Source organism: Pagrus pagrus, assembly GCF_965226575.1.
Source record: "Pagrus pagrus genome assembly, chromosome: 3".
NCBI lineage: Eukaryota > Metazoa > Chordata > Actinopteri > Spariformes > Sparidae > Pagrus > Pagrus pagrus.
Window position 1 is genome coordinate 21,686,918 of NC_140187.1, and position 72,089 is coordinate 21,759,006.

Here is a 72,089-nt window from a genome sequence, read left to right on the forward strand (position 1 = left end):
GAGAAATAAAACGGTATTTTGTCAGTTGCTTCATGTTGCTTACATTTAAAAGCACAAATAAACATGGCCACAACTGCACAGCCCTCGGGATTATGTGTGAATGCAGGTGTATGCGTCATCCTGTCCGTTATTTGCCTCTCTGCTCTGCCTCTGTCTGTATGTGTCTCAATCCCGCCCCGCCCTCAGTCAAACAAACCCACAGAGCTGCAGCTCTTGATGAATCCATGACAGTCTGAGAGCAGAGGAGAAAGTCACTTCATATATATATATTTATATATATATATATATATATATACACATACATATACATATATATATATACATATACATATATAGAGAGAGTCCTAATCACATGCAATTATTGACTCAGGACTATGATCAGTATTGTATGAGTCTATACAGTGTTTTTTTTTTTTTAAGGAAAAATCCTGCAAGTTACTTCCACGTTCCACTATTTTTGAAGTTACATGAAGTAACTATTGTAACTGTTGAAAAATAACCAGCTGAACTTATATGGCTATTAGTTGAGGATGTGCTTTGAGGAGTTTTTTTTGTAATTACTTCTGAACGCAAGATTACTATAATGAGGATGAATAATGGCTCATGAGTCATCACTGAACGAAATGACCTAGTTTGGTTTTGTAGGGGCATCTTTAAAGGCCTCGTCCAAACCAGAATGAATGAAGAAAATTCCCACAGTGAGTCACAACACGTGCAAAGTAAAAACAGTGATCCTGCAGCTGACAATGATTTGGTCGACTCATCCCGGAGTACAATACATGTACTTGGCCTCCTATCAAGCGAAACGTGACAGGTTTTGAAGAATGAGAGAAACTTTACTGAAGCACTGACAGAAATACAGCAGCACTGACAGCTGAACATTAAGGGAACGTGATATGATTAAAAGGTCAATAGTGACCATAACTGAGCACCATATACAACATTGCATTCACATGCATTTAGAGTGAGCATTGTTTGCTCCTCTGTAAAAAAAAAAAAAAAAAAAGTTATCTTCACACACAGTTGTTCTATTATTAATGACAAAACATATGGTCCCTGGGCTCATAAATCCTGATGAAAGCTACCCTGTGTTAGTGCTGTGTCTGGTTCAGGTTAAGGGGTAATTATATGACAGTATAGTTCAGCCCAAGCAGTTTCTAGCCTGGAGGAAGCACAATCACTGCTGACTGTAGTTTCCTGTCCAATCGCTGCAGCACAGAAGTCTGAGGCGAATGTGGTGGGAGTGAAGAGAGAGGAGAGAGCGAGCGCACGGGACGGATACTGCTCACATTACTGCAAAAGTTCACGCAAGTTTGGGACGGTGGCGGAGTTGGACTTTTGTTTTGCAGAAAGACATTAGAAGGTGAGGAAACGTGCAGCGCAGACAAAGAGCATTCAGAGAGCTGCCTGCAGAGGCAACACAAACTTCCCCAACATCTGGTGTGCTGGAGGACGGGGCGAGCCGCAGAGACAAACTTTGGAGGCGGAGAGAAAACTATCCTCGCTGGACAAAAATGCATTGAATTCTTGTTTGGGGTTTGGGGTCAACTACATGAGTCGAAAACTGATTTGGTGGTCGTGTGAAGTGACGAGAGTGGAGGGAAAGAGGACGGGAAAGGTGTCGGAGGGCGAGAAGTCCACCTGGAGCGGTCAGAGAATGAATTAGCCCAAGGTTCGGCTGCACCGTGTCCCAGCCAGAGAGAAGGTAAGAGGTTGTTTTTCTGTGCTGCTGTTGTTGTGGATCAAAAGTCTAAATCCAGACACGAGAAGGATCCCCACACTGCAGCTGAGCTCGGTCTGAGCGTGCAGGGACTCGTTTTAGGGAAAGCAGGGCGCAGACATGCAAGAAAGGTAAACAGAAGACGCCCGTTACCAAACAACAATATTTGGTATTATAAAGCTGAATTTAAGCGTAAATGTCCCTTTAAATGTAGGCTTCACTGTTTGAAAACCAGGGTAAATGTTCTTTTTATAACCAGGGGCTTGACACAGTTTCGACATGTGAGGTGCGTCTTTTTCTCTTTTCCCGAAACTTCCAGCTACAACTAAACTTCTCACCTCCTCTGAAGCGTAAAACTTTGTCAATCACGGATATTTAAAGGTGGAAAAAAGTGTATGAATCGAACATAAACTCTGTAGAGTTCGCTTCATCGAGCGCTCTCAATAAAAACTTCATCTTAACTTGTCAAAAGTTTTGGGGGGCAGCGAGTGCGGAGCAGAGCCGCGGGAGCGCGCAAACAGCTGTCCAGCTGAGCTGCTGTGGCAGGGGAGGCGCGCCCCAAACACACGTTGGCACGTGACACATGCAGTGAACTTTTCCCGTATTAATGAGTTAAAGAAGGTGTCCAGTAGCTACCTGGCTCTCTCTTCCTTAATTCAAATATCAGATAAAACACACCTGTGGCCTGATTACAGGTAAATAAACAAGTGTGAAGGTGAGAAGACAGGAAGACCGTTTGTGACTGAGCAGACACCTAGAAAGAGCTGTGACTGTGTGCGTGTGCCAAAAATAATATCAGGCTATTATTATTGCAGTATTATAGATTTGTGTTTTAACTTTATAACAATACAGATAGGCCTGTTGGATCAGTTACGTTCAATCTATTAGTCAGTTTCGAAATTACATTCAGTCATGGGATGTTACTAAGTTAATTTACTTATGTACTCTACTTAAATAGGAGGACATGTGTTTTCCTTGGGTATTTCCATGCTGCATTTATTTGATAACTACTGCACTGATTCAACGTCTTTACTCAAGTAAAAGTAATAAAGTACGGGCTCTGAAATGTCCTCAAAGTGTAAAAGTAATACGTTTCCCTCTGGAGGACATTTCTGCTGACCATTTAAGACTATTAAACTTGAAGGTAGAATCAGTAGGATTTGTGCAAGCTGTTTCTAAAAGCACCAGAAAGGAGGTTGATTGCTGATTCTCATTCCCAGGACGTGAATTATCAACATTTTGGCTCGGTAAAGCGTCACGTGCACGGCAACAAATTGAGAAAATTAGAAAATCCTGGCAGAGGGCTGCAGGGTCTCTGCAGATACGAGACGCCAACACGTCTCCCTCTCTGTCTGTTTCCGGCTTTTACGTCGTTTTGTCTTGCTACGTCTGCCGTGCCCGATGTGCACTGAAATCAGTCTTGTGATGTTGGGAAGGCGTTGTGCAATGATACAAAATAAAAAAAGAATCCACAAATCCCTTCAAATGCATTAAAACTAAAGTAAGGAGCCTGATTTGAAAATGTAAGGAGTAGAAAGTACAGACATCTGTGTTTAAAAGTAGAGTTAAAGTAAAAAGTTGTCAGAAACATAATAGGTTGTAAAAGCGCTCTGCCTGCTCGGTGCAGATGTTCAGTGAAATACTCAAACTCAAAACTTTTGTGCACATTTCTGGTGAGTGAGTCTGCACGATATGGACTATTTGCTACTATCTGAAAGCTTGGGATCTTTTTTTTTCGGTAATGATTTAGTCTTTTCTTCTCCATGCCTCTTCCTCCCCTGCCCCTTTTCATCTCATGTGTTAGTGTTGAAATGATTAATCTTGATTTGCTCCAATAAATCCCCTTGAAGCTCTTAGAAAGGCTGTATACATATAAATAAATAAACAGAGACCACTATTATTGTTCACAACATAAGTATAAAGAGATTGAAAACTATTAAATCAAAGGAAGCTGTGATTAGGCATTTCCGTTGTGCAACAGCTGTTTGTAGTGAGAGGGATTCATGCTGCGTCAAGTCCTGCCTGCCTGACTAAGCATGGCCTGATGTCTCATTGCCCAATTCGAAAGTCAGTGACAGATCTTTCATGTGACAGTCATCTACTGTATGTCGTAATATCTTTGTCCGCCTCCTCTCTGTGCTTCAGGCTCACTCCTTGGCCCCTCCACCTGCTCCCATAAGAGCCAGGCCCACGCCCATGGATGAGGAGAGGAGCGCCCCTGCCATCTCCCCAGAGCCACCTGATGATGGGGACCCCAGTTTACCAGCTGCACCGCCCAGTCCGCACGCAACCTCGACCACAGAGAGAGCAAACGGCTGCCGGAACCCGAGTCCCTGTCCTAGTGAAGGTAAGGAGGAAAACGAGAAACAGCCAGCTGTCGTGACTCTGGTGTGTTGCCGGTTATTTTTCTGCGTGCATGTGCTTTGTGTTGGAGAAAGAGAATCAACAAACAGTTTGTGATGGGTCTGAACGTGCCTTGAATAGATTAATGTTTATAACCACAACCACCAAGTTCAATTAAACCTCCTTTGTTTTTTTGTTTTTTTGTGTGCGAGGCATTTATAATGAAAAATAGGACTTAGAGGATTAGTGCTGTGAGAGAAAGCCTCTCCATGCTCTTTCATTTATGTGGACCTGATTGTGGGCAGAGGTTGGCCAGTATGGTTGTGAATGTATGGCTGTATGAAACACATTTTCCTTCCTTAACAAGCTATAGGGGAAACAAGAATGGCCTGATTTATTGACTTTTGTGATAGTGCGTACACGTTGATGTTGGTTTTTCCAAAGTGGAATGAGTCACCGGGTTAAAAACTTTTAAAACTCAGAGATTTTGTTCTCGTGACTCCCACTAATTCCTACAATTAATCACTGTGTGTTTTTTGGTGGATGTCATAATGAGTCATCAGGTCAGAGGTCTTCTCACTGACTGATAAAACAGTTGTGTACTGAGGTGGTGGGAGATGTGGGGGACGTGCCGTCTTGGATGATCTGAGGGGTCCAGCTCCATGGAACGCTTAAATTGGACTCCTGGGAATTTGGGAATGAACTCGTGACCCTTCCCCCTTGTGTGATTGGTCATGGTAAGGGCTGACTGACACTGGGGCAGGAATAACGGGACTCGGGGAAGTATTGTGCCTGAATGAGTCATCCAGGATCAGCCAAAATGACTTGAATTTCCCCAACTTTCAGTGAGAAAACAGCAGCACTGCCTGCCGTGCAGCAGACTGCAGGTCCTATGGGGTAACTGGGGTAGGTGCGGTAAACAGTTAGGGAGGTGTGCAGAGATGTAAGTGGCTTGTTGCCATGGGAGACCGCCACTTCAATGGTTGATGGCTTTCTTTAAGTTTTTATCTTTGTTTTTTTCAAAAGGCAAGTCTCAACCAAATGTATAATTATTACTTTATCAAATGTGTAAAAAAAATATAGGATGCACACACGCACATCTCTGTTTTCTGACACACTGCGGTTTACCATGATGAGTGTAAGTACAGCATCAGATTTAATGATAATGCCTCTGCGAAGAGTTTTAGAGTTATTAAACAGTTGGTGTGTGCCTGAACATGTTCTCGTGGCTAAGCTGATTTTACCTGTGCGCTCCCTTTACGAAGCCAACACAAAGTAGAACTGTGGCTTCACCCACTAAAGTTAGACTGCTGTCTGGCTGACTGGTCGTATGTGTGTGTTTGTGTGTGTGTGTGTGTGTGTGTGTGTACACTGAGGGTATGTAGGTGAGCCAGGGTGGGGAGGAGAAGATTGGTCAGGCTACCTCTGTGGGCAACAAGGCCCTGCTTTCAGCGCTCTGCTTCACCCCCCCCAAACCTATCCCCTCTGCCTGCAGAGTGCAGGGCAATACAACAGGCGCATATACAGCGGATCTAACTCCGGCTTGAGTTGAATTTTTGCCCACGGATGCATTATTACAAATTGATAACAGGTTCCAAGATGGCACTCTTTATTCCAGTCAAAGCTGCAGCACATGCTAGGAGCAGTAAAATTAACCTTTTACACATTGATCCAATGTAATTATTTCTGTAGAGTCATGTGTCAACCTCAGAGTCCAGTTCAGTTTGTTCCCAAATCAATCACCAGAATAGATATTGGCTATGTATGTATCTGCAAACCATGGATCTGTCGAAGATCTGTTGTGACAGCGCTGTGCTTATTCTTCGGTTAGGTTTGGGCACAAAAAAACACTTGGTTAGAGTTCGAAAGAGATCATGTTTTGGTTTAAAATGCCTTTCTTGGTCGCCACAAACACAGCTGGAGATTTTCCGAGGCCTCGCCAGAAACACCCGGTTCTATTGCAACAAACACAGCTGGTGATGCCCCCAGGTCTTCTTCAAAACTATCCTGTGGTGTCACGCTTACAAAAGTAAAAAGCTGATGTCCCTTGTCAAAAACATGTTGTGTTTACGCACTTACAAATGTTGAAACGCAGCCCTGAACTGTGGTCATTTTGTAGAAATGTCAAGATGGTACGTAGCCTATAGCACTAACTAACTTGCAGAAACACTAACAGCCAACATTTTATCCTGGTACTGAAAGGTGTGCTCTGATGTAGGATCTCCTAAACTCTGTTTTTTCATCAGTTTTTTATCAAACAAAGCTTGTTACCTTGTTGTAATAAGCAACCCCGTGCCAAGAAGAAAGAACATGAGACTTATAATGCCCTCCATTGTGTTCTTGTTGTGAGAGCAGCATAGCTCCCTGCGATATGTGTGGTTGAGCAAATGAGACAGGGCCAGAGGTGGAAAAGTGACAGTGAATAGAAGTGGAGCCATGGGAAAGATTAACAGTAAGTTGTAAATTTGACAGTTTATGTGACCAATCACACAGAAATGCATCAGCATTCTTTTCCTATGGTACGGTGCAACTGGCGCACACTCCTCTCTTGTACCAAGTGTCATGTTTTTTTTGTTTGTTTTTTTTTAGAAGTTGCAGTTGTTCTGCATGAGTAGAGCCGCTGTGTGTTAATTACATACGATGGCTGATTGTGCACACAGGCCCACTCCACAGGCCCACCATGCTGTTTTGTCCAAAGCTTCTCAGATCAAGAAAAATCTTGTACTGTCTGCCGTGAAAACGCAAAACAGATCGAGGGTTTACTGCCCTAATATGTAACCAACTGAACTAAACTCAATCAAACTGTATGTTGGAAACATACAGGAAGTTAACTTACAACAACTTGGACATCTGCATAACTGACAGGTTTTCATGAATGTCGATACTAGCTATTTAGGAAGATGACATGCCCATTTATAATCCCGCCTAAAGTTCTGATTGGTCGTCTTTCCCTTATTGGCAAAACCAGACCAGAAGTTTTTTTCCCCCAGTGGCGAACAAGACTAGGCTGAAATGACACATGCTCAAAACTTAAGCTTTCTAGGCTTTGAGAAGAACTGAGTTCAAGGTGTCAAATCAAAAGTTGCTCTGCCATGCTGTGCCAAGCTCTTTTAACTGATGCTTTTGTAACAATATTTTTTGTGTACAGTATGTTCTTGCCATGTCACCATCTCATTGTGTATGTAATGTACGGTATGTGTCACAAATACATTTCAGTGTAACAACCCTGTGACTGATGATGGCACTCGGAATCTCTCTGTTCAGTTTGGTTGACACTATGTCATGGGTGTGATTCATGACTATGGTTAGTTTTTGAGGCCATAGTTTAATTATGGCAATGACCTGGCAGCATCAGCATGGGTGACAGCCAATCACGATGCACTGGATGAGAGTTTGAGCCCTCTTGCCACCCCATGCTTTGCCAGCAGTCTTTTCTGCTGAAAGTCAATAAAGCTCTGCTCAGTCATTACAAGGCCATTGAATGGTGGTGGGCGTGTGTGTGTGTGTGTGTGTGTGTGTGTGTGTGTGTGTGTGTGTGTGTGTGTGTGTGCGTGTGTGGACAGATGTGTGCTGCTCGCTGTTGTGAGTGTTGCTCTCACTCAGGCATGAAGATGCAATGAGGCTGTCTGTTTATATAGGAGCCTCTTACCACCACATGCTAGATTCCCGCATTCTCTTTCACCACCGGCATCTCTTTCACTCTATTTTTTCTCTCCCTTTTTTTGCCCACCTCTTTGCTTTTGTGTCTGTTTATGTTTCTTTCTGTAACTCTGTTTCTCTGTGTTGGTGCTGATACATATACATATATATATATTATGACTTGTCTGACCTGGATAAATCAGAATACAACCTCATGACATGCATTAGGGATTAACAATATGAAGATATAAGAGGTGTGACTCTTCGCTGGCCTCATGATTCATTTTGATTTGATTCGATTTGATTACGATGATGATGCATCTCTGTATATCGCATACTTAATATTGCACAGGGCTGCTTTTTGATCAGTTAATAGCAGCAGTCAGGTAAATCTTACCTCACGTTTTATTTACCGAGTCCTTTTAATTGTTTTCACATGGCAGCCACCATGGCTCTGCTTCACGCACCTCTCTCTGAGTTGAACCACAACGTTGGCAGCCCCTTCTCAGGTCATGGCTGTTTAGCTAGATTTGTTTCTTTTGCAAATGTTAGCTCAAGTGAACACACAGCGTTCATGTTGTCCAGTTCATGCCTCCCAGTAAATTCATAAAACCCACCATGTGCCCAGATATCTGCTTCATAATGCTGGTTGTGTTTGTCATCACTCGCTGCTGAGCTCTGCCCAATGTTGGCCCCATTGTTCACCCAATGCAAGTAAGCAATGCTGTGATGTAAGTTTACAACCTTATTGTACAAAAAATCCAACATTAGTAGGTTATAATTGTGTGTTGGCTGCAAACTCCCAATTATGATCTGTCACTGCATGGATGCAGAATCTTCTATGTCTGCATTTGGATGCAAGAACCACACCTCTAATAGAGATATCCCATCTTCTGATGACTTCCTTTACCTGTGTAGGTCATTTAGCAACATCATAACCAGTTAAAAACTGTAGTATGTTTGCATAAACAATTTAATATTAGTTTAGCTTGGAGTTTGCATGTTTGCAGTCAAGCAGGCCTATACTAAATGAATTACAGCTGACAGAAAGTGATTAATTGTTAGAACTTCTCAGTTAAACCTCTTAAGCACATCATATTGTTTTAAACTTTTCATCTCAAGAGCTCTGAATCTGGCTCTTCAGGATTTGGGGCTGTGAAGCACCTCATCTTTTCAGAGTGATAAGCTAAAGCTAGCTTAAGCAGCTCAAGTGTGGAACTGTATGATTAGGGACTTATCAATATATCAAAACTTTTGGTCAACTACCTTGTCAGATATAACATCATCAATGAATATATGTAATAATTGACCTCACCAACAATTATTCCCTTTGTGTAAACGTAATATAACAAGCTTGGGATAATGATTGGTAAGATATGTCTTGTTGAATACAGGCCTGGAGTTTATTTTGTCAAATATTATCACAAACCCAGTCTCAACCGTAATTAATCAAAAAATATTGGTCTGAAAAAGTGATATTAGATATTTTCAGCACTCAACGTATCAGCCCATTGCCTCATGTCACTTTGTTCATCCTGTTGCTCTGTTACACAGAATAATTCCTCTGTCTACATCAGAGTCTGAACTACAGTGTGTTTATTTTATCTCTCCCTCTCTCTTTGCTGCAGTGTGTAGATGTAGCTATTTGCCTACTTGTCCCTTTTTGGTCCCTGAGGTTGTTGAGGCTTGTGTCTAATTTGGTTTCTCACAGAGATTGAAATAAACTAGGAGCAATTTGAGGCATTTTTACAGCATATTTGAACTACGAAAATGAGCGTGCTTTTTTTTTTCCCTTCACCACCTCGCAAACATTTGAGAAGCTGCTGCTGCTCCGGTGGCCTCTCTCTCTCTCTCTCTCTCTCTCTCTCTCTCTCTCACACACACACACACACACACACCACCACCTCTTGACTCTAGAAGTGTCTCCAAGTCCTCATAACCCATGTCCATAACTGTTGACAGATAGTGTCAACATGTGATAGTAAAAATGCAAAATGTCTGTTTTCGTTGAGACCCTTAAGCCAGGGGTCTGTACAGTGACTGGTTTGATGGTTACCTGTCCAGGTCTGTGGTTATAGTCTCTAACAGTTTTAGGCAAATATTGATTCTTGATATATTGATACTGACATGTTAAAATCAGTACAGATCAGATTATCTCAAAACGCTATGCTGAAAATGTTATTTTTATCACAAACTTTTTGTTTGGTGTGAAGTTAGTATTTTACAGTTGACCAATAAAATCTGTTGCAAAAAATGACAGTGATTTATGAGATATCACAATAAAATGTAATTTAAAGGTGTTATTGATAACATTCAACCACTAAATGTCACAGAGATAATGTCAGAGATAGATAAACAAAACAATCATTTTATTAATTCACAATCATAATAAAGTTTTTGAGGAAAAGATTCACTTTTATTTTGCACATTTCTACAAGCTCTCTAGACATTTTTTTGTCTACATAAAAATGTGACCCTATACATTAAATCAAATGTAACTGACTTTAATAATTTTATTCCAGTAAAATATGTATGGCTGCAGTGTTCATTTTGCATGTTTGCCAACGTGCACACTAACACCAACATCGGCCTGCCAATATATGCATTCAAGCATGGCGTATATAGTTTGTTTGCCATTATTTACTAGCGTTAATGCTCTGTGTATTCCTTTTAATTCTGCCGCTCTCTCCCTCCGTCTGAAATCCTGTTTATCCTCCACCGTTTACAACCACTGTTTGTCCTTAGCTTCCATATGTTGTCCTTTATGGTTTGTGTTTGTGTATCTGGTGGCGGTGTCCTCGTGTTAAATGCAGCAGAATAGCACTCAGTCAGCAAAGCAGCTGCTCAGTATTTTCCCAGGAACCAGAGGAATCTCAGAGACAAAGTAACACAATTAAATTCCCCTTAAGCCTGTTCAACAGCAGACAGTTTTTGTCTTTAATGAGCTTACACTGCTTCATTCTCTCAGCAGCTATAATCTCTGATTTTGGACATATTCCAGTACTGCACTCTCACAGCCCCTCTGTGCAATGAATGCGTGTGTGTTTGTGGGTATATGTTTCTCTGTGTGTGCTTTCAGCTTTTGGCTGGTTTACAGCTGAACAATTGCCTCCTCTTTTCCTCTCTTTGTGTGTGTGTGTTCATGTATGGGTGTGTATATTTGTTGAGAGATACACATAAAACCATGCCCGTGCTGTAGTCATCTTCTTTTCTTTGTATTATCCTTTGTCCTGGTCAGAACCCCTTGTGGTTGTGTGTGGTTTCAATCAGTTCCAGTCATTAGTGCTGGCCAGAGAGCGGCTACTGCGTCGTCTCCACTAACTCCGCTCTGCTGAACATTCTTCTGCTCGGTTGCTCTTATCCTCATCTTATTGTGTCTTCTTTGCAATTTTCTCAACTCTTATCTCTATCGTTATGATTTTAGAGACGAGTCAGCACGGTGTGAATGTGTGGGCCCATTTGGGTCTGAATGGTGCACTTAGTAACTAAGTATGTTTACTCAAGTACTGCACTTAAGTACAATTTTGAGCAGCTTATACTTTACTTGAGTATTCCCATTTTCTGCTTCTTTATACTTCAACTTCAATACATTTTGGAGGAAAATATTGTGATTTTTACTCACTACATTTATTTGATAACTTTAGTCACAAGTTACTTTTTAGACTACCAAAGTAATATTTCAACGCAATATCTTTACTTCTACTCAAGTATGACTGTTGGGTACTTTGGCTGTAACTGTACCTATCATATATATTATATATTAATCTGTTAATTGTTTTCTATGCAGTGATCCTTCGAATGTGGTTATCAAACGCACTCAAAGGTGTAATACTGTATGTGAGAAATAGCCACCTTGAATTCATACTCCCAACAAATAGGGGCAGCATATAACTGCTAACTGCTGCTAACTATTCTTTTCTACATCCATGACTGTAGCTACTGTTAACTTGTTAGGTCAGGTATTGTTAGTGTTGGTGTTTGCACCACTAGCACAAGAGCTTTGGACTGCTGGGAGAAAGAGGTTTTCTTTTCAACACAATATATAGATGTCTTTGACAATGTCAAAATTGTTATTTATTCACATACTGTCAATAATGTTAAGTTAGTGTTTTTAACTAAAAGTCTTAAATATTACACTTTTAACAATAGACTTTATTGACCAAAGTAACATCCGAGCACTGACAGAGCAAACTTTGCGGGGAATTTGATAATTATGAGTTACCCCAAGCATGTTTTTCTGCGTTATTTTTGGGAAAACATTTTTTTCCATATTGGCACATATCAGACAGCATGTATGTTGATACTGATATTTTCGTCATACTGCGCATATACACATCACATTGTATACTTGACAAATTGTATGTTATTATATTCATTGTTCATTTACTACTACTGTTAATTTACTACATAAATATATACATACTATATACTATGTGTATATATATAATATATTATATTATATATTTAATGTCAATTTATTCTGTTTCTTATCTCTCAGCCTGCCTCCGTGCTGCTGTAATGGGAATTTCCCCTCTGGTGTCAATAAAGGCTATATGATGAAGTTTCACTATATTAACTCATCTGGTGTATTATGAATGCCTGTTTGCTCCCATCTGTGGCAAGGTGAGTGCATATGTACCGTATGCCTTTGCCAAAGGGATGTACACACCTTTGAGACCTCCTTTTGTATACACATTAGAAGTGTGTCCCTAAAGAAACCTCAGTGAGGCAGTAGAAACAGGAGGTATTTTAAAAAGCAGCAGGTAACCTCGGCTCAGCTCTCTGTTGTCTGTGAATCAACACTCCTCCTCAGAGATCATACCCAGAGGAGCAGCAGGTTGTGCTCCCCTGCAGGTGATCCAGGATATGTCACATCACTTGCCAGCTCACATAACCTATATGCGTGTGTTCATATGTGTGTGTATGTGTTGTGTTTATGCTCACCAATACCCTTTGTGATCCATATGTTTTTTGTTTCAATGGTTAACTGTTTGTTTACTAGGAAACTGAAATTCCTCTGAATCGCCCCTTCAGGGCCGCTGACACGTGTACATACACCAGATTGCAAACACACATGAACAAGCACATACATGAACACACACACACATAGACAGTGAAGCGTGCACAAACAAATACACATACTCACCCACACGTGTAAACACACAGCCCGATCTCCTCAGCGGCTCTTGATTGCTCTGGTCTGATTTGAATTAGAGGCTCATCTTTCTCAGATCTCAGAAATGGCTCTGAGGTTGCGCGGTTTGGTGGTTTGATGCCGATGCCAGCACACAATTGGTTGAAGGCCTGCTTGGATGGCACTAGGGGTTTGGTGGGGATGTGTTTAGCTCCAACAATAGTGGTTTTGAACATTTACAGAGGGAAAGCTTTGACTGAGTCACAAGACCTACACACTTTTAACCCGTGGTACTCCATTGGCAGCGAGGGTCTAGATGAAAGTACAGAGCAAACTACTACACTTATGTATGGAGGGGTTCAGTTGACCAGATAATTGAATACATGCTCGGCAGGAATGCACAGGTGTTAAACAAATATTTAGATACTCTATGTACGTATTTGTTGCATATTTTCTATACATCAACTCAAGGGCAGAGATACTCTGGTACCTTCACAACTGGTGTTACTACTTTTGTTACATTCCCAAGGAGTTGTTTTTCTAGTTTAATTCAAATCTGTATTTCCCAGATGAAGTAATACTGGTTTATTCTTGAAATGATTGTTGTGGAGTCACTGACCTTCCACCAAAGAAGGCTGTCCTTTCCTTTCCCCGAAGTTTGCTTACACTGAGCCTTCGTGTGGCTTTGATAATGACATAATTGCCCCCAAAAGCAGCTTCCAGAGAACGAGATCAAAACAACATGAGGAAGAGGATCAGTATAACTAATAAATGCCACCTAAAGCGCTTTTTGTTTGAATGATGTTACTGACCTCGATATTTTCAAAAACCTGCCAACTGTCTACAGTCATTAAAGTCAATCGTTGCCCGCCAGGGCATGGTGAAATATTAATTTTTTATGATCCATCCTCAACATTTGGATAAAATGGATACCAGGTGCATAGAACAATGGACTATTATCATTTACTAATTGATTTTGATGGGCCAATTGCTAATTGATTAACTGATTATAGGAATATTAAACATGATGTTTAAACAGAGAATTAAAAATGGGACCTTGAACTGACTGGGTCTTTAGAGAGAGTTAAATATGTTACCTCATTTAAAACCACCTTAAGAGTATCAAAGTAATTACAAGAAGGTAAAATAAGGATGAATGGGTGAATGGATGTCATGACAGATAGACATGTACACTGCTAGCCAGTGACATACATTTGCTATTATGCACACATATCTTTAAACTACACATTTGGCAGTGTTGAGGGCAACAGTTCTCACTAGTGGCTTTCATATCTGAAGCCGGCTGATTGAGACTAATGGATACAACATGTGCCTTAGAAATGGCTTCCACATGTAGGAGACATATGTTTGTGTGGAGAGAGCTGACACTAGATATAGGAACATTGAAGTATGAGCAGATATGTCTTTTATACTCGTTTGATAATGTTTGTACCACAGAGAAATTTAAAGATTCATAACAATAAAGTTAAACGATCCATTCTTGCATGAAAAAGAAAGTCTTTGCAGTAAACAAAAACTCATCAGGTGACAGACTGGGTACGGATGGCAGTAATATTATGGGAAAAGACCTTAAAGGTAAACAAAAGTTCCACACTTGGTCAGTGTAGAATAATAGTCCACAGTTGGTAATATAGGAATGTATGTGTGTACAGGTATGTGTGTGGTGTTTGTGTACTACTGTCTACCGGAAAAGCAGGAAGCGCTTCCTGTTCCTTCAGGTCCTGTTTACGTCTTCAACTTCACACGCACAGAAATCCCACAACATACAAAAATGCCCGCAAATGCACACACACACGCAAACCCGTGAAGGTGAAGGCAAACACAAATCCTCCAATGCTTTAAACACTGTTCCTCTTCAAGGTTAGACCACCTTGCATAACGAAGCGATTCAGACCTTGAGCTTTGATATACTTTATTTTCTAAGAAAATAAAGATAGTGTTCCTTTAGGCAGGCTAAGGGTGCCTGCAAGTTTTCATGTGGGTAATATTCCAGTAATCCTTTTTTTTGTAAACAAATTAATGATTCTGGGTTCACTCTTTCAACAATAAAACGTTACAAACACACAAAAAAACATCACAAACATTGTTAGCAAAGACAAAACACATTCTCATGTGTATCCCTTCATAAGTTATTTAATTAGTAACTCTAGAGACTTTTATTGAATTAGTCTGTCAGCCCTTTGTTGTTCTATTTTTTGGGGGGCTTTAAATGAATATGATGTAAATTAAATGTGGTACCAAACAACAGCAGAGAAGGGCCTGACGAAAGAATTGAGAAATGTCAGCATAACCAAAATGTTTTGCCATAATGCAATCTTTTTTCAATTAATTAATCAATAACAAAATTGGCATGAGTTTTCTGTTCTCTGTCTCTTTCCCTCTGTGTTTGACAGACTCCTGATACACACAGCAACATGTACTGTTAAACAGAATTCACTAAAAACATGTGGTTATGCTTCACTGTATAAGCATCTTTAGCTTTTACTGCATCAGACGTGGCTTACTGGTAGTTAGTCATTGTTCCAATAAGTGAACAAAGTATGTAGCTGTGATCAATCATCAAACACTCCTTTTCTTTGTTGTGAAGGTTGGGCAATAGAGAGAAGATGTTGCAAAAATTATCTCAGAATTTGTTCAAGAAGTATGCTCTGATATTTTCTCCTTTTCTCCTTTGGTGTGTTTATATGTATGTTTTAAAGGAACAAAATGTAATAATTTAAGGCTGCAACTGATGATAATTCACATTATTCATGTTCTCAATTGATTGCTTGGATAAGTAATTTGGTCTATAAAAATTCACAAAACAGGGAAAAATATCCACCTATTTTTTTCCAGAATCTAGGATGGCATCTTGAAATGTCTCATTTTGTCTAACTAAAGGTAAATGACTTAAAACAGAGAAGAGCAAAATATGCTCACATATGAGAATTTCTGGCAATTTCTGCCAAAAATTGACGAAATTAACTATGAAGTGATTAGCATAATAGTTGCTTGAAGTTTTTGTTGATCGACAAATTGATTCATTGACTAATGGTGGCAGCTCTAGAATAATTAAGAAACTAGATTGGCACGCAGTAGAGCGCATACCTCGGCCAAGCCCCAACAGTCCCCTTTAATTTAATCAAGCCTGATCCAATATCAATAAGAAAAAAACTGTAATCTGCTAGATATTTGGATTCGCATCAGAGTGAGCTCACTCATAGATACCAACCACCTAAATATGCCAGATTTCTTTCATCAAGATTCATGTATTATAAATAAACAGACAGCTCAGTCATGTTAATTGACTTGTTTGTGGATTTGTATTTGGCACTTTGTGAGATCAGCTGATGATGAGTTTGGTGGCACTAATGACTTCATTGTCCTGCCTGGACCTCGACATGTACCCTGTTTGCTTCCCCTTATATGTCAATGAATAAAGCAAAGTGTTTCAATTCAAACACAATATCAGAAGCAGATAACTGGAGTCTACCAACTACTCAGCTCATCTCTAGAAATCACTTTTTAAATGTTTACCCTGACCTTGAATTAAGCTGCCTGTATTATTTTGAATCAAAATATTATGCTATCTGTCTCTTCCAGCTCCCTGTAGTGGAGATACCTTTGCATAAACATTATATATGTTTAGCTATAAAAGTGGGAATTCACGTATAGAGTTATGCCAAATATGCGGAGGAATTTATTTGTAAGAGTGGAAAGGGAATGTGAACTGGAGATGAAGAGTGTGAGAGGCAGGGGACAGGAAAGAGAGGACAGATAGAGAAGTGAGCCAGAGTGGATAGAGTAAATAAACATAGCCGGGAAGTGTTGAGTCCACGCACAGGACGTGGTTTGGTTTGTGTGTGTGTGTATGTGTGTGTTTATCAAACCCAGCTGGCTCCCATTTGCCCAGGAATGAGTCTGCACCTCTCAGAGGCCCAAGCCTGCCCTGCTTTGAAGGCCTCTGTGTGGTGTGTTTGTATGTATGTATCAGTGTGTGTGCATAATAACAGCTTCATTAGAGCACTGCATGGTACCGGTGAACACATAAAACACCCAGACATACATTTACCGTATGTATATTATGTGTGCATCCTCCTATATGTTCAATATAAACACACATGCATATAAACACACGCACTCAAACACAAACAGCCATCCCTGCACACACATAGACCCACACAGATTTCAGGTTTCACAAGCATGCACATAGACCCCTAAACAGTCCCAAGAGGTTGGGATTTAACTGCTTCCAGATGCAAGTTCAGGACAGAGCACACACCAACAGACAAAATCTTCTGCTTTGTTGAAGTCAGCAGAACCACTCGGTTTAAATTAATTAAGTGCTAGTGGATGGGAAATGACATGGGAGTAGACAAGTTTACTACAAGAGGGAAAACAGCTTGTTGCTGATCGCTGATAATATCCACATGGGAAGCAGTTACTCATTCAGGAAAGAAAACTTGGACCTCAAAACCTTCAAGACAAACTTAAAATAAACATAAAACTTTGTGGTCCAACATAAAACTGCTTTAATGTCTTAATTGTCTTTGTGTTGTCTTTTAGACGTGGCCCACACCTACACTGAGCCCCTCATATTGAGGATAAACGGCACCCCAGAAAGGCTCAAAGGCAATGAGGGAGACAAGTGGAACAACAGCCTCTCACACACGGAGCTCACAACACCCAGCAAGAGTATCACATGTGAGTAAATAGCACACGCACTCACTCACACACACACACACACACACACACACACACACACACACACACACACACACACACACACACAAAGAGAAAGACGCTCAGAGACTGGTGAGAGTTTTATTTCCATTACCGATCACTGGTCTGATGAGTCACATTGTCCTGACCTTTAACAAATACATTCTACACACCCTGAAGAAATAGGTCAGGTAATCATACACACAGACAGAAATATCTACATTGTCAGCTAAGTAGGTTAAGTTTCTGATTTCTGAACACAAGCGAGTCTGCATACTTGAAATGAAACACATTTCCTCCTCTTTTACACTTTCTTCTGCTACTCATTTTATTCTCTGTTTGTCTGTTGAGCCTGGATTTGTGAGTATCACCATTATCAACATTACAATTATAGGTGTGTGTGACTGGCTCTGTGGAATTTACTTCCATGTCTCCTTAAATTATTTAAGGTTCATTTGAGTTCTGGGTATCGGTCAAATCAAAATAAATACTTCATGGAGCAGAAGTCCTGTTGCATCCAGACTACTTTCTAGTAGCTTCTGTAACTCTGAACACTTCTTTCATTTGTCTTTCTGAAGGAGTCAGTTGTGTTTTTGGGGTTTACCATCCACATTCACAGATGCAGCAGCTGAGTAGCCTCTACTCTCATAAAATCTTTTGTATGTTTTAAATGCACCGTATGTAATTTATGTAATTTAGGATGAATAAGTGGACAGTTTAACTAAATAAACAACAGAGGTCTAGTTATTTTTTAAACATTTTAATGTGAAAATGTTACATATTATATCTTTACCAAAGTTTTACAATTATTAATTTGTTCTGTGCTTTTATAGCACATCCATTGTTTTCCAGCACATCCATCCCTTATCTATGATATCCATCCACATCATGTCCCTAAGTTGATGTTTTTCCGACATTTTAGCTGTAATAACTGTTGTTTAAAACAATTCAGTGCTGGCATGCTAGTGGTTTAAGATGGCGACCAAGTTACATGTCATCAACCGGTTTCGCTCCTCATTTTCCTTTCACTTCTCTACTGTCTGAAAATAGAACAAAGGGGGAAAAAAGAAAGATAAAGGAAAAAAATGCCTGAAAATATGCAAGTTGTCCCTCTCTGTCCATTTGTATAGCTTACCACTCAACTTGTCATGTTTAGCCAACAACAATCTAGGGTTTATGGGAAATGGTGTTTGTTGAAGGTTTCTCCCAAAAGAAATATGAAATAAACAAAACAATTATATCCAGTTCTTACAACCTACCATCCCTGTCTAGACACATGGACTAAACCACACAACATACAGTTGAGCCTGTGTTCCATGGATGAATTTGTAGTAATTTGGGTTATTACAAATGTCATGTGATTTTCCAGAAGTTCCCATTTGACCTTGGCTCTCTTTCTGAGATCTGTGAAACTGATTCTTTAACCAGTCAATCCCAATTGTCATTGCTGCAACACAAGTAGCTACTGTAGCCAGCAGTTTGACTAATTGCAGAAAATTGCAGGAGGAGAGATGAATGTGTCTCACATTGTGTGTGCTTTATTTACACACAGCTCTCCAAGTCTAAAGTCTACTTCCCAACATCTCCAGCTATCCAATCATGACCCTCCCTCCTGGGTGTATCAGCACCTCTCCACCTCAACTTGCTGCTGAGGAGTGTCACAACACCTGGAAGTTTTCCTTGCAGAGTCATATCACTATATCACTAACCGCCACCATTCCCCTTGTATTACAAGTCCGACGGTTATGTCTCACTCTGTTTCACTCCCCTTGATGTGCAGTCACTCCAACGCTCTGTATCAAAGCCAACGATTACGCAAGTATGCTATGTCATTACCCCACCGCATATATTTTTCTTGCTTTTGCTCCAGTTTGAAATAAGTAGAATCTCAGCTCAATTCTCAAACTAGTTTTACTGTGTCATTCATTCACTTAGAAGACAGAGCGTCACAATAACGACACTCTGAGCTAAGTCGCCTGGATGCCTGGCTGCTAACCTGACAGCATTGTAAAACTTTTTAAATGCCCTAGAGTAGTCTAAATCTGTCCTTCCTGCCCTTCAAAGAAAAGGAGGGATGGCGTCAGAGAATGAGTGAAGAATGAAAGGACGGATTGAGGGGTGAGAAGACGGTTGAGCAAGCTGACATCCGAGCATGTGTTAGAAAGCTACGAGCATTTTTCCTGGAATTCAGCACCAGCCATGGGTGACATGCACAAACACACAAACCTGGCCCCGCCGTAATAGCTAGTTTGTGGTAACTGAATAACCAGCAGTCAGTTCAGCCAGGAAGTGGATAAGTAGGTGAATGCAGTGTGTTTTGAGTTGAGTAGGTGTGTGAATGTCTGCTGTCTCTGTCTATGTTTGGGCCTCTACCTGTCCTGTCTGCTGCGTTCTGTGTCTATTTCAGGGTGGAAGGGTGGAGAGCGTTGGGTTTAATTTTCTCTCTCACTCTTTCTGCTTTATTTTACATCCCAATAAAACCTATGAAACCCACCAGTTCCATATGCTGTGTAGGGAGGGTTATGCAACTACAGTAGGCTTGGACAAAATGTACAGCCATGCACACCAGTCCTCACTGGCCTTCCATATGCCTTTATGCGCCTCCTCCCTTCATCCATAGCTTCCTCCCTCTGCAACTTGCACAATCACACATGTGTTCACGGGACAGGAACCACAAACTAAACAGTGCTAAAAACTCAGGTGAACGTGGACAGCTTACGCCCGCCTGTCTGCTTCATGATGTGTTTTTCTCTCTGCCTTGTGTGTGTGTGTTTGTGTATCTTTTGCGAGCCACTATCAGCCTTTAAATATGGCCTGCATTCAATCAATCAGTCATCAGTCATGTGTTTGTCTGGCTTCATAATGAGTGTGAAGACATAACAACATAGCTGTGACTCAAGTCTGTGGTGAGGTCATGGCTGTTTGACATCTGTGTGTTTGTGAGCGAGAAGGTGAGAAAACAGAAGCGAAAACAGACAATTTCTCCGTCTCGCAGTGATGACATCAGAGCTGCAGTATGTGTCTGGCCCTGGGCCTATGACAAGCTGTCTGAGAACAATGTGCAGAGCGAGCTGTTAACATATGTGCATGTGTGTGTGTGTGTGTGTGTGTGTGTGTGTGTTTCTGGCTGTCAGTGATGTCATGAACACACTGCTGTCGTTGACGTCACGGTCGCAGCAGGATACACATGTTCACAGATGTTGAACTGATTGCACTCTCATAGACTCGAAATGATGACACATGTAATAATGAGTGACAGCATCACAGTAGCGTTTATGACACATTCAGTTTGTTTATTTTCACAGTTTGAACTATTTTCACAAAATGAGACAGGAGGCAGCCGTTTTTATTCAAGTGCCAACGAGTGTGTGTGTGTGTGTGTGTGAGGGAAATGCTGAGCGGAGCTGTTTGTTATTATCTTGTCATCAACGGGGAGGAGTGTGCAGTGTGTTGCTGGTGGGAAATCTAACAGGACTGTGACATCGCCTTTAATTAGAGACCAGTCACTGAGCTGAAACTGTTTTCCATCTATGCCCCTCTGCCCTAATTCTCTTCTTCTTTTTCTCTCAGACTTTCTTGTTTCTCTGTCCTTCTTCCTCCGAATTTACTATCTCCTTCTTGGTCACATAACCACATAACCACATTTTACGTGTGCTGTCAGTTCAATAACGGTGACACAGAGCTGAGTGTTGGAAAGTCCAGCTGTGTGGGTGGTGGTTGGTCATGCGAGGGGTCATCTGTGATTCAGGAGGTGGCTGGTTGATGTCGCAGGTCAGGGATGAGGGTTGCTGTGTGTCATTAGTTCTTGTAAGTTTGCTGCCTTTTCTTCTTTTCTTCAAAATGTAGGTCTCTATAAATGAAAATACTTGCACAAAGTTTCCATTCATATGGAAAGGTGAAATTCATACAATGAGTCAAATGTTGCATTTAGGTGCTTTTCCAACAGCTGGGCTGAAGGAAATAAACAGAGTGTCTGAATGTCAAAAAACAAAACAAAAGAAGACTGGAAGTTTTTTCCAGAAATGGAAAGATTTTGGTGCAAGCTGTTATTCTTTTGCATCAGCTTAGGTCACATTTCATGTGTTCATGCTCACAGGAAAACAAAGTAATGTACATGTCAAATCACAAAACAAAACAAAACAAACACAAAGGACTAATTCCCATGCACAGCTGTGTTTTTGCTAGAGGAGATTTCCTCTGCAAACATGTGTAGGCACGAACACATCAGTCAACATTCAATCAGTCGACACTTTAAGTGGTGATATAATTTGGCCATATTTAGGATTTTTTTATGTGAATACTTTACGGGCGAATGAGAATATTGTAGCTCAATAATTCACGTTTTATGCCATTGATTTGATTTGTTGATTATATGTGATGTTAGTGAGTGAATCTGGGGTTGATTACACTCGTCTGTGTCCGGAAAGAGTTCCAACAATAATGTTTGAACTTTGACAATGAGGCAAAACAAAGCAGGCACATGCAAATACATAATCGTAATATAACTCATGACTATTATCTTAAGTGATAGACTGTACATTTAGACTATACATTATAGTCATTATCGTTATAATGAATATCTCAATATTCATATATATATCTCAATATAGTGATTGAAACATGTCTATTTCACACAGTGACACACAGTGAACTTAGACCTGCCTATTGCACCTGTCATTTTAGCCAAAAGTTGAGTCACAAATTCTTCTTGCAGTCACACCTAATTCTGAAGCAGCGGTCTTGTGCATCTGACTGAACTCTCTCTGAAACACATGACTTTTTATAATGTAGTGAGAGGGTGCAGCTAAACAGGCCTCATTAACGCTGTAGTGCTGGTTAGAGTGCTGCACAGCACACAGAATTGTGGGGACACCTCATTGAAAACTGTTTTAAATAACATTATACAGCACCAACTTATCATTTTCCCATTCTCACAGTTTTAGTAGTTGGCACTTTGGCAGTTAAAAACAACCCTGCAAGAAAAAAAAAACCCAGAAGGGAGTCATTGGGTAAGATGTTTTATGGGAGACTGGGGGGAATGGATGCTTTAGAGTTTTAGTGGGTTTTGAAATGTTGTGCAAATGTTGAGAAACCTGAAGTTTTTGTTTGTGACAAACAAGCCATGCATGGTTCTTTATTTTCATAACTGTTAGCAAATGTCTTTGATACCAAAAAAATTCACTGCAGGCAATCAAAATGAGCAGTTTGGTTTCAGCTAATTCAGGAAATATTTGCCTTGACACCCAGATAAGTTGTTTACAGTGTTTTATTATATCACAGTACAGATTTGTGACTGCACCCATCATTTTTCACTGTGTTGTTTTCTTTATTTCTGAGAATACAGATGAAACAAAAATCTCCATTTTGATGGATTTAATCTCACGTCTATGTAGCTCAGCAGCACTTTCAACACTTTAACCTACATAGGCAGACAGAGTGCAACAGAGGAGACGGTAGGATAAAGCAGCTGGAACACAGACAGACAGACTTCACCGTCACTCTGGTGACTCATTCCAGCAGAGGATAAGTAGAGAGAGGGATGAACAGCAGTTCTCTGGGCCGGGAGGGAGGTGTGTAAGTACAGGGTAGCTGAGAGACGCCAGGAGAGGAGGAAGAGGTGGAGGGTGTGTGAACGGTGGGCGAGCGGGGGGGTGCTGATGGTGACTCACTCATGCTCACTTTGTAGCCCAACAGTGCACATACACACACTATACCTGAGGTCACTGGACCCCCAGTGGCCAACACTGCTGTGTTAGCACCACACACCCGAACACACACATATGCACTCTGTGGTTTTCCCTGTCTCATCATGTTAATCCCGCAGTCATTTGGGCTCTTTATTTGCTGTTATTTTTAAGCAGCTCCCACTGCTGAATCATTGTGTTTATGAGTCACACCCATGCATCCTCCTGGTCCAAATGTGCACAAGCAGAGACCCATTTCTTCAGCTTTCCTGCTCTCATTCCATCTTACTTTCTTGATCTCAGACAAAGGGACCTTGTGTTTCTTTGTGTGTCCACACGTGTTCTCGCATGCATATATTTGTGTGTCTGAGTGGGCCTAACCTCAAACTCTGTTTGGAGACCGTCCTGACTCCTGAGCCCTGTCTCTCTCTGTCTGTCTGCCTGCCTGCCTGCCAGATCCGTCTATGTACTGTGTTCATACACTCGCACAGACACACCACAAACTCGCAAGCAGTATGAATTTCTCAAGAACTCACAACCCCCCCGACAATACAGACCTAGAGGGAATACTGAAAAAATTGTGCACAGCTTCCCCTCCCCTCTCTCTAATCCCCTTCTTCTCTTACCGACCTACATCCTGGCCAGCTCCGGGTGTTAAAATACAGTATTGTGCAAAAGGCTGGAGAGAGAGACAGAAAGGGAGGACACAGAAAGGGAGGAGATGGAGTGAGGGAGGAAAAGAGGAAGAGAGAGATAGACATAACACAGGAGAGCAGCAGGTATTGACTTTTGACATACTTTAGAGGAGAAAGTATGGCTGCTTCGCACTAGTCCTGCACATGCATGCACGCCTACACACTCCTGCACACACACACACACACACTGGCCCTGCAGCGTGCCAAACATCTGGAGCAAAGTTAGAAAACGCTGAATGAAAGAATCTTTAATAACACTGGATTGGTTGTGTGACCACGGCCATCAGCCAATCAAAACAGGCCTGGATGGGTTATCTGTCTCCAAGCGGTTATCGAACGGACGCTTTTATTACCAGTCGTGTTTCATAGCTCGAGCTCAGGACCACACTCTGTTTGTCTCTCAGAGCAACTGTGTGTGTGTGTGTGCCTGTGTGTGTGTGAGGTACAGAGTTTCTGCTTTGATTTTCTGTGGCTCTCTTGTACTCTACCCTGCCCCGTTAATTCTCACCACACCTCTCGACACCATATGCTTTCAGGTCAAAAAAAATATTTAGGGCCTCAATAGGATGGTATTAAATACTACCATAATAAAATAAAAACCAGGCTTCCATTTTATTCTTCTTTTCAGGTTGTGTGTTTGGTTTGGCAGCCAAGGTGAGCGTTTCTACCTCCCTCTCTCTTGCTGAGTAGTTAGTCCTCCTCGGTAGCACTTGGAGGTAAAATATACCAAGTGTTACGCTCATCCGAGATTAATTGCGTGCAATGTTGTGTCAAAACTGCATTCTTCCATAAACCCAGGTAGAGAAAGGATGGGTTTTTCCAGAGACAAACACTCCTCTCTTCCTCTCTCACACGCTTTCATTTATCTTGTCTTCTTTTTTCCTGCAGTCTCAGTGTAGTTGTGTAAGAGTCTAGACAAGTAGGATCAGGGGTCAGCTCAGTAAATGCATAGCTCTTCCCTTGAGCTATTGCCTTTGGGGTGGGCTTTGTAATTGGACTCAGTTTCCCAGAGCCTCCCTCTCCATGACGCTGAGAGGGGCCTCGGCCCTGTCTCAGAGCTGTGCGATCAGCTCTGTGTTCCCATGAATGCGTTTTATATGAATGCTTTAATGATATGTTCACATTCCCATATGTACATTGCCCATATATGAATTGAAAGCACTGTTGGTCACTGTAATTGTTCCTCCGGTCTATACTGGCCACAGAGACCCCTTCTTAGAGCCAAAGCAAATATGATGAGACTGGAATTGGAAGATATCGGCTTTATTTGTCCAACTCATCAATTTAGCTTCAGCTGAACTCTCAACGTTGACATTTATTTTTGAAGAAAATCTCTTTGTGGTCAGTACACACGAGAGACAACAAAGAAACCAACATGCTTTCAGTGTACTAACTGTGGACATGTGAGTATTGTTTCAAGACAGACTTGAAAAAATGCGAACCTATCATTATGTTATAATAACAACTGACTCATCTTACATTTGGGATCCATCTTTACCAGAATCATAAGAGGAAAAGTGTTCAGCTGAACTGAATAGTAAACCATCAATAATTGTGACAGTTGATTGATCATTTAAAGTCATTTATCAAGTGAAAATGTCAAACATTTCCTATGTCCAGTTCCTCAAATGTGAGTGATCGATCTTTAAGGAATTCATAATTTAAATATCTGGTGAATCGAAGAAGTTGCAGTGTTTCTTTCTTCTGTTTCCAAACGGTGCTGCAGGGATGACATATTTTTGTAGGTTAACCCAGAAGTAAGCATCAACCTGGTTCCTTCGTCAAACAGCCTCAGGATTGTCCCATTGGATTTTGATTATTTTAGAAAATAAGCTCTGTGGCAAACACAAGTTTATGATTTGCACACATTTTGTTCATCAGGATAATCTGCAATGGTTTTGGTTTCACCGCAACTAAGCGTCTCATTTCACTAAACTATAAAAACCTAAACACAAATAGATCAATCTATGAGTTGTAAAGTTAGTAGAGTTAGAATAGTTTGCAACAAAAGTCCGCCTGTAAAGATGGAGTAGTGAACAGATGACTCTCCGTGTTCAACGTGATGATGTTAAATGATGGAGGTTATTTTGTCCTTTTGTTTTTAAATGACAAGAGCGTTTGTATTGTCATGTCTTTAAAATGACTTCTTGTCCCTCCTCAGCACAACCAGCAGCCAGATCCATGCCCGTCCACCACACCCAGCCATGTCGGACACAGCCCAGCAGCCAACTGCGCAACGGAGCCAAGCACCATGCCCATACGCACTCCCCTCACACGCACTGTCCGCATCACACGCACACGCCTCACACACATGCAGTCCAGTCCAACGGGGTCAGAAACGGGGGGCCTCATCCTAAGCTGGGCTCCCTCCCCAAGGGCGGCTCATCCACCTCCTCATCGTCCTCGTCAGGACCCAGACACACCAAGAAGTTGCAGTCAAACCCCTCCATCACTTCCCAGAGCAGCAAGCGGAGCAAGAGCAGCTCCAAGAGCAACAGCTCCCAGATTCCCACAGAGGCACAGGATGGTAAGATGCAGAAACTGACAGAGGGGCGGGAGGAGAAGGAGGGATATCTAGTGAGGTTCACCATCATAGTCTTTACCTCATGTCTGATCAGATTAGTGCAGTGTTGGGCCACCATGTGCAGCCTGAAAACGTTCAGTATGCTTGCCATTGATTGTGCAAGAGTCTGTAATATTACTGGAGTTAGAGAACACCACTCTTCCAAAATATCTCCTTACTTGGCTTTTTGATGATAAGTGCTGTCTCCACCTTGATCCCACTGATCCAAAATCTCCCACTGGTGTTCAATTGGGTTGAAAACTGGTGATTGTAAACACCAGAGCATATGATTCACATTATTCTCATGCCAACCAAAGCATTCAGTGACCCTTCGAGCCCTATGGCTGTCACCCTGAAAGAAACCACCGCCATCAGGCTAGAAAAGTTCTGGCGATCACTCAGAACAAGTATTGATTTGCAGGGTCTCGAACCATGCCAGCAAAATGTCCCCCGCAGCACAAAAGACCCACTGTTTTGTTATATTTCTCCACTCATTTATTCAGTGCTTTCCTGTTTTGATTCGTCAGCCATCTGTATCCCGCTATTTTAACCTTGTCATTTCTGCACTCCTGATGAGCAGCTGCTTTGAAAGGCAGGTTTGTTTCACTACCTCTTGTCATTGCTTGAGTGGCTTTGTCTTGAAAAGAAAGCAGGCTTTAATCAACCACACTTAATGCCAAGCTGCAAATGGCATGGTGTTTATCAGTTTCAACTCAAGGTTATATACTGAAAGACATCTTTTCTTTTCTTTAATACTTAAAAATACAGATTGTCATGTCTGAGTAATGCGTAATGCTGATGCTGAGAACTCAACAAAGAGGAGAGTGTTTCAGTGTTTCCAGCAGAGAGACATACAGTAAAGATAACAGGCATATTACCAAGGGTGATTTGGTAAGACAATAAATGTTATTACTGCTAAAGAGCAAATGTCGTAGCGGGTGTGCCAACACCACCAGGAAATTTGCAGTCCGCAGTCTCTGGCCTGGCACTGACTTTTTTTTGTTTTTTTTCAATTTTTCAATCATCTTACATGATTTCTGAACAACTTCCAAACTATTCCAACAACCTTAGTTCCATTTTTCAATTTGCTTTATTGGCAAGACATGTAAATACTTTTATGTTGCCAGAGCATAGAAAAAAAGACATTGGATAAAAGAGAAAGAGAAAAGAAGTAAAGGCGATTAGAATACAAACTGCTTCCATAAGAGAAGAATTATGAATGATGAATGTTAAGAAACCCACTCTGTCTCTCTGTCTCTGTCTGTCTGTCTGTTTTCTCTCCAGACTGCTGTGTTCACTGTATTCTGGCCTGCCTCTTCTGTGAGTTCCTAACTTTTTGTAACATCGTGCTGGACTGTGCCACCTGCGGCTCCTGTGCGGGGGACGACGCATGTTTCTGCTGCTGCTGTGCGACGGAGGAGTGTGGCGACTGTGACCTGCCCTGCGACATGGACTGCGGCATCATCGACGCCTGCTGCGAGTCTGCAGACTGCCTGGAGATCTGTATGGAGTGCTGCAGCCTTTGCTTCTCCTCCTGAGGCCCGTTAGCCACGACCACGGGGAGCACCGTCCATGTCTGCTACACACTCCCACAAGCCCAGGAACAACTTCGACCAGTGTCTTCACGGAGCCGAGAGGCTCTACACCCGGTCTTTGTTGCCTTGGCTCTGTGGTTTACTCTATATTGGCTGGCCTAGTTGGCTCCACATTATGTCCAATGTTTCTTACAGGGTTTGCCAAGCAAAAGATGTGACCTAATGCTGAGAGCAGTCACTGGTGAATTCTTCCTTCCTCTTTTGATCAAACGATGAGACAGTAGCCTCTCCTGCCTTGTCTTTGCCGTGGTCCATTGCTACACAGCTGGGTGTATGGTGCAGAGTGAGTTCCAGCTGTGGTCCACGAGTGTCTGCGGCCCGTGCAGACCAGGCCTCCGGACCCTCACAGAACAAGCTATTATTACAATGGAGCCCCTTGTGCCGTCTGAATGACTGGAGTTCTCCAAGCATGAAAAATGACCTCCAAAGGCAAATGAGAAAATGGCTCCATTTAACCGGATTTTAGTGTTTCTGTAGATAAGAGCAGCAGCATAATGGGAAAATGGACGCTCAGATCTCAATAGAAATGTAGTCTGTCCTCCTGTCCTTGGCAAGGTTAAAGTCTTCCAGTTTGATTGCATACAGTGGCCTTTACACACACACACACACACACACACACACACACACACACACACACACACACACACACACCCTAAGTGGAGGATTGCTGTCTTTGTCCTTGTTGCAATGCACAAGATAGAGAAAACGTTAATGGTGGCTTGTGGCAATATTACAGACAAATTATTTCTTTTGTTAATATGCATCTCACTCAACGGACTTATTCAGAGAGAAGAACCATGAGAGCGTCATGCGTCAGCCTGAAGATCGGTCCAATTAAATGAGTACTGTAAGTGATGGACATCACAGAGCGGATGGTTGATAGCATCTGTCATGGACACATTCTCTACTCCAACATGTGAAGGGAGAGAGTTCTTTAATCAAAAGCTTCTCCTCGTTTAATGTTTCACATCCTGTTTATCTTTACTGTTTTAATTTGAGGGGCTTTGGCTGTTTTCAGCGAATTGTTCCTCGTCCGAACGGTCAGAACTGGCAAAGGACTGGTAGAGGATTGGAAGGCATCATCTCTTTTTGTAACAAATTTCTTTTTTTTTTGTCATTCTTGCTATGTGAACAAAGGGCCTTGGCTTAGCTGAAGGCCTGAATTTTCAAGTAGATTCCTCGCCTTTACCAAATCTCTATTAATCCTTGTTTTGTAGATTTTAGTTAAGATATTTGCATTTCTCCTCCAATGTGAAAATCACATTTCTGTGTTATCGGGTTTTGCCGGGCTCTCTGTAAAGCAGACATTGCTCAACATCTAATTTAATTCCTTGAATGAAAATCTCAAGACATTATGCTAAGTTAGATCCACACGCTCGTAGAATGAATGGTACGCTTTTGATAACAGGCCCGCGCTCTTATATGCTCAGATTCACACCTTCTCCAACCCAATACCTCTTGAGATGTTACCTAGATCTGTTGTACATTTTAAAATGACTTGATACAAATCTCTCTTCTCTCTGATCAAATACTATTTGTGCAATCCGTTTTTCTTTTTTTTTTTGGAAACACCAAAGGGTTTTCCTCTTACTGGACCTTACTTTCTAGACCTATAAATACTTGTACATTGAAGGGTTTTTGCTATGCTAATGTGGCTGTGGTTAATTAAACCCTATTTTAAGGGCTGATATATAACACTGTTGATTAAGAATAAACACTAAGGCTGTAAATCGACCTGATAACACCTAAGCAGAAAATGCAAGTTTTTGGGAATCAACTAATGCAACTTGAGAAGATATTTTGGCAGTTGGGACATGTTCAGACAAAATCCTGGAGAGCCCTGGAAAACAATGCAATTCTTTACAATACAGAGAGATTTATGAAGGCAGAACTGGATGATATAATGTTATGTACAGAAGTGATTGCAATGTTTTTTTTTGTATTACTTACAAGGTATTCCAAGTGCAAATTCTGGTGCTGGTGTTTCATCTGGGGACATGTCTTCTGTCACCGGAATAACATTGTGACAGAAAAGAATAAAAGTGCCTTGTGACAAATATTCCAGCAAGCAGTGACCCATGCGGGACATCGGCTGACACCATCCAGGCCGAGCAAATAGTTGTGGTAAGACGTGTGCCCGAGTATTGGATAACCAAACTCGGGCCACGTTGGAGACAACGAGAAATAAAAGATGTGGACCAACAACAATAGCCCATGTGGCACTTGTGGTGTACTTGAGGTTTAGTTGTGAGTTGTCGGACTCGGCCCACCCGTGGTGCTGCACCTCAGCTGTATTTCTCAGCCCAGACTTGGTCCAGAACTGTCCATGCTGTTCTCTTTCCACGCAGCGGCCGCGCCTAACGAATGAAACTATGACAACTCGGCCTGCGGTGACTATGCAATGTTGGGCCGCGTGCTTGCTGGGATCTGGGGGGTGACCAAAGCCAACCCATATGAATTTAAAACCAAAAAAGAAACATTTTCCTTAACAGCACTGATGTTGTGTCATTACAAATATTTGAAAAAAAAGTTTTGTACCACTGGAGTACAATTTGTACACAACGAGCCTCCAAAGGTTAGTTAGTTACAGAGTCAACAAGCTAATGTTAGCATAAGTGGTCTCCACTGTAGACAATAGCATAGCTTCTCTGTCCGTTAGCTTACAGTGTTTAAATAAACACTTCACTTTGCTTTCATGGTTTGTTAAGGCAAGCAAGAATATGATTCTGATGTTTTCAACTGGCTCACCTTACTCCTTAAACAATAGCTTCACTGTTATGTACCCCAACCCAATTGACATGTTGTTTCCTATCATTTATGACTCTGCACAACCGCAGCCTCACTCAGTTTAGCTCAAGTTTCAAGACTTTTACCACTCAGCTGCAGCTTCTCACCGGGCTCAAACACAGTTTGAAAGTCCAATATTTTAGGCCTTCAAAACCATGATAAATCCAACTTTCATAAACGCCAATCTCACAGACAGGCGTATCTGTGGCCTTGATCTCTGTTATGCTGAATTGATTTTATTTTGGTCAAATTCCTGTTTCCAGCACAGACGTAACTGGAGAAATAAAGTCAACAACCTGTGACAGACAGCATGGCTTTGCAACTCTCCTTTTAACAGTAGATCTTATAAACATGTCTGAGGTTGTTGGTTTCCAATAGCAGCTTCACCTGGGTCTTTGAAGAGGTAAAAATGTTCCTGTTGGACTGTAAAGTGCTAAGTGGTAAGTCAGTCAATACTACAGCTAGAGTTTGCTATGCAGCATAAATCATGTGAAACAACATTTCATTAAGGACTGGGTTGAAAAACAGTAAAAATATTATTTAAGCTTAATTTAATGATGTTGGCTTTTTTTTTTTATGACTTAGTCATTAAATGCTACTTTATGTCTATAGTATACTGAGAAGTGCCTCACAATTTGTGCAGAATGGAGGCAGTCTGGAGGGATTGAAAAATCTTAATTGGTTGGTCTGGATGTAGAAAGTCCCCAGGTGAACACCCATCTTGCATTTAAACCATTTGTAGATGATTTAGAGATATGGATATGATGTTGTGTCTGTACCAGACAGGACATCATCTCATTTCAAAATATTTCCCTTGTATTAAGTCAAGCTATTTCAGTCATACTGGAAGAAAACACAAGTTTACTTTCAATGTTTTGCATACTCAGTATTATCAGTGTTTTTGTTACAATTACCATGACCACAGAAATTTGTACCTGTTGACTTTCATGGATTTCCTATTTTACTATGAGATGGAATTTGGATATTGGTTTAAAGGGCTGGCCTCCTCTGCTAGTTGTCTGGAAGTTACCCGAGCCCAGCTGAATTGTTACTAGACTTTAGTCCACTATAATGTCATTTTGTTTACACTACCCCCATTTAATGTCCGTTTGAATTGCTGTCCTGGAAGTCACATTAAAATCTCTTTGTTTAATACTGAATAAACAATGTGAACTCCAGGCTACATGTATCATTCTTTCTTTATTTTCACAAAGGCTCCAAGCTTATTACATTATGCCTTAATACCTGTATAAATACTCATGTTGTACTGTAGTCTAGCCTTTAAAAGATGTCTGCGTAGCAGTGCTATCAAATTATCTAATAAAATCAAAGAATCATTTTTTCATCACCTGGATAATGCTGAATTACTGATATGCAGTATGCAGCCTTAACTATTATATATTTAAACATTTGACCTTCCCACCTGCACTAACTATTAAGATTGTCTGTAAGACTAAATCTGTCCACTTAACACATGGAAATAAAACACTTGAACTGATAATACTGTAACTGCCAGCACTTAATCTGATAATAATTCATCTACTTATAAGTTGTCTTTGTGCACAAATTTAAATGTATTTACCAATGGTGAGCTGGAGGCATCAGATTTCTTGGCTGTTCCTTACTTGTCCTTTCTTCACCCCGTTACATGGCAACTGCCGTGCAGCTGATTTAAGTTCAGACTAGGTAACTAGCCTGAACCCAGCTCAAAAAGTCATATAGGATTTTCCTGTGTCCTGAGTCCTTTAGGAGCACCAGGAATTTCTAAAAATTACAGGAAAAAGTTTTGGTTCTTGTAGGATTTTCAGTCCTGTTCGAAATCTTTTTTTTTCTCCTACTGGTTCAGATAAAATCCCTTTAGATTCATATACATTTAAAAACAATCCGATAGTACTTTGTATTCCTTTATGAGACAGAATGTTTGATTCTTGTAGAGGTTCATGTAGATCTGTTTTTTTTCTGTTGGATCTTACATAGAAATATTTTAAATGTCATTTTTACAAGAAGTACCAACAGGACTCTTTCCTTCCTGAAAATCTAACTTGGTTAGAAAGAAAGTTTTACAGTTTCAGCGTCGTATTCTGTGATTGGCTCGTTCATTGTAGTGTTCTGAGGTGTAGAGAGAGCTCGAGGCTCTGTAGTCGTTCTGAGTAGCTGGTGTCGTGCGTGACTTAATAAAACCACACTTAGTTCCAGTGATCAAAATTAAAGATTTGAGCAGACTCAAAGTGTTTCCTGCATCTTCGATCAGATGCATGTGATGATTGTAAATAACTGATGCAAACTGAAGTGATTTCCTAAAAGCTCTGGAATATGCAGTATTCAGTCTGAGTTGGCCTGTGAAGGATTGTCTTAAACATACTCATGCCTATCACCATCATAACATTTAACAGTTTTGTAGTCAAGACCATCTAAACTATGACCATGAGTGTACCGAGGCCTGGACAAGAGTCAAGACCAAGGAGGGGCAAGACCGAGTAAAGTATTTTCCATGTAATTTATGTATCAACATAATCATCAATTTGCCAAATCAGTTAAATTCAACTAATCTAGCTCAGCACTGTTTGGTTACAGCACACTTTTCTGTGGCATTGTCCCATATGTGACAATGGACAGAGGAAAATAGGCAATGTTAGTATACATTTGAAAAAGTGGATTATATTCTTTGTTTTTTGTGATATCAACAATTTTGGATGTTGACTGATAACCCACATTTTTTCTGGCAGAAAGGAAAAAAGTGGGGCCACTAACAACACCCAATGATTGAAGACTTTAGCTGGTATACTGTGGAGTACAGGCACACTGTGGAAGACCTGCCAGTTCCTGCGCACTGCTGCTTGCTCCCAATTATGTGCAGCTTTCACAGGCCTTGGAACCCTTTGGCACATCAGAGGGGTTTTATGGACATCCCGTGCGTGTTGATTCTTTCAATTTCATCTACTAAGTGCTTGAGAGAAAAAAGACATTTCAGATTTCTCCTTTCCAAACCAAACACTTACGAGAACGATGTTTTTGAAAGGAATATATACTGGCAGTTCACAGATTTCACATCTGATCGCCCAGAGAGAATATGATGAGGAATTTAACACTTTGAGTAAATCACAGTTCAAAAGGAGTAATGTGTCATCTTTTAGGGAGGATGAGTTTCTCCTCTGCACACATCACTCAGTCTATCCTCATATTTAAGAGTACTCTTTTCATTTTGTAAAATGTCCCTCATCCGGTCTGCCAAAGAAAGAGGAAAGGCAGATAAAAACGTTACATCCCTTCAAATTTTCATCTTCATTATACGTGAACAACACTCAGGACATTCAGTGGCTTCTTTTGGAAGATGGGTATTGCATTTCAAAATAAGTGATTGCTGAGTGAATCAGGTCAAGCTTTGAAAATCCTCATGAATAGGTGGAGAGCCTGTGGCAGAAGGTTGTTACATAGTAAAAGTGTACTTAAAAGTTGTAGCAAGTTCTCAATGGCAAATGCAGTCATGTTGTGCCTTGTTGTGAACAGGATAGTGAAAGCACCACACACTGTGCAAATGACATTTCTGACCCCGGGAAAAGAAAAGAGCGCCCCAAAATCTATCTTTCTCAGGAAAAATGTCACAATCATTGTTTCCCTTAGTGACACCATCTCCTGGGTGTCCATGAACTGGTAGGTTGATATTTATAAATTATTATTATTATAATAAACTTAAGCAGATGACAAATGACAAGTGAAAGTGACAGATACAGTGACGATAACTTGGCAAATTTGTCACTAGCATCTTTTGAAACCCTCTCAGTGACTTTATTTCTAAAAAGCGACTAACAACAAATATGGCAACTTATTTTGACCATTTAGGATGACCGCAATTCCCAAAACATTAAATAAAGCCTGGCATTGAAAATGTACTGTAATAACATAGAGCTCAAAACAGAAAAAAAAAAAGTACCCTACTAATCCAGTGACACTCTGGGGGAGAGATCTGTCTGTCGAGGGGTGAAAGACGAAGCTGACTGGGAATGTAACAGGGACAGGTTGTGCCATCATATGCCATTGTTTCACATTCAGCAAGCTTAAATTAGGAAATCAAAACCTGCTGAAATTATGCTTAACAAGCATTAAACCACATTAAAAACCGTAATAAATGCTTTTTAAAGGATGACTGCCTGATGCTTCTCTGGTCTGTTCTGGTCCAAACTGGTCAGATAAAAAAAAAAAGGTCGAAAACAACAAATAAGATTGAATTACATTGCCTGTGCATCAATTTTACATCTTTGCAACACTTTTCATCGTACAATCACATGTCCAGAAACTCAATTGGTGCCTCAAAATGGAGCCTGATCATCTGTAGATTGACCTGTAACCTGTGTGTTCGCAGATAGGCCCGTGTGAGATAAGCAGTATAAATGGTAATCTAAAAGCAGTGGATTAACATGTTATGAATAGTAAACCCTAAAGAACTAGCTAAAAGTAATGGACCAACATTTTAAGTCCAATTGATAGCTAATAGGATAGCTAGCTAAAATTCATAGGCTAGATGAACAGTTGAAATTGCTCGTTAAAAGTAATGGATACACAGTTGATAATCCTGCCACACCAAGCGGTAACATAAGCTTTGTAGTACGAATCGGCCATAAAACAATATCCAACTTGTTTTAAGAGCATTTGAGCTCATCTTACAGGGCCGTGGTTGACTACAGAGATAGGGAAACACTGATGTAACAACAAAAAACTAACTAAACAACATTCAATATGAAGTGGGATAAAATGCTCCGGAAGCAGCCATTTGTGTTTATGTACAACATGTGCGGTGTTGTGTGGCAGCAGCTCTATGTTCGGGTAATTTTCCCCTATGTTTAACAGCGTTGTTGTTTGTCTTCTCCCTGCTGCGTTTGATTATTTCTCCATTAATACAATGTATTGTCACAATCATCTTTTAGCGTCTGCAGATTTTCCCACAACCTCACCAGATTAGCTGTCTCTGAGCTGAGAGAAGCAGGGAAAAAAAACACGGGGGAAAGGGAGAAAACAGAGCAACAACTGGGCTCATGCAGAACAGAGCCCTTTAATGTGTTTTTTTAAAGGCCTGCCAAAGTCGTTCAGTAGGAATGTGTGTTCAGGCCAGTACATCAATGTGTGGAGAAATGCAGGGGACTTTTACTGTTTGAGAATTTCTTCCTTTTCTGCTTTAATCTTTCCTCCCTTCTTCATTCTCTTTCTTCATTGCATCTTGAACGTGGCCTGCACTTAAGTCTCATGAGTCTTCAGTATGCGTATATGTGTGTGTGCTGTCCTGTGGGTGTGAAATGTTGGCCAGCCTCTGTTTCTTGTAGACTGTGTGTAGAGTTCACTGATATCAAGGTCAGAATTTGGCCCGGCGGCGAGTGTCGTGTAAGGAGGTCAGCTACTGTATGTCTGCGTGTGTGTGCCGACAGTCGTGTAGATGTTTGTGTGTGTCAGACAGAAAAAGTGTTTGCACGAAGGGGGTGATTCGAATGACTCAGGTCAGACAGAGAGGCAATTCTAGCTCCTCGGTGGGAGAAGAGACCCAGGACATCTCTGGACATCTGCGACTGTTTTGCAGGAAGCCGCGCCGTAGTCGACCCTCATTTCCTTTCCCCTGTACACGCATGTGCACAAACACACATGCCCAAACTCGACAAATCAAAAATGATACACACCCCCTGCAGAAATTTCTCATGCACAAAGCGGGCGCATGGGACAAGTGGCTATTGAATATTAACCATGAAATTACAAAGGCTGCATTCTAATGGAGGTGATGAGGTCAGAAGCTGGGATGGAAATCATAAATTAATACCCCTGACATGACAAGCCACTCGCCCTTGGCTCCCAGCAAACACAGCTCTCCCCTCCTCCACTGAAGTCAGAAAGACACCTCGAGAAGGAAATACTCGATTTATTATTAATTTTGGGTCAAAGGAATACCACAACAGACACAGAACTCATCCAATATGCCTGATACTTTTCTGATGTGACTATTGTATGCGACGACAATGATGTAACCTTCATGTGTGGTTACATTTATAGGGGTTATTGTTAAAGGGTGCCTGAGGGACCTCTATTACATTGTGTACTATTTTGCATTCTTTGTAATCCGTTCAAATTGGTCCTTTTATAAGCACTTTGTCAGCATATTTTCTGAGTGGCTATTGTGGTACAAGTGCACTGTTTGCTGGAGGTGAATCTAGAGTATGGCACTGCCAGACACAAAGGAGAGAACACTACATTCTAGTGCAAACGGATTATCATTCTACAAGTGGTGCTCATATAATTGTTGTCATATGAACGTTTTTGTGCGCAAGTATGAAACTGATCAGAACACATTCATTTTTCTTAAAACGTGACTCAAAGTCAGCATATTTAGGCTATATGATGTATTTTGAATGATTGATTGTTTTAATGTCGTGCACATTAAGGTGATCAGACCACATGGGCACGTAATACACCAAACCGCAAACATTTGTCACTAAAAAATGACTATTACCCCTGTACTGTATAACTTTACATTGTGAACATAACACAATGTCTGCTCTCAAGCTCTACAAAGAAACTCTGTCACAAAAAAGTTCTCCTCAGAAATACAGTTCAAGTCTTTTATGATCATTCAAGCAGAAGAAATCTGCAGCGGGGGAGGACATTTTTCTGAAGTGTGAAGTTCTTAAATCTTCACAGGAGCAATGAAGTGTAAAATGGACTTTGTTTTTCAAGCTCACCTAATTCACATCGAGAAATCTTTTCTTTTTTCAGAGAAGACCACTGACTGTTTCTGTGGCTAATGTGCCTGCACCCAGTTACATACACACTTACCATACTTAACAACTCACAAAATTGAGAGATTTTATAAGGGAGTCTGGGGAATTTCCCTCCCTCATCATCTTCTTGCTGTTGTCAGCTTGAGTTGCTTTGACCTATAGTATGTTGGTGTTCACATTTGCTGTCCGCTCTAATGCAAAACAATTTCAAATTGTTGTACATTTTTGTTAATAAATATTAGATTTGATATTTGTTAAAATATAAGTTCTCCTGCCCATTCAAATCAATACAGAAAACAAGAATGTTGCACACCATTTACTACGTCATCATATAGACTGACCTCTTCGCACCACCAGCTGTGACTGACTTTCAGTGTCCCTGAATCCAGTTCTTATTCTGGAGTAATGATCGTCATATGACACTTCAACACCTTTGCATTAATATTCGCGATCAACATCTAGGCTCACATGCTTATGGGCAGAGATTTAACCGCAGATATTTTAACAAGAATTTGGTTAGAAATTGGATTGTAACTCAAATGGCCATTAAAAAACACAAAACTAGTCAGAACTGGGGCCCAGATCTCCTGCTAAGTATTGAATATCAACTCTAAAAGAAGAATTTTTTCAATTCAAGTCGAACAACACTGCAGTGAAATCGGCTTAACTCTTTAAGGGCAGGGCTCTGATGCTGTTCTTTCCTCGCACCGCCATAAATCACATCCTGTCAGCCATGTTTCTCTAAATGTCAGACTTAAAACAGTGCAGACATCTCAGCACAAATTGCGGAAACACACACAGATGGATTGAAAGTGCCAGTAAATAACTCTGGAAAACAACTAGAAATCTATAATACCACCGCTGGCTGTAAATCAGAGGGAGGAGAGCTCTATTGGGGCAGCTGTGTGAGTCAGTGGAACTAGTGCCAGTGAGTCCCTACAAAGAAACATCTTTTCTTCCTACATGTGAGTCACAGGCGATGAAGAGGGTGGGGGGCAGAGACCGAAAGAGAGTATGAAAGAGAAAGGCGTTTCTTTGGCATCATCATACTGTAACTGTTGGAGTGGAGTCGCAGAGATTAGCCGGTGTTCAGATAACATTTTCAGCTCTACTTTTCTCAAACACTGAAAAAAGGCCACAGTTAAACAGGATTTAGAGCCATTAAAATGCTCAATCAAAGCCCACAGCAACAAATCAACTTCATTAAAGTGCATATAACCATTTTTCATAACACGGCACACTGTGTTCATTAGATGCTGATTACATGTTCTCCTCTTTAACGGTGCACAGCAGTGTTTTACAACAAGTTGAACTGAACCAAAATCATGGCACACAGACAAGCTTGGATCAGCAACAAAAATGTGTGTGTACTGTATCAAGTTACTGCCGCTGCAGGACTACTGAGGGAACCACAGCCCAGTGGGCTTCCATGGAATACACACTCGCACACATGCACATGCACACAAAAGCGTACACACACAGGGTTGGCAGGGCTGAGACATTTGTTTCTGCTTCGGTCTCACGGAAGCAGCAGAAGCAGCGGAGCTGTGAGAGTGGGTGGAACACAGCCTGGGCGGAGGATATATGACCATTTGCATGTGTGAGCCTTAAAAAGTATCACAGGCCATTCGATATGGGTTTTGACGTCAGTTAGTGTGAGAGAGATGAGACAATGTAAAGCTTTCTGCAGCAGCTAGAGCTGCGCTTCAGTAGAACTGCTTTTAAAGAGGGACTATTTGTGCTAAATGTCTCCTTAGAGGACAGAAACACAATAGCCCCTGACTCCCAATATGATCTTGGAGTGATGTTCTCATTACAATCTATGTCCAATGCTCATACAAACCCACTGCCTTACTTCATCCCTGCTCTGCTGAACAATGACCATATATCTTCCTTATTCGACAATGACAGTTAGATTAATCTAGTGAGCCAGATCCCTCTGCTGCGAGAGCATCCGTTAGATAATGAATCACTGATGAATCACCTGAAAGATCTCAGTCTAAAGACAAAGTAAAGTCATTTGGTTTAATGGCTATGCATACCAGTAGTGCAGCGGGCATTACCTGGTCAATCTGAGGTGCTGACCTGGGGTCAGTTTGGTCAGTTGAGGCAAAGACTGCCTGAGGTTTATTTCCTTCTGTATCGGAAGCTCAGTCGCCAGATTACATGCTGGTGTAGCCCAGTCTAAAATACACTAGTCGTTTCAGACTAATAAATATGTGAAAATGCCATTTCAGACTGACAAATGTTTACAAATAAAAAGATAAATTTGTTCCTAATAAGAGATAAAATGTTAGATTAAAATGGGTTCATAAAAAAACAGTTCATTATGGATTAAAAACAGAACTGTAGCAAGTCTTTGTCATTGTATTAATTAAGTTCATTGAAATTCAAACAGGGTTGTTTACAGTGCAAGGAAGAGTAGCGTGGTCAGCTCAAGGACGTTATAAACATACCTGTACACAGCTATGGAGGCGAAGTCCCATTCATTTCTACTAAAGCTGCTCAGTGACACATGAATCTAAAATGCGGAGTGGATGCAGAGTTTACCGACGAGTAACGACATTAAGAAGCATGCATAAGGTAAATGCTTTTGTGTGTATGTTTTGTACTTCACCCTTTGCCCATGCTGCAGATGAAACCAAATAATTCACCATCCTTCTCCCATGCTGCAGATAACTGGGATTCGTGAGTAAAAACTAACCAGTGCACTTTATTTTCTTTGCTTGCAGAAAGCACACAGAAAGAAGTGATATATTTTAAGTGAAGAGAGGGCACTTCACCCCCCTGTAACCCTCAGTGTGTCTCAAACAATATGAAAAACCAATAAAGGAGAGACTGTTGACCGTACAGTTATCTATATCCAAATTTTATCACTGCTGAGTTTTGGAAAAACAGGTCGATTTGAATGAAAGAGACTCCAGAGCACAGGGCAGGGACAATGTACATAACTGAACTTTGGAGGAGGGTTTGGGGTAATAAACCATTCCCACTCCACCGGCCACAACCACTCGTGCAATTTTCAACCACACTTTACCCTCGCCTCAACTTGAAGGCAAGTTTAAAGCAAAATCAGTTAGGGATCATTAAAATGCTTTATCCGTCCCAGCTGCTTGTGAATTCAGCATAAAGGGAGAGAAAGGCAAACAATAAAAAGGGATAAATTAAAAAACGGAGAGATATAACTGAATACATAATGAATGCCATGTTAGCAAACACACATGCAATCAGTTCCATCACAGTGTTGGCGCTTCTCTCTCTCTCTTGGAGCTCAGCTCCTGTGTCAGACAGGGGAGGTGCATGCAAAGCAGACACTGCCACTTAAGAGTTGGCTTTCATCTGTGTGGGTGGGAGATGCCAGATACCCAGTGCTGGCACTACGGCAATAAAGCACTGCCTAAATGTTGGCCCAACGTTAGCTAGCAGTGTTCCTCCTGTTTGGCTGCTGTTTCAACTCTTGTATTTTTGGCCCTATGACTCACCTAAGGCCTTGTAAAAACAGTAAAACTCATGCAACTGACATTATAATTAATTTTAATAATGGATAATTAATCAGTGCTAATTTGCTCAGCTTGTTTTCACATTCAAGTAGCTAAATGATAGCCCACAGCCAAATGGCAGTGACTTACTGCAACAAGAGGAAGTCATTGGAAGAAACATCATATGCCCCTGGAGCAAGTAAAAAAACGTACATACAAACTTTAGAGGAAGCTAAAGAAGACTGGTTGAAAGAAAAAAAATAATAATAAGGGTGTTGCATATTTCTAAGAGTGAATATGCTCATCTGCTGTGATCAAGGGCAACATTTTTGATTTTTTTCCAGTGCTCCAACTAGTTAGTCTCAGCTCGGTCCACTCTTAAAAGTTTGCCAAGGTCGGATAGCCTCTTTTCAGTCGAATATCTACCTTATGCTCATTTCAGGTTCATACCTTTACTACCAGAATGTGTTTACACGCTTTAATGTTCAAAAAACACATTATTACTCCCATACTGCCTGTTTCTGCAGAAATTTACCCTCTGTCTGAATACTCCATCATAGCTTGTATCTCTTTAAGGCCCCTCCTCCCAAAAAGTCCAGTCCACTCTGATTGGTCATCTCTCACAGTCCTGAGCAGGCATTGCCCACTGTGTTTCCACATCACCACTGTGCTGGGAGCGTGGCTGAGGTTGTGACTGCATAGTTGTGACATCACAACCTTACAGAAGTCCTGACGGCTCGTTTGAAGGCACAGTTTCTTTTTCATTTCATCACATCAAGACCCACCATTTCTTAACGCCTGCTTAAAGTCTGCTATCTTCCCATAGTTTTATTTTAAGCAAATCCCATTAAAAATGCCAAAAACTACCGTTTCGGTCCATTTGTCTTTTTTTTCTGATTTTCCTGCCCTGTCTGTGGTAATTTATGCAATAGCTGAATGGGTAATGTGGTTTTTAGTAAATAGCACATTTGTCACCGAAAGATGCAGATAAATAATTTATTCGATAGCAATGAGTATTTACGGCAACGGGGTTGTGTTTGTGAAATCCACTAAAAATAAGTTCGGTAGCCACGTCCTTTGTAATTAAGGAAAACATCCCCACATTTTGCTCAATTATGTGGCTTTGATTGTGGTTTCTGGACAACAATGGACTACACAGACAGTGTTAGTGGGATCAGTTCAGTTTTTTCTGATCCTTTAACTCCAGCATGCACTGAAAAGTAAAACATGTTCACAGTATATATCTGCATATATCGATTTTGTGTGCATTTTTATTTAATATGTGAAGTTGAAAAAATAAAAGTTCCACTGAACTTTCACTGCCTCAAATGTATGTTTTCTAACTGTCATGTTGAATTATTGCTGTTGTTAAAGACATGAATGGATCATCATGACATAAAATCCCCTTTAATGAAACAGTCAATCCTTCAGAATAATAATAGATGGAGGCACATGGATGCTCCATCTGACAGAGGGATGAGTAGGATATTTAGATAATCATGGACAAAGTGAAAAGATAAAAAGGAATGGTTGGTACTAGAAATGCACCAACAGGAAGAGATTAAGAGCTGAGGTGATAAAAACTAAAGAGAAGAGAGCGACAGAGAGGGGAGGAGAGGCATGGCACCCTGCTGGGTTTAAGGGTACGATTATGCAACTTCTGGCCCTTAGCCAAACACCTCTGGCTCCTCATAACCGCAGTGACGTGGCTCTGAGGGGCACAGGGGAGGAGGAGACAAGGAGACTCACCCCATCAACATGTTCATATCCTCCCATCCCTGATCCCCAAACACTCAGCTCTCAGCCCTCCAGATGTGCCTTCAACCCATCAAACATCACTACTGTCCCTATTCCCAGCATCCAACCACCATTTTTTATACCCCACACCTTCAGTTAGTCCTGTTCTGACCTTATTCTTTACTTTGGTTCTCAAAAATCCTGGTTCCATATGAAAAATGTGAATCCAAACAGAGTTTATTTACTTGTTATTACTTTTGGTGGAAACATGAGCTCAGAAAATGACAGAACTGAAAAGTGAACATTGGGTCGATGGAGAGCCAAAGGGGCAGTTTTGCTCCGCAGAGTGATGTTGACTTGTGGCTAAGTGAGTGTGTGGTTGTGAGACTCCGAGTGTGTGTTTGTGTGTGTGAGAGAAAGCTAGCTAAATGTCAGACAGGCAGTTGGCAGGCCACACGAAAACAGGCCCCTGTTTTTGAGTTGAGCTGACTCATGCCACCTTAAGCAAACAGGGAGCACAGACCAGAGCCTTGTCCTTATGCATGCACACACACACACACACACACACACACACACACACACACACACACACACACACACACACACACACACACACACACACACACACACAGAATGCAGCGGTAACAAGTCAACATCTCACAGGTCTAAACAGCCTCTCCGGTTTCTGCTACATCTCTGTTTGGCTTTGATACACACAGTTCTGTCTACTTCACCATTGACCTACTGCAAAACTGGAGCCCTGTGCTGCCAGTTGAAAAACCCAATGTGAACACATTTATTGGGTCATCTGGAGAAAAAAAAAATGAATGTGAAAGTGCCTGTAAAGGTAAAATCCACTAACAAAACTCCATTGTTTTCCACAGCCAGTAAAAGCAGAGAGAAGGAGGGCGGGAGTGACACAGTGAGGATTAAAAAAAAGAAAATCAAGTGTTAGAGGAGTGAAGAGAAAGAGAGCTTTCAGACAGAATTTTATCCAGTTAGTGTTTTTAAGGGAAGGTGAAATCCAGGGACACACATCGAGCCTGGTTAAGGGGGTTGGTGGCCCTCGGGGAACGCACAGGAAGGGGCGCCTCGTCCACATAAACACTTATTTCCTGTCCTGTGTCAGACAGAGCGCCTTGGACCATTGTCTGTGTGTGTCCATATGTGTGCGACTGAAAGAAAAAAGGACACAGTAATAGCGTGGTGGGTGGGTGGGTGCGATGGCAGAGATTCAAAAACGATCTGGTCCAGTTGACCTCAACGCAAGACCCACACCTCAGCGAGTGTGAGGGGAGGTGGAGGGGGGTCAGGAGACGGGCAGCAGCTTGGGTTGGGGTAATAGCCTAGAGACTGTTTGGGTCATAACGCTCTCATTACCATGACAACCTCAAAGCCCATTTCCTTTTAGCGCCTGTTGCTCTTGTGTAGTTGCCCACCTGCTGTCTCATGTCCACCTTTGAGAAGAAGACGGCTTTCAAACACAGTCAAACTGCTGCACATCACAGCTCTCCATCTAAAACACCACAATCACAATCACTGTTTTCAAAAGAAAGAAAAAGAAACCTTAAATCCAAGCATTAGTTTATTTTATTGCTGCAGTTTCCGACATGTAGGTCATATAATAGCCTACATAACTCACATTGCACCGCTGTTTACAGAACGCTGGCACTTAAAGGGTCAGTTCACCTAAATCACAGAGAAGTACATTGTTGGATGGATAGCCATGACATTTGGTACAGACATTCACAATACCCCAAAGATGAAATTTTGTCTGAATGTCTTTGATGATACTCTTGACTTTTCCTTTAGCACACCAGTTTTAACTTACCCTTTGAAATATTTCAACATTTACTAAATAGAGATTGGAACATTTTTGTGGTTCCTAGATGATGTGTCCTGAAATCGGAGATCCCCTGACTTTATATTTCATTTCCCTTATAAAATGTAGCTAGTTTACAAGCCAAACAACAAGTTTCAAGCTATCTCTAAGTTGAAATAGCCTGTAGATCTTTCTTAACGGCAATTACATCACTGCTGTCAGGGGAAGATCAGATTTTACAGTAGGGGAGCCATGCTTTGTCAGTCAATATAGCACACAGTCAGGAATTTATTGCTTCAGTTCAGCTTACCATCAACACTGATCCGACCTCCATATAAAAAGAAGCAATATACATTTAATTATTAATCACGCACCATCATCAGGCCTTCATTTAGCTGTGTCGGTTATGACCACGTACTTCAAATAGATATGACATTCCCATCAGCCTTAGTGGTACTGCAATTGCATGCTCACGTGACACTATAATGGTAAACATGGGTATCATCTGCATACATTAGTATATCAGCGTTATCGCTGTAATCATGTTGGTATGCTAATGTTAACATTTAGCTTCACAAGTAAAGCCTCACATAGCATACCATGACTGTAGACTCTTAAGCCGAGGTCAGACCGTAGAGTCACAGTAAGACGTAACTGTTTTAGAAAGCTGAAGGGGAAAGTTGCAGTGCTCACATTCACAGCCACTCTCGACTGCTCTCCCGCTCTCATTCGGTCAACCACACACTCGCTTTGCGACGCACATACCTTTTGTTTTTGTTGTTTCATCATTACTACCATTGCAAAAAAAAGTGTAGCAGAAAAAAGTGTAGCAGAGGAAGTAACAAAATGAAGTAACGATCACAATGCTCATATTCTGAGGTGCTACAAATTATTTCCAGCTATAAAAAAACGCACGAAAAGCCGGCAGTTAGAAGGGAAGTGCAGAGAGTTGTTGCAAAAGTCGTGATTTGCCGTCTCATCTAGTCGCAATGGTATGAACTGGCACATTGCAAGCAGTTGCTAGTTTGAACTCTTTGGTCTGGGCTCAGCTCTTATTCAAATGTATTCTTATTCTATTAACGCCTGGGCCAATAAAACCAAAAACTATCTGCATGGTTAGACTTTGTGAGGAAATTTGGTTGAAATGGATAGCCTCATAACGCACTTTAACATTCAGTGGCTTCAGACTGGTCTGATCTGCCCCTCATCTGTGACAAAACTGCTGTGATTAAACGTACCTCAGTAAGTCTCGCGACCTAGATGGTGTCTGAACATTTGAACTTTTGACTTGATGAGTCACGAGCCTCACTCCATTATCAGCCCAATGGAGGCTAGAAAGCGTCCAGCAGGCTGCAGCTATCTGGGTGTCCTATCTGTTTCTGTGGCAGGTGGGAATGAGGCTGTTCTCAGTTGCCAGGTCTGCTCGGGTTCTCCTCGGACCGGGCTGTTAGATGGGATGGTGTCAGCAGAGATAGGGGCAGGAGGCAGCTCTGCAGACAGCCGGTAATGATGTCCTCTCACATGCTGCACCCTGTGGATAATGGCTGTGGCGAGGCCCGAGCGAGATGAAGCAGAATAGTCGGCGTAACTGAGTCCAGGGTGCAATCGTCTGAACTGCCTTGTCTCGTCATCTCCCTCTGATTCTGAGCCACCACGGGTAAGTCAGCGTAGCGTGTAGCTCATTTCACACTGTGATTCTCTTTCTCCTATCTAGATCTGCTAGCTGCCAGATTGAGTTTAGGGACACAATTAAGTATTTTTTCCAGATGTGATGAGAAGTTATAGGATTGGATAACTTTTCTCCGCTCTGCTTTCAATGGCAGGCGTTCAGCTTGGCCTCAGATCCAGCTCTGAAACAATAGCATCCGTGGCGCCAGAGTACATGCATCTCTTTTATCATTCTGACAGAGCCTAATATCTAAAAGTAGCTTTTGAAAATTGCTCCAAAAAAAGTTTAATTTTGTGAAATTCCCTTTCTGGAGGAAGTAGGAGTTTGTAGCTCTCGCTGCTTAAAAAAAAAAAAACTAGACTGTGCTATGGCTGATAATGGCTCCCCACCTGTCAGTGCTCTCCTTATGAATTTCCTGTGTGCCCTGTCTGTGTGACAGTGAGGAGCAGAGCTGCGGTGTCAGCTGCTTCATGGATGAGGACATCATGGAGGCCCGAGAGCTAGATAGCTCAATTACACAGCACCACTACTCCTGTACTACTAACGACAGATTGACTGGTCGGATGGAGATATTTAAAGGGGTAGAGACACACACACACACACACACACCTTTCTTCAGTCCTCAGTTCAGCCTGACTGCCTCTGTGTCGTTCTGTGTGTGTGTATGTGTGTGTGAGCGTGTTTCCTCTGTCGGGCCCTGCAGTGGACGGTGCTGACCTGCTAGGGAAAGGAGAGGAGGAGAAGGGGAGTGGAAAAGCCAATTAAAGGAAAGATCACTTGTGTGTCTGCTGGAGTGTCTCTGAGAGCCTCTCACGGTTAACCTTTCCAGCTGGAGAGTGAGGAAACGAGAGAGGAACGAGGGAGAGGATGGAGAGGAAAAAGCGGCCAGGGAGATCAGGCGTTTCGACTTTAATGGTCCCTCAGTGTTAGAGGGAAGCTGGTTAATTTGCCTTTCCTTCTCTGGGTGCTGCAGGGTTTCCTTTCTGTCAGGCCGGCGTTCTGCGAGGAACTTATGCCGGAATAATAGAGGCCGCACGGATGTGAGATATTGTGCGTGTTGCGAGGAAAAGTATTAGCTAGCAAGGTGGATGTTTGGAGATTTTTGCTTGCTATAGCGGCTGATTTGAGTGAACACTTTACACAGTGCTGACATCGACTCTGCATGAGCTGCCTACATGAGTGTTTGGTGTGTGTTGCTCTGTGCATATGTGATTGTGAATCCGAGGGTGTGTGTGCCATGCATCACAGCAGCTGAAGACAACACAAATTGGGGCTAAATTAATGGGTATGTGCAAGTGTGTGTTTGTGTGTGTGTGTGTGTGTGTGTGTGATTGGGGGGCAGGGTTGCAACTGACAGTGTGTGGCAGCATAAATTGGGGTTAGATTAATGCGATGCAGATCTGCCTCTGTGCTCTGACCCTCATCAGGGCAGAGATGAGCTGTGTATCTCAATTAACCTCGGCAGCACACAGAAAGCATATATACAAACACACACACACACAAATCAAGATGCTGGGGCCAAAACACAGCGCTGATACACATCATGCACAGCTGTAATCAAGCCAGGGCTCACACTTCTCAGACAAACACTGTGCATTAAGATACAGATGTAAACATTGTTTAGCACTGTGTGTGTGTGTGTGTGTGTGTGTGTGTGTGTGTGTGTGTGTGTGTGTGTGTGTGTGTGTGTTTAGGGTCGTGCAATGACTGCAAGGAAAGAAAGTAGGACCCGTCGCATGCTGTCCTCTCCCCTCCTCTCTAATTGTATGCATGGCATGTAGTTCCCTGCAGTGCTGCCAGAATGATTGCAATTAAAGGGAATCCCTTCTTCTACCCTCCTCAACCTCCCTCTCCACACATACACACCTCTCTAGTCCTCCTTCTCCCCTTGAAGGCTACTGCCGCTGGTCTGAAGCAGCACCACCCAGACTGGAGTGGTCTTAATCAGACTAGAGAGTCCCATCCTCCATCCCTCCTTCACTGGATCATCTCTCCATCCCTCTTCCTCCTTCTTCCTAAACACAGCCCAGATTGAAAAGAAAGACAGGAACACATGTGTGACCTTCAGGTTTGCTTTACATGTGAATTCCCATGATGGAAAGCCATATAGAATACAATATAAGACCTGTCTATACAGATTATAATAAGTGGCAGTGTCGGTAAGAAGTGTATTGTTGCCCGGTCACAATAGGTGATGAGACGAGTGCCTGTGTTTGCAGTTCGGGTGCCCCATGTTGAGCTGTTGCTGTTGCTATCTCAATTCAGTGCTCACACACCTGCATACATTACCAGTAATCATACAGCTGTGGACAGCTGTGTGGCAACTCTGGTAAGGAGTGAGGTCAAAGGAAAAGGCATTGCTCCTCCCAATGGCAAGAGGCTGCATTGCATGAGGGTGAGGCAGGTAGTGGTGAGAAGAAATGAATGTGGAGACAGGCAGGGAGCAGGCTGCAGACAAAGATTAAAGGTCCACTCTGTAGTTTGGGGGAAGAAATGTTGATCAGAAGAGAAAGATCTTTTCATGCCTTAACAAACTAAATAAACAAACTCTCTTTGTTTTCATGACAAACTGAATAAATAAACTGACCTAAAAGGACAACACAATTTCATACTGCCACGTTTCCAGCTTTAAACAGTGTTCTGGGGACTTTATTTTCTTCTGAGAGCAGAGGATTGGTAACTGAGTTATGGAAACAATTTCTTTGAGTTTGTATAATTGCCTCATTAGTATTTGTAAATATTCAAATTCTCAGTATGAATTTCTTCTCCAAAACTACATATAGCCCCTTTAATGGACTTTTAATTTGGCAGACACATGTGAGGAATACAAAATGAAATCTTGGGGATTTTGTGTTTTTGTTGGTGGTTATTTTTCTTATGATCACAGACAACAGGTCAGCTTCGCACACTTTTCAATAAAATCAAGGCTGACAGAGGAGAAGCGGATAAAAAAAGATGCATATGTGACACCTAAGAGAGTGTGCGCTGCCATTCTTCTCCGTGTTTCTGTGTGGCTGGCCCGCTGACTGGCCCAGATGTTGGCTAATTAACACTAGTGTTAAAGACGCTCTTCATCTGGATGATTAAATAATCAAATAATTAATTCATTAAGCAGGGGCTTGCACTGCCTCTTATGATCTCTGGCACACAGCCTGCTAGGCTGGGAAGAAGGGGGGAGAAGAGGTGCAGGGGGGCGGATAAGGGCCAGAATGACAAGCGGGAGACTCAGCACGTCAGCCAAAAAGGTGTATTTCAAGCTCAGGGTGGCATCTGTCATAGATACACATGCATTTATCCATTTTTGGAGCAAAAAGTGTGTCTGGTGGCAAAGAGGGAAGAACTGTTATTTCCCACTGTGCTGGAGCTGAAAGCCTTCATCAAACAGATTAGACTGCGGTGATGGTGCCAGGGAGCTCTCATACTATAAAATGGTCATAACTCTAAAACCCCAAACGCACACGTGGGCCTGTATTTATATGTTTCATTATCTTCCAAGGCAAATGAAATTAAACAAAAGCCAAATGCAGTGGAAGAAAAACTTCTTCTTTTCTGTGTGTGTGTGTGTGTGTGTGTGTGTGTGTGTGTGTGTGTGTGTGTACATGTAGGAGTGTGTTAGCGACAGAGAGAGATCATCTCTCATTACTCGGAGAGAACATTGCCCCGCGTTAACAGAGTCAGACCAGACAGATAGATGGAGCAGAGATATGAGCTGATGGGGGCCAGCAGGGAGGAGAGACACAGAAGGATGAGGAGAGTGACAAAGATGTTTCATCATGCTTATTTCCACTGGTGTAAGGTGGTAGCATCAGCTGGGCAGGGCAGGGGGGGGGTGGGGGGGTTGGGTGGGTGTCGGAGGGGGTTTGAGGGGGGTGGCATGCACCACCTTCAAACAAAGCCGTACACACACATTCGCACACACACACACACACGTCCAGGCTTCCGCAGCCCTCATTTTAAACACTCCTTTAGCCATAATCATTTTCATATAATTCACTTTCATACAATTCCTTCTCCTAATCATTATCAGGCCCACTAACGTCTTAATGACTTCATAAATTTAAGCTATAAAAAGTAATGGAGAAAGACAAATGAGATAATTAGGAATAAATCTTAGTGGAAAGCCATTTATCAAAACATGGAGAGGCCCTGAATATTCCCCACCATTAGGCTCTGCTGTAATTAACACGGGCTCTCAGTTATGAAGGAAACCTGGTAGCAGAGATATTAAGATCCAAAAGCCTCACTGTTATTAAATTGACCGATGAATCTGCGACGTATAATATGATGTGGATTATTAGGATCCTTTTTAATTAAAAAGAGCGTTAAGGTTTTTTTTTTTATATTTAAATTTTTAACGCTTTAATGGTGGCTTGAACTCATCTCTCTGTGGTTATGGGGCAATGAGACGGAGAGAGAGAGTAAAAAGAGAGAAAGAGAATGAAACAGAGGGAGAAAGAAAGTGAATGAGTAAGTGTGTGTGTGTGGGGGGGAGAGAGAGAGAGAGAGAGCGCAGCAGCAGAGCAAAGAAAAGCAATCTCTCACACTCGTACTTTCATACTCTCCTTTGGTGGAGACTGTGTAAGTACATGAGAGAAAATGGTATTCTAATTTAACAAACTCCTAACTAATGCATATATGGACTATTGCATACACAGACAAGACACTATTAATTCTTATTATCTTTAAAAGTGTAAAATGTAATGTAATGGTTTGCTCTGATTAGTGAGAGGAAGAATCACGTTCAGCGTTTTCTTTAAATTAAAAACTGTATTTCTACACTCTCTTTTCTCTTTGTCACACACACACACACACACACACACACACACACACACACTCTCTCTCTCTCTCACACACACACACACGCCATACACTATCTTCTCCTTTGTGCTCTAAGAACAGGCTCCACACTTTCAAAAGGATGTCGTTGAAAAAGTCAGGGATTTCTTTTTTTTTCACTTGACCTTCAATCTGGTTCTGGTTCTTAAACAATGGGCCCCCTTTAAGATTCATCAGATCTCTACTGATTGTTATTTCCGTCCATTCAAAATGTACTTATGCTGTCTGCGACTTATTTCAGAATGATGATGTGAATGTATTATATTTGACGGGACAGCCATGCATATTTAAAAACCTTCTTTACCATATGAATTTAAAGACATCGCAATGCCTCCAAAAATTGAGGATGTTTCCAATTGGATGAACATATTTTGAACAATGCGTGAGACCTTGAAGCATCATATTCAGATACAATTTATGGCATTTTCTGACTGTTGATAAAAAAAAAAAGGAATGCATGTACTTATACAATGCGCTGTCTTGTGAGGTTCGCTCTGTACTGAAACATAAAGCTGCAGCCACTCAGAAGCAAAGTGTCTCACTGGGAGAAGAAGAAGAGCAAGAAGCCCTCATAAGCGTGGGCTTCAACATATAGAATCTGTAAAATGCTATTGAGGGAAAAGTACTCTTGTGCCTTATGCAAATTATCTTCATATAAATGACATGCCAACCTCCAATCACTGACCAATTAATGACCTTTGGGGGCATCTTGTGACACATCAATGGCACTAATTTATACTTGACAGGTCCCCTGGTGCGTGCCGGCAAAGTTCGTGTGTGTGTGTGTGTGTGTGTGTGTGAGGTCCCCTTCTGCACCAGTTGAGCTCATTACCATGGAAACCCAGTTTGCAGATGTGTGGGTTTGTGTCACCAAAGCAAGTATCCTCATCACAACACACTGCTTGTGTGTGTATTTAATTATATTTGTATATTACCCCACATACATGTTTGCATGTTTTAGGTGTGTGTGCATGTGTGTGTGTGTGTGTGAGTCCAGTTTTGGTCAAGCTGATCTCCGCTGCCGTCTCCACTGTATCAACTCCATCAGCTCCTGTAACGTCCCATCGATCATTGTAGTTAGAACATCTCTGTCTGTGTGTGTCTACCATGTGTGTGTGTCTCTTTCGCTCATTCACTCCCTAACTGCCTTATCAGACTTCTGCACCAGCAGCTCTCATTAGAACATTAATTGAAAAAGTGTAATTAATCCTGAGAGGTGGTTAGACTGGACTCTGGCCAGAGAGAGAAGGAGAGAGAGAGAGGTGGACAGGAGCTGGGTGTTTAGTGTGACCCAACACTGCCCCCTGTTGTTACTTCACAGTGTTTCTGAGTCTCCTCACTGCCTGCATGCTGCTACTGCTGCTTCCCCTCTCCATCTACCAGTTACACCTAAAATATGTCTAAAATGTGAGCCTAAAATTGTTGTTTTTGCTTCCAATATTTTAAGATCATTAAATCACACAGATATATTTTCATGCGAGGATTGCAAAAGCAAAACATGTTTTTTAGCTGTTTTCATTTTGAGTTTTCATTATCAAACACAACACACATCATTTAGTCGTAAAGATGATGTGTGTATAATGTTCTTAACTATATATTTTTAAAGCTGTGTCTGCCGTGTGAGCCGCATCAAACAACAACAAATTTTCTTTGCGTTGCGATGAACATTTAAGTTTTTTCTTTCTGACGATAGCAGTGGGGCTAAAAAAATTAAATCTGCATGCCAACACCTCATCTGTGTTATGTTATATACTATAATCTTTGAAGGGGCACTATGTAGTTTTTTGAAATTCAAACTCAGAATTTTAATATTTACAATATTGATGAGGTAATAATACAATCTCAGAAAATATTTATTTTTTCCATAATTTAATAAACAAGCTGTTCTCAAAGGAAAATAAGGCCCCCAGAACCCTGTTTGAAGCTAGAAAGGTGGCAGGGTCCGCCAAATATAAACAAAGTAAAACTGTGCTGTCCCTTAAGGTCAGTTTGTTTATTCAGTCATGAAAACAAAGACAGTTTGTTTATTTAGTTTGTTGAGGCATAACACATTAAAAAAAAAGTCAATGAAGATCTTTCTCTTATGATTAAAATGTCTTCCCCAAAACTACATAGTGAACCTTTAAATGATGTGGAAAATTGTAATTAATCTACCATTTTACAAAAAGTTTAAAATATTCTGTTTTTTAAATTAATGCACATACGTATCACATTTGGACAATAATAATAATTAACAGAAAAAAACATTTATTCCCAAAGAAATCAGTTATTCTTTTTTGTGTGTAAACACTCGGGGGCAGATTTATAATCAGCCGGGTTTAATAATCAGTTATTTTCAGATGTTAATGGTGGAGTTACAAACATCGCACAGATGCTAACCAAGACTTTATGGTGACAATGAGATGGGGATGTAGAAAGTGAAATACATAGAGTTCTGTTTCCTCCGGGCCCCCTGTGGAGAGGACAGGGGTGGCGAGCCGGAGGAGAAGGCGAGGAAAGGGTGGGGGGGCAGAAGGCCTGCTCTATTATTCTAATCCTCGGTTGTGTCTGTGTGACCTTTGGAGGGATGATTGTTTCTCATTTAGGAGTGTGAGGTGTGATCTTCCCACCCATTTGATCCTGCTCACCTGACCTTTGTAAATTGGCTGTTAAGCATATCGCAACTCGACCCTTGTGCCTCACACATGGCCTGTCAATACACACAAGCCGGGCAACTGCACCTTCATGAGTATTTAGGCACATACACGTTATTAAAAGGTGCCTATGGATCCTGTTTGGTCACTGATGCAATATTCATAAAAATCACCACCACCTATTTTTTCTATGCATGAAAAAGGGAAGAAAAATGTGTGTATGTGTGATATTTCTCTTGCCACGCGTACCGTATGCACACATTTTTGTTACAGGATGATTCATATGCATATGCGTGCCATCAAAAGAAAAAAAAAGACGAGGGGGGAAAAAAACATAATAAAATTGTCCATTGTGCCGATCACCTTTTCTTGCCTTGGTTAATGAGTGGCAGAGCTGAATGGCAGTGAGGTGATTTTTCCATCAGACTGATGAGAGGAGAATTAAAGCCCACAGCTTGGGGTCTGCAGCACCATTACAGAAGGAAGAAGGTCTGAATTCATTTGGCCTGGCCACGATTCTAATTAACAACTCAATCCCACACAGCCACACAGAGAGAGAGACAGACAGACAGAGGGAGGGAGGGAGGGAGAGAGGGAGCTCCTGTATTGTGTGGAAGCATCTCTGTTCTGGAGAAATGTCGGAAAGATTGGTTCATCTTTAATCACACAGCGTAGCTACACTATAATTTCGCCACCTCCAGCCTTTTCAGACACCCCGTTCCTTTCCTATCTGTTTGTCTCAGATTTTTTTAAACATCCAAACATCCTCTGCTTCGTCTCTCCCTCAATCCTTTCCCTCTGCCCCAACTTATCCTACACTGTGTTGTCCGCTGAGCAGTGCGCCGTGCGTCCCGCGGTTCTCTAAAGCTGCAGGCTTACGGGGGACATTTCCCTGGATTAAAAGGATGATTTCATTAGCCTCCACGGGTGTCAGGTTTCAATCTAGGGATTAAATCCTGCAGATTAGAGGCCAAGGCTACTCTCCAGCATCTCATTAATATCTCACAGCACGGGAAATGTAATTTGGAAAGCTTGTCTTTCTGATTACTAAGCATATGTATGCTTTGCTCTTTAAGACCATAAATTGGGCTTTGAACACTGTCTCTGTCCAGGGTTCAGCCCTCATCCCCAGGCAGGGTCACACCGGCAGCCTCCCTCACAGCCACGAAGGTCGAACTACGCGCAGCAACTTTTATCTTGCTGCAAGCAATGTTGATCACTAAATTACCAACTGAATGCTGAAGAAATTCTGTAATCACAAAGCTTTATTGAAGCCGTACTAGGTCACAGCACATCTCCTGGTCTCGGGGGAGAGTTGTTCTGAGATCTGACTTCAGCAGCAGTGAGGGGTGAGGATGCCCTCTCCTCCTCCTCCTCCTCCTCCTCCTACTTCTTCTTCTTCTTCCTCTCCTTCTTCTTCTGTCCCATCAGCGTGTGCCGGCCTGGGCCGGTCCCCACAGAGGCCCGTGTGTGCCTCCTGTCAGTCAGAATGCCCCTCAGCAGCCTCCCTCTCTGATGAAGTATGGACAATGGAGAACAAGGTGGGCGCAAGGGGAGCCAGCCGACTTAATGAGCCAATTTCTCAGATAATAAGATTGGTGGATATGCTAATATTTCTACCTTAAGGAGATAATTATGATGTAGAAGATAGAATATTTTATCTTAAAGCGACAGTGCACTGGTCCCAAACCTATCTGTGATTTCTTTTTTTTTTTCTTGGTGGGAGGAGAGGAGGGGAGGGGTGATGGTGATGATGGAGGGGGGTGGGGGGGTGATGCTCAGCTTTCTGTGTTTGAGCTGTGGGACAGTGGAAAAACAATGCCAACAGAGCCTTGATGCTTTTAGTGTGTCGTGTGTTTTTGGGCTGAGCCTTTGATCACGCTGAGCATTTGACACAAGGAGGAGAGGCAGGGGACTTTCAGCCTTCATAAATATTTATCTCATTACTGCGGGCGAAAAAATCACAGAAGAAAGGATAAGGAGATATCAATTGATCTTTATTGTTAATTGACCCAAAAGTATACTCTTAAAAACTGAACAACAAAAACATTGTTCATCGCCTCGTCCTCTCGCTGTCCCCTCCCTCTTGAGTCTTAGTTTCTGATACAAACTTCATCAACTTCTTTTTTTTTTTTCGTCCTCAGGCTCTTGTAATAACTCGCTGGTAATTTTGTTTTTGTGTTTAACTTTCTTATCGACACAAAGTCGCCCTCCCCCCCCCCCCTCACTCCCCGTTTCTCTCTCTCAATTCCCCAAATGAAACATGCTCTGCCACCTTGATGTGTATAACTAGAGGTTAAATGATAAAATGTGTTATTGAAATGTAGGCCTGCTGATTATGGCTGTAGTTCGTGGCCCGTTCCAAATAGCCGGGGGCAGACAGAGGGAGAGATAGGGGCATTGTGGGTTAACAGTTTAATAAAAGGGGGGAGGGAGAGAGAGAGAGAGAGAGGGAGAGAGGGATTGAGTGCTTCTAGTCTCTGCCTCTTTCCCTCTCCTCGCTCTTTCACTCATTCCCTCCCTGTGCCCTGTGTTTTACCATTTTAATTAGGCCATAACAAGCTCAATCATGTAATTAAGAGCTCAGCTGGACCAGAAAACAAGTCAGCCATTAGCCCCGACCAGCCCAGATTACCCACAGCAGCTGCTAAGCTCAAGTAGATATAACACACAGATGCCCACAGATGGAAGTGTCACAGATTGGAGGAATCGCTCAATATAAGTATTTTTGATGTGTAATCGAGGATGTTTTCTCTTGGCTCTCTATAGTGTTGTGTAGTTTCACCAGCATGCATCACTATGAGATTATCTATTATTATGTTGCATCTTACCTCTTGCTGAGTTTTTCATGTGAACATCGCATCACTAACATTGCAGTTTTGGCAGCACATTACTGGTTTCCCCTCTGATAATATATATAAATGCATTTCATAGTTCTTGTACATATATTGGCACTCTTGGTGACTTTTATCGTGATGTAGAGTGGCACTACGTGGACGCAATTTCTTGTCATTTGTCAGGTAAGGATTGTTCTGTACCTGTATTGCTGCTCTCTGTGATGTATGAATGATAATATGATTTTAAATTAAATTGGTGGAAGCAACATGATAGACAGTGTTATTATTTTTTCCCCTTTTTTTGACATTCTTTACACTTTATGTCCTGATGAAGACGCTTTGACTCAAAACGCATACAGTAGGTGTATCCATTAAAGGTGCACTATGTAGTTTTGGGGAATACATTTTAATCAGAAGATAAAGATCTTCATTGACTGATTTTTTATGCTTAAACAAACTAAATAAACAAACTCTCGTTGTTTTCATGACTGAATAAACTGAATAAACAAACTGACCTCAAAGGACAACACAGTTTCACACTGTTTTACTTTGTTTATATGTGGCGGACCCTGCCACCTTTCTAGCTTCAGACAGGGTTCTGGGGACATTATTTTCCTCTGAGAACAGCTTGTTTATTCAGTTATGGAAAAAAGAAAAATATTTCTGAGTTTGTATTATTACCTCATTAATATTGTAAATTAAAATTCTGAGTTTGAATTTCATTTCCAAAACTACATAGTGTCCCTTTAAAGGAATGAAGGCTTTTTAACTAAATCAGAGTGCCTCAGATTCTTAGCCAGGCTGCATATAGCACATGTACCATGAACTTTAATTGTTTTAACTTTAAGTATGCTGGAAAGTCACTGTTTTTTAATTTTGTACTTAACCTTTGCCCTCATCCTCGAAGACTCACCTGGTTCTTTACATCTGCATCGCTCCATTTTTACTCCTGACCCAGTGCAGCACTTCCCTTATCTTTCTATACACTCCTCTGAAAACTTCAACTGTTTGAAAAACATTAAGCCTGGTAGTGTAGCAGCCTGCACAAATATTTTGACAAAAAAGTTTTGATATCAACCAAGGGTTCAGCCAGCCCTAGATTGAACCTACACACACACACACACACACACACACACACACACACACACAGCATGCATGCACCCACATACACACACGTCTGTTTTTGTACTGAGAAGAATCTCTGCAGTGACAGGTATCCCCCAGGTGTTTTTGTTTCACAGAAACACTTTAATTTCTTTGTTCCTAAAAAAGTGCAAAGTGAGAGTGACAGCACGATGGCCTTTTTTTTAACAGAACACACACACGCAAACACACACACACACACACACACACACACACACACACACGCACACACACGCACACACACACACAGACTCATAGAAATCTCTTTATCAGACTGATGGATGTGAGCAGCTCCCTCACCTCCTCTCAGTTAGCGAGCGTTGCTGCTGCTGCCTATTGTGCCTCCCTCCAGTGCCAGCGATGCCTAATAGAATCCATGTATATGTAAAGATTCTTGCATCCTATTATGTACAATAAACTGCTTGCTTTATCCGTGGCAGCACCTGGTGAGTGGTGCAATCTGCCAAACACACCCTTTCCAAATCAAATTTATTTAGTTAGACCTCCATTCAAACCCACTCATGTAAGCTATCATGTTACACTCTGATCTGAATAACTACAGGCGGGAATCTAATTCATTTCATATTCACAGCACTGCCGCACACAGCCCTCTTACAGGCCTTGTATCAGTAAATTGTCAATTGTAGATGCTCCGCCACGCAACATTACAATGCAAACAAGGTTAGTTTTCAAACACCTGATTTGAATAAGCTCAACAAGGAAACATATCAGGCGGCGCTGCTTCAATGGTCTTTGTATTGCTTCCAGGAGAGGTGAGGGAGGGGAGGAGCAGGCTGGGGAGGCGCGGGGACACTTTTTGCAAGGCAGGGTGATGCCGGGCCGATAGCACTGGAGGAATGGCAGTTAATTTGAATATGGCACCTCAAGCCACAATGATCATTATCATCACCAATTCAAGGAAATAAATGAGAAGAGGGGCTCCAAAAATAGCGTTCTGAGCCTTTTGTGCATAGCAGGTAGGCCCAGTGGGGGGGAAGGGAGAGTGTTCGCTAGCTCATTATCCAGGGCTGGGCTGAGGGAACGGAGGGATCGAGAGAGAAATTGCATTAATGTGACCACGGACACTCTTTTCATAAGCACATACCCCCCCCTTCTACGTCTCTCTCTCTCTTTCTGACCCTTCCTTTCACACTGTCTCTCACTCTCGCTATATGCCCTGTTTAATTTGAGTGCCAGCGGGAGGTAATTTAGCCATGCTGCTGTCACCTGCAATGAGGCCAGAGATAGGGGTGGGAACGGTGGGAACAGATTGAAACTAGTGATGCTTGAGACCTTTCCTTTTCACTCTCCTCACCCCCCTATTCCAGCCCCATCATCTTGTCACCTCTATCCCTCTGTATTTCTTCATAAGCGCTAATAGCTCTGTTTCAGTGTCCCTTTCTTCTGTGGACAGCACATATCCTGCATCCCCCATCAGACCCTCTCTCCGTCCATCCCGTCCCTCCTCTCTGTGCGAGCGGTGCAGAAGATGGTGTTGGTGAGTCATCTCGGCAGCAGTCGTTTGATTCATGCTGCTCCAGGCTCTCATCTCCCCGGAGAAATTACCAGTCATTTTAATCGGACCCACGTCTCTAATTCATTACACAACCCCATCCTGACACACGCACGCACACACACACACACACACACACTGAAAAACCTCTCAGTCAGATAGCTACCTTCACATAGTCACCTCCGTCTTTGGTGTCAAACGGCACTTAACATCCCTGTCAGTCACACATATTCAGAGGAGAGCTGAAGGAGAGAACGAGAGAGGGGAAATGGGGCGAGGTGGGGGGGTATTTAGCCTGCAACTCATTTCTCATCACTTTCCCACACCGTCTATTAGTTCTCCACTTAGTCCTCTCTTCTATACCATCTGTTCTTATCTGTCTGCCTTCCTAAATGAGTTCCCTGCTCCTCATCTCAAATCCCATCATCCGGTTCCCTCTTTTCTGTACTTCCAAGGTTCACTAGTGAACAGATGCACTTCTGTTGGCACCAGAAAGTTCAAGGTGAGAGGTTCAGTTTCCCAAAAATCAATAGGAGGAGATGCTTTCTCTCTACATTCTCACCAGTGCTTCCACAGACCGGCAGTGCACGAGCACAATGTACTTTTTACATGATGGAGATTTTGACTTTCACGCTCAGGTGTAATTAATAGCATTATTAATGGCTGCTTTACACTTAGCAGTCCCGGTTTAGGGCCTTGCTATTGTGCATGCTGACTCCTTTATTTGACAGTGCACTTAGGTGGAACACGGTCATCATTATCAGTCTGCAATCTTTCTACTTTGACAAGTCAGAATGTCCTCAGTGGAAAAGCTTCCTTCTTGTCTCTTTTTATCCACTGAGTTATGAAATTATAGATTTTTAAAGCCCAAACTTTTCTGCTGTCTGTACAATAAAATTGACTTGCACAAAGTTCTATATGGAGTTAACTCTTTCCAGCATATCAAATGACATTTTTATGGAAATAAATAAATGTTAAGGTCCCCTTAAGTGTCATTTGCATACGCATATTTAGGTGTTTCCTGTAAAAACAGTCAGGCAGGGAGGGACTCGTCGAGGATATTGGCGTTTATTTTAGCCAATAGCATTTCTTGCTGAATGTGAATTACGCCCCCGCAATGGTGTGTGTCTTTGCCTCCCATTTTCTAGATCAACATTAGCTCCTTGGTTTTGCTCACCCAAGCTGGGAAGTTGGGAAATACACTTTCCTAGAACAAACTTGGACTCGTAGGTATCTAACAAGTGAATGTTTAGACGTTCAGATAGATTTTTTTTGCCAATAAAGCTGTTATGGTGATTTCACCCAAAATGTAGAGTGCTATAAACTATATGATGTTGCATTGTGTAAGAATCATTCTCATAAGTCAGCGTAATTGTTGTTTTCTGTAAGAACATGAAGTCTGTCTTGCCAACATGCAGATAACACCCAGAGCCTGTCTTCTATTGGTTGCCAGGTTTGTCTTTGTCTACCTGTCTCTCTGTTCAGGCTGTGTTTAATCTGATTATTGTCAAGGTTTCCGAAAGCTTTTTGTCCACCATTGAGATGGGGTTGTATTGAGAAGGTGCATGTTTGGCCTAAATAACTATTCAAATGATTTTGTATTACAAACTTTCTTTTTTGTTGCAAATAATTTGGTTGGATCCTACATTGTTGTGATGGTCCTTGGTGTTATAATAAAAGGTGTGAAGTCACTGAGCAGTGAGCTCCTGTTTTTTTGTTTAAGATAAGCAGTAGTACTGATTTTTTAGTTGCATAAAAACCTTTTATGTTTAGTTATTTGTTCAGTGACTTTGTTTCCCTTTGTGAGTTTGTTGATGATCCTCTGGATTTGAGGTCTTTTCTGCAAGATAATAACATTGGGTTTAGTTGAATTATTTAGCACCCATGTGTGGCAACATGTCATTAAAAAATCACAATGATTTATTTATTATTTTTAAAGGGACTCTATTGAACAATTTTCAGAAATGTAATCACTTTTTTATTGGCCATATGTGAGCGGATTGTAACTAACGTGAATAATGAGACCTTCCCCGTCCCTGGACGATTTGTTTAAAATGCTGCTGGACTGTGGATTTCTTCGCAAAGGACTCAGGTCTTTTTTCCGAGACAGTCAAAAAGATGTGACTTTATTCATGTTCTTGAGTGCCTCTTCTCAGCGCCTCTCTCCGCTCTGCTAACAGAGAGCAACAGTAGCTAACATTAGTTTGGAAATGGGTTGACTAACGACTAACTTCCAGCTCCACAGAGCCCCTTTAACATTATAGAATACAATATTAATTCCCTTAAAACGTCCTTAAAATATATCCCATTTATCCCTCCAGTAATTAAAACAAGGAAATGAACTTTAAACGAATAGCACGTAGTGATATGAACATATAATTCACAGTGTCAGATAAATAAATCCCCCTGTAGAAAGCTGACATCCTCAGTGTGGTAAGTCAGAGAGGCCATGCGAAGGGCAGGGAGAGACAGTGACAAGATCACACTGCTGCTTCACTGACAACATAAACCAATTAAAACACACATACACACACACACACACACACACATAACCCCGCGGAGCCGAACAGCAGGGTTAAATCCAGGGTGAAAACACTCAGCTCTGTGCTTGATGCCGTTTCTCTAATTACAGGGTCTTGGTGAATAAAAAGTAAACTTTACTTGCCAATTGCAGGTCACCGTCATCATCACCCGTACGTACGCACACACTCGCGTATACACGTCAGTTTGTGTATGTTATGTAACGCTTGTTTACTGGGGGGCAGAGGTAAGCAGCCATGACAGCATAAAGGCCAGACGGGCAGTTTGCTGATGGGAGGTGAGTGGAGGGGAGGGCTGGGGGAGAGATGGGGGGGTCACCGTGTTGGAGCTGGCTGGGACAACAGGAGAGGCTTTCTCCTGGCTTTAATTGGCTCTTTACATAGAGGAGAGGTTCATGGCGTGTCAGTCGTCCTCTCCCATCCTCTTCCCTTCCTTTTGCTCTTCCTCTCTTCTCTGGAGGGAGCTGTGATGGGTCACTGATCAGGATTAATGGCTATGTCTTTTTGATTCTTTCTCTCATTTATTTATAACATTTCCCTTCCCTCTCGTTCTTGCCGTGGAAGAAAATTAAAGACACTGCCGGTTAAACGATCATTTTAATCATTTCATTTGAACACATAAATACTTATCATAGAGGGAAAAATGGAAGCAAACACTTCTTTTAAGTTCTCTACCATCCAAAAAATCCCCCCTCAGTTAGCTCCTCTGCCCCCCCTCCCTCCCTTCAACCTCCCTTTTTAAAGATTCCTGAAAGCAAGCCAAGGTGTACAGTTGACAGCAGGCTCTAGCGATTAAGTCTTTTCATTGGCTAATTAGCCCCTACAGCAGTTGCACACAGGCGAGGCAAACAAGGACCGACTCACCAAACGATCAAAGACACAGCCTGTCAGGAGGCTCAAACACTCTCTGTACCTGTGGGACAGTCACACAGAGACAACCACACACACACACACACACACACGCTCATACCTGTGGGACGGTCTCTCTCTCTCTGTCTCACGCACACACAGGCACACACACACACACACACACACACACACACACTCAGTCATGTATCGTACCTGTGGGATATTCCCCCGTGTCTCTTATTCCTGGGTTGAAGTGATGCACACACACACACACACACAGTATTACACATGGGGACACACTCTGTTCCCTGAGATACTGACGCAAACAGACTTTCTCTAAACACTTAATCAGCACTGAAAAGAGGCCAAGAGAAACAAGGAGGAAGGCCTATTTGTTATCCCACAGTGTCTCCCCGAGAGAATATAGATTCTTTATAAATATATAGAACTGCTATGGGTGAGATGTAGATAAAAAGTTAGACTTCTGATCTGATCTTGATATGAGAACAGAACGCTGCATCTGCATCAGTCAAGGTCTCCTGGATGAGGACAGTAACTTCCCAACAACTCTACTGAAACTGGTGCATTGTCACGACCAACGTACTTGCTGTGAGTATATGTACTGTCTGAAAGTGAGACATGAAGTATAAACGTTAAATAGTGATTTTCTAAAGACCAACTGTACATATTTATCAACATTTCTGTTAGCTCTGCCACCCCATCAGCTGCCTCAGTTATTTCACTTTTAGTGAAATATATGAGGGTAGAGTCTGAGGACATATGGTAGTTTATAAATAATCTAAGAAGTGAAAATCTTTGACATTTGATATTTTTCCACTCAATGTTGTTGAGTTTGTAAATTTGGATTGGACTGCCCATCGTTCCAGCAGAAGGCCCATAACTTTGAAACCCCAACAGTGCCAAAACTGTCCCATTGGACCAAAAGTCTATTTGTCCGACAACCAGTTATCCCATAAACAAATTCCTGTTAGGGATGAGTGTGTACAACACTATCTGTATCTGTTCATCCAACTAAATAATCTGTATCCTTATCTGTACTAGAAAGGCACGGGGCTTAAATCAGAAGCAGGTTTAATTTAAGCCTGGGTTGATCACAGAAAAGCCTCAGAATTGAGATGTAGATCAATGTTTATGATCACAAGAGCAAGGGAACTATTTACAGCAGGGGGTTTTTTTGTGTTTTTTTTACAAACTTGAATGGATAAACTTAAGTCAGCTACCCAATGAGGATTTTCCTCCATCACTACTGTGGATATTGACACATTTTACTTTGATGATACATCATCTGTACCAGACAGTGTTGGGAGAGTTACTTAAAAGTTACTTTTTACGTATTACTCCATTAATAATTTCACTTTACTCATTACTTGGTATCTAAAATAATCAGTTAGGTTACTCGTTCTATTGCTTTTACTTTGGTAACATCCCATATTATACCCATCAGTAAGCTACTTTAGATCTAGTCCACAGCTGCTCTGAAATCCAGTTTCTGTTGTTCAGCCAGAGTTCAAGCTGCTTCCCTGGCAGTCGATGCGTCAATGTCAGCACGCATGTTTTTTTCTGAAGTTTCACATATCTGTGCTGCTGTATTGATGCGTCAATAAATTACTTGTTGTATTTTTTGTGGTTGAAAGCATTTTGATCCTCGCACAAAGTTTGCAACAGACAACAATGTTCTTCACTGTCAGCTGTTGAAAATACAGACATACCTCCTTCCCTCATCCTACATCTGTCATTCAGCTCTTTAGCTATAGAAGCCGACATGACCTGCCCTGACCTGTGGTGCATACACCTCATCGTAAAACAGCCTTCCTATGCTAAAAAACGAACCACAATCTGGCAACGCAGTAACACTGCATTACGTAACATAACAACTGTAGTATTATCACTGAGTTGGACACTCTAATTCCTCACACTACTCATTACTGGGGAAAGTAATAATATCACTCTGGTACCCCATACTTTTTTCAACTGAGTACTTCTAACCCTAATGTCTAAAAATACTCTCCTGAGAGCTGTTTGTTCAGTGACTGCCAGCCCGGTCCATGCAGTTGATTTGACGGGGGTTTTGCCCTCAATAAGTTATCCTTCTGGCCTCACACCAAAGGACCTTTCAAGGGATTTTACTGTTGCAGATAATTTTCTAATGTCAGAAAAAAATCCTTAGCGTTATGAAGCTTCAATCAGGGAAGTTCAATCAGGAAGATTATCTTTATGTTGGTCATCATTCATATGGCTCTCTCTCGCTCTCCTTCTTCTCCAGCTTCCTTTATAATCAGCCGACTATGGGTGTTTACTCTTTCAGATTATGCCACCATCTTCTAAAGCCAATCATAGCGTTGCTGCCAAACTTTAAATCAGTTCTCCTCTCTGCTGCTGCCAGTTGTCAGAGCGAATAGCCATAACCCTCCTCCATTCACTTCCAGCGCCCCAGGTCTGAGCTCTCCAGAAGCCCTCTCCTCCAGTGTCTAGACTCCATCAGGAGGGAAATCATATACCATGCATGCCTTCACTGCCGCCTAAAATACAATGACGGAGCCCAATCGCCAAAGACTTTTCACGTTTCTCATCTTTACTGTGAACGTCAGTAAATACTTGTCCAGTCGTATTAAGTCTACTGATTCAAATACCTCAGTTGGTGCATGCCCCCATCACCTGAGTTGTTAGATGTATGCTGATCTAAAGCAGCAATATGACACACTGATGGAAACATTGGTAACACAAAAGACGAGAAAAGGGATGGTTAGGAGCTAACAACTGCAGGGAGAGAGATTGTTTGTTTGAGCCAACAGGCTGTCAGACAAAAGGACTTTCTGTCCAACAGGACATTTTTTGGATTATTGGGGTTTTGGAAAAAAAATGGGGCGCCGAGACAAGGAATGGCACCTATTGTACAACGATTCAAGCAATTTTACCTAATTGGACAAAAACATACACTGATTTTCTTGGATGGATGATTCACAAAGAGTCACATACAAAACATTTCAAAGAACAGTTTGACATTTTGTGAAATACACATTCTCGCCAAGAGTTACATGAAAATGATACCACTCTCATGTTTGTTCAGTAAACACGAGGCTACAGACAGCAGCCAGTTAGCTTTAGCTTTGCATAAACCAGTAACCCGTATCTCTATTCCGCCCGTTCACGCAGTAAAAGAGAAAAGACATTTTCTGGTTTCCCTGCCCACTTTATCCAATCAGGACAGAGAACTCCAGAAGAAGGTGGTCCTGTCTGCTCGGGCAACACGCAGAGAGCAGGATCCTCCTGTTCTGGTGCTGACACCCGGAGCAGAACAGGGAACGCTACCAATTGCAGCGTTGCCTTATACTACCAAACACGCCAAGCAATGAAGTCCTGCAAGTGTGGTGACGTCGAGAAGAGGGAGGGGATTGCTAACTGCATGGACAGGAAGTTAGCTTACACGACGCCAACGCTTACATCAGCTTTAAAATACATGTGGTGGTTTTACAGGTGTGTGATCCTCACAGCTACATTTTGTGCTTTTGTTCAGATTGATCAAACGAGGTGTAATGTGTTGGTGCCAGTGAGAGTGTTTTGTGTTTCTGAAGGATGCCTTGTTATATTTATGAAGCCTGACACACTTGTGTCTTGCAGTCCCATGTGGTGTGACACACAAATAAAAACTAAATAATTAGCTTTAGTGATGTTTTCACAGGTGAAATCATTTTGGCTCTCATCAAAAAGGACTCAGTATTTTGTTGTGCTGTCAATATGTTTTTTATCCTGTTTGTTGTTAACAGTGAAGAAATTGGCCAACACAACGCAGATCACAACCCCTTCTTTCATAAGGTAGGCTACTCATTAAATCACGGCGGGAACAGTTGATGAGCAGTTGACATTTCTCAGTAGGCTGCCACGGCATTAGTTCCTTAAGTGCATTCTGCTTTTGAAATAATTCGAGGCAGTTAACCCACTTTGTATAAGGCTGCATAAGATGCATGGTCAATTCTCTCAACGTCATTTGTGACAAACTAATGGTTTAAAAATCTTGATTTTGAATGCGGTTGATGGACACGACAAAGGAAGGAGCACACTGAGCAAAGCAGCCTCTGTGCAGCTAGCTGGCCCACAGCACTAAAGAACAGTAATGGTTCTAATTCCAATAAAGAGAAAATCCAAGGTCACACTGTGAACTTCCTCCCCATCAGAAGACCACAGAGACTGGCTGGGAGAGTGCATAATATCCTCACAGCTATTTTTACCCTCAAATTAAAATCTATGACATGTTGAAATGACTGCAGTGTGCAAGAGGGGTATTCAAAGCAGACACTAATGACGCTTATTAATGGCGTGAATGAAGTCTTGACAGGTCGTGTGTCATTCTGCAGGCAATGCTCCACTGGCATAATGGCTAATGTAAGTGGGGATAATTATATATATTATACCCTGTCTTATGGTATTTTGGCAGGAGTATGAGGAGCCAGGCAGTTAGAGAGGAGAGTGAAAGCGCTTGCTCTTTTTGAGACAGAGATGTGCATGCGTGTGTTTGTGTGCGCACGCGCGTGTATGCGTTCACCCCCCATCTTCAGCAGCAGTCCAGAGGATGAATAATAGTAAGACAATAGCACCAAACAGTGGTTGAATGAGATGCCTGCATAAAGAGATAAGCATCATTCACAACATCTGTGTTTCTGTGTTGAAACATTTTGTTTCCGGGCAACAATGTGACGTTCAGAGTCGCTGAGCGCTGCGTGTCCGAGGGTGCTTCTGGATGAATTGAACAACAATACAGAGATAAAACAAACATGGCTTTCTTTGACAGAACAAATGGAGTGAACGTCGGGAAAGTGATTAAGCATGCACATGTGTATGATGTATTGTGGTTTGGTTGCTTTGTCTAAGGCAGAGAGACGAGCAATGGCCATTAAATCCATGTTGGACGACCTGAGCTGTGAGGGAGAGACTCATAGATCAGAGGAGAGAATTAGGAGTGCAGTTAGCGGTCCAGACTGGGAGCTTGAAGCACTGGGGGAGTGTTGGTGTTGACACAGCTAGCACAGGAGCTTTGGACCGGGATGGGACGGGTTTAGCTGGTTAGCATGCTAACACTGATGACCAGCACAATACATAGATGTCATAATGTCAAATTGTTAGGAAATTGTTGATAATTTCAGTTCATTTTTGAATGTTTTCATATTGCACCTTTAAGATCAGTTTGTTGATTCAGTCATGAAAACAAATACAGTTTGTTCATCTCATTTGTTATGGTATAAAAAAAATTAGTCAATGAAGATCTTCCTCTTTTGATTAAAATGTCTTCCTCAAAACTACATAGTGCACGTTTAAGGACCTTCAAAGACGTGAAAATCAAACATAAAGACAACAATTAAGAGTAATTGCACCTTTATTATTACGACAAAGTTTCAGATATGTACTGATGAGAAGATATTGTGTAACTGGATTAAAATCACAAAATAATTTGCATGCTGGCTTTAACTAAATACATTTTAACATGATCTTTTTCATCCGTTTTCATGTTCTTGTTTATTTGATGATTATAATGTTTTTTTCCAAGCGTATCTTAGCAATATAAATGTCACTAAAACACGACTATATCATATTGTGTTCTTTATGCTTCAGTTTAATTTACAGTAAATAACAATCAGTAACTTTATTCATCCCTATAAGGGAAAGTGTATTCAGCAGCCTGGCAACCAGGTCAGCACACACACACATTAATGAGAAGAAAGACTGTTCATCACAAAGCTACAAATGAACAATCAAAGGCAATAAGCTCAAAAAACTAGATGTGATTGTTAATAAATGAATTGTTTGGGTGCTGCTGCTGTCGGTTCCTGCAGTGGATGTGTGTGGAGAGCCGGGGACAGCTGTGAGGGGCCGGTGGGAGGCGGTGGATGTGTTGCGCTGGTAGGAGGGAGGGAGGGTGGCTGAGTGGATCTTAGTGGATCTCTCCTCTCTGTGATGTTGGCGGGAGAGAGCTGGCTAATTGGAGGCCCGGCGGTAAAAGCTGTTCATTAATGCCTGTGCCTCTTGGTCCCCCTGCTCAAACACCTTGCCTCATTTATCTCTGTATTTACCCACTCCCCCTCCAATCCCAACACAGGACCTCAGAACACAGCAAAGGTTCAACATGGAACGAGGGGGAAAAGGAAGGAGGAAGGAGAGAAAGAGAGGTGGGGAGGGGGGAGAGAAAGAGGGAGAGAAAGGGTAACTTATGCTCAGTGGGAATTAACAAAGCACTTAGTAATTAAATCTAAATTGACATTCTGGTAATTAGCCTCTTGATTAGGAGCAATAACACAATTAGCCAACCAGTCTTTGCTAATTGTTAATTAGTATAAGCAAAGTTATTGTGTGTGTGGCAGAGGGAGGCATGTAAAAGAACAAATGTTAATCTGTCTCTCTTTCAACAGCCGCGTCCCCTTTCTTTTTTCTTGCTGCCTCTCTATTGAGCTAGCAGGCAGGTTCATTGCCTTTCTCTTCACTGAAGCTGCATGCAGAGGCAGCAGTCAGTAATTAGCTAAAAGTCTTATCGAGGATATCATCAGAGAGCGGGCTGAGCCGAGCCTGCCTGGCACATCTCCATGTCTCTCTACCTTTCGCCGAAAACATTCCTCTTCCCCCGCCGCCTCAGTCTGCGAGGTGTCATGCGGGGGTATTTGTTCTGAATAAAGATGTGATGTGGATTAAATACAATCATAAAAGGGGGAGAAGAAGCCACGGCGCTGGAGATGAATCTTAAGGAGATGTAATTCATCTAAAAGGTTTTAGTTTATGAGGCAGAGGAACAGAACACCTCATTAAAGCCGGCGAGAGGAGAGAGAGGACACAGGGAAAATAGATGAACGGACAATAAAGATGTTCCAGGAAGTGGAATTTACATTGGCCACAGGTGAAACATGGGTTATTTTCAATTAAGATGGACTTAGCAGAACAATAAATTTCATTTACACAGTACTCTTGCACAAACTCAAAGTAAGTGAGGGCTAACTCAGCCAATTCTTGAAAGACAGACAGGAGCTGAGAATAAGTTCATCCTTTCATCTCTTCGCTCAGGCGTTCATCTGTAAACACAGCAGTTGCACTCCAGCAGTAAATACGGCTGTGACGTTAATCTCCTGTAACTTCGCCAAATGGTCGATACACCGGTCAAGAGGGTAAAAAGATACACACTGGTATCAGCAGCGGCTCCACAATCATTCGCATGCACAAATACACACATCAGCACACACTAAAACCAACCTGTGCACTGATAACCCTGCGTGTGCCAGTGTGGATAGGAGCATGTACCCAGCTCCAGATTAGCTGCTCTCCCAACACAAATATTTGGCAGCGGGATGAGCTGTCTCAGGACGCACCGGAACATGAAATTAACAAGGAAAAGGTGGAGGTGCCAGCAGAGCCAAAGCTGCCCTGCTGAGAGGAGAGGTGCACAGGGAGAAAGAGGTGGATGGGTGCCACCCAAAACTACTGCTGCAGGCCAAGAGAGAGGAAGAGGAGAGCAAAGCTAGACAAGTTAGCTCTGCTTGCAGTAAATGTGTGCATTTATACTCAATTTCTTGTCATGAAATTTTGATATTTAAAAAAAAAAAAAATGCATAAAATGAGTGAGTGAGTTAGTGGGTCTATAAGTGTGTGTGGGTGTGTGTGTGTGTGTGTGTGTCTGTAGGTGTTACAGGGTCCATCTTGCCATGGCTCCTGCTGTGTCCCACCCACTGTGGCTCTAATTGGATCCTTATTACCAGGCCAGCCTCCATCCTCGGAATGATGGATTCATACCACGCAGAATTCCATTAATCATTCCTTATTCACAGTCCACTCCGACGAGAGGGCAAATTCATTTCTTGGCGCGCCGAGCGGCCACCATAATGAATATTCATGAAAGGAAATTTGGGGTCAGGCCTAATAAGGGAGGTAATTTGTAATTTGCGCTGTTCCCGCTCGGGTCTTGTTCGGCAGGTTAACCTATAGAACAGGCAGGCACATGCGAAACAGACACACTGGAACCCACCACTTAAACATACTGTATTTTTACTCCGAACCTGCCGGGTGGGTGCCAGCAGGAGTCATGCACATATTCAGTCTCCGTTTTCGAACATTAGCCTAATATTAGCAATATCATGAAGGAATTTATGCTGGATGTCACCCCAGAAAGAGCATGATGAAGAGTGTGCCTCTTGGGGCTTTAAACCAGAGCTGTATTTGTTCTTCCAAAACTTTAGTTATATGAGCTGGAAATGCTGATGTGATGTGTTTTAACTCCAAAGAATATGTACTGTGTGAACCCCTTAAGGATCAAGGCCACACTAACCAAACAGAAGATATTCAATCCAGCAAAAAGACTACTACTACTATCACTACTACTACTACTGCTACTACTACTACTACTACTACTGGAGCCCCACAGCTGGAATAAAACAAAGAATGAAAAATGGGCTTAATTTTTGCAAAATGGCGGATCCTTTCTGTCTGACCAAATAAGCCCTGTAGACTGTTTGAGACGCTTTGTGAGAAATCCCTTTTAAATAAAACAGCTGCTTTAAGAGAAAAATAACAAGCTCCTTCGCTCTGCTTTCACATCACAGCGCCTTACCCCCAAAAGCATTTTACTACTCCTGAAATTATGCCCACCTGGCATCACTTAAAGTCACTTAATTAATAATTTATCAATACATTTGAAGTGATTAAAATTCATGACCAGAAAGTGTTTTTAAAATAGTGCCCTTGCACCCTCAGGGTGTCCAATCAGTGCGCTGCGTTCGTTAGATCAGGAAGGAATAATTAATTGTACCTGAATGTTTAGTGGGGTCAGGCAGTGGGGGCAGGATGCCTACGGTTGTGTGTGTGCATGTGTGCATGTGTGTGGGTGTGTGTACACGTGTGTACTGACGAGTGAGGGTGTTAGTTACAAGCGCTCGTTGGCTCTGAACCACAACACCTTTGTACGGAGATGGATGCAATGTGTAGACAGCTAGAGCCACTCTATTCCACGTGTGTTTGTTCTGTTTATACCACACACACACACTCACACACTCTCACACACACACACATGCTAACACACATACCCCTCTAGCAGCATCCCATCATTTTCTCTGTCGCCCTGTCATCACCTTCTTGTCGTCACTGCCCTTCCTCTTTGTCTCCATCATCTCTGTTGGAGAGGGTGACAGCCATTAAGTAACCATGATTTAGACGTGATGTCAAAGACCTGTCAGTCACACACATATGCACACGCACACACATGTTCGACATGACTGACAGGTAGGAGGCTCCTCGCTGGGTCAGAATAGGGGTTAGCACATGCTCAGGGAGACACCTGTACATGCACACACGTGTACGTAAACATATATTTTCACAGGTGGAAAATAACCAAGTAGATTTATGGTAT

At 41.9% G+C, this 72,089-nt stretch overlaps 1 protein-coding gene across 1 annotated transcript; it reads left to right on the plus strand.

The window, feature by feature from the left end:
* The first annotated feature begins 1,268 nt into the window (after window positions 1-1,268).
* Window positions 1,269-32,017, plus strand: mdfi (MyoD family inhibitor). Its single transcript, XM_084347031.1, has 5 exons — window positions 1,269-1,705; window positions 3,866-4,067; window positions 17,403-17,540; window positions 26,099-26,464; window positions 27,785-32,017. Exons 2-5 carry the CDS (start codon window positions 3,917-3,919, stop codon window positions 28,036-28,038), a joined length of 909 nt encoding a protein of 302 aa, XP_084203157.1. The 5' UTR covers window positions 1,269-1,705; window positions 3,866-3,916; the 3' UTR covers window positions 28,039-32,017.
* Window positions 32,018-72,089: the final 40,072 nt, after the last annotated feature.

What these genes read in the sequence shown, in the direction of transcription:
- mdfi (XM_084347031.1), top strand. Translation starts at nt 3,917, where the DNA reads ATGGATGAGGAGAGGAGCGCCCCTGCCATCTCCCCAGAGCCACCTGAT. An exon ending in GAGTCCCTGTCCTAGTGAAG is followed by an intron (nt 4,068 to 17,402) that starts GTAAGGAGGAAA and finishes GTTGTCTTTTAG; the next exon opens with ACGTGGCCCACACCTACACT. An exon ending in ACCCAGCAAGAGTATCACAT is followed by an intron (nt 17,541 to 26,098) that starts GTGAGTAAATAG and finishes GTCCCTCCTCAG; the next exon opens with CACAACCAGCAGCCAGATCC.